Below are 66,997 nucleotides of genomic sequence, written 5' to 3' on the forward strand. Positions count from 1 at the left end.
TATGGCAGCTAAGAAGTGCCATATATTCAGAACAGGTCTGTTCTCCCTGTAGATATATCAAAGTCTGCTGCTCTATATTTCACTAGGAATTGTTTACCCAGCCATGCATGGCACCAGCAGTGAAAATATATAGCGAAGAAACAGAAACCCAGGGAAACATAAACAACATCTGTAAAGCAACTCAGAAACCAATCAGTCAGATTCTAGCCTCTCTCTCCCTATTAAGGTAATGGAGTGGTAGCATTAATCTGAACATTTGTATTATAAAGAAAATGCAGCCTAAATTTGTGCATGAATTGAATTGTGTTACATGACCTGAGAAGATAATAAATGCATTTAAGACCAGTGTGTTAAAAAGATAATAAATGCATTTCAAACCGATGTGACAGAGGGCCAATGTGAGTTACATGTTTTAGCACATACATTCAACATGTGACTGGTGCTTGGCCTCAGTTATTGGTTTGTTTGTTTGTTTTTTAGATATATCCATATAGGCTCCTTACATAGTTCTGGATCTGGTTTACTCCACTCACCTCTAAAACCTCATCCAGTCATGCTGGAGTATCTGCTCCAGGACTGGCCGTTTGCTGGGATCCTTCTGAAGGCACCACCGGATCAGATTCCTGCAATCTACAGCATGAAACAGGAGAGGACTTAAGGCTCAGAGTCTGTGCGAATTCTTTCTCAAAACAGGGTCAATGGAGTTGGCTACCGTAGTCCTAACCTCTAACATACACTGCAGGTAGGTCAGTACACTGCAGTGGCCAATGTTTCCCAGTTACTCACCTGTGGACAGTCCTGGTTTAAATTGCAGATCTGAAGCAATGATGTCCTCCTCTCGTCTGAATGGGTGAGCACCACACACCAGGACGTACAGGAGTACCCCCAGGGACCAGATGGTAGCAGGGCGCCCATGGTACTCCCCATCCCTCACCCACTCAGGAGGGCGGAACGGCCTCGTTCCTGAGAGATGGGATTTACAGTTATTCATGTTGTGCTATATGATGTGCACTATCCCATGAGAAAACTTTACCAACCAGCAATGTTTCCTTCTGTATATGCTACTACAGTCTACAGTAGCAGCTAAGGAGGTGGAAGCATATTTTTAAAGAACTATCTTCATAAAAGTGTAAATTATGTCTAGGGATAAAACAAAATAGTTGACTAGTCAAATGGTTCATGACATCATGAGATCAGAGATCAACTATAGTTTTTCAACTATTCAGTCTTAAGACAAAGAATGTTGGAATATCAAATTGATCACAATGCACAATGCATAAACATGTATATCTATGGGAGGATGCTCTTATACATACAAAGCCTGCAGATTGTTCACATCTACAGAAGATAAACTATCCAAAGCAGGTTAAGCTGAGGACTTTTAGTTAAGAGTTCTTTATCCTCCCTGGCGTCAGTTCTAACCTGCAAACTGTCTGTAGGGGTCTTCTTTAAGGAGATCTCCACATCCAAAATCGATGAGTTTCACGTGGAAATCATCGGTCTGGATGAGGAGGTTCCTTGACTTAATGTCCCTGTGCAGGACACCCCTCTCACGGCAGTGCAACGCTGCCTGCACCACCTGCCGCATGATGACCTGGGCCAGGCTCTCCTCCATGTAGCCCCCCAGCTGCTTGGTGAACGTGGACACGTCCAGGCAGGGGGATGGCAGCTCCAGCACCAGAATCACGTACTCTGGCTCCTCAAACCAGTCCAGCAGCTGGATAACATGGGAGCAGGCAGGAGGGCGGCACACCAGCTCCATCAGGGCCACCTCCAGGGGGAGGGACTGGGACTCTCCAGGCTGTACATGACAGAGAGGGGGTTAAGATGGAGATCAATTGAGAGGGAATAAACTGGAAATAGAATACACATAGAAAAAAGGATTCTCTTGCTCCATCACGCATAACATTAATTTCCAAGTTAACTATGAAACTTCTAATCGTGTAGCAAATGTATAGGATGCATACTTACAATTGTCAGATGTCTCTTCGAAAAGCTTGAAGTCACGTATTTGATGGCCACCTATACAGAAAGAAAGATATGGTAAATCACAGAATTATATAATTATTACCTTCTGAGTTAAACTGGAAATTGTTTTGTTCTGTTCTCCTATGCATGGGAATATATTGTGAATACTTTTCTCAGACAAATTCAATCAATTTTACAATCAGTGGAATAGAATGTTATTTGTAACTTTGGCATAATGGAATTGTTATTAACCACCAGAGCAGTGTTGGGTGGAAAGTTAGCTAGCAGTGAGAGAAATATGGACAGGAGATACTGAGGAAGCTCACCTGTTTCCCATCAGCTTTGCGGGTCCCTGCATATACAGAACCACACCCTCCTTCTCCCAGCAACTTTCCCACAGTATAAAGGGAGGTGAAGCTGGCTGCAATACACAAGCTTGGGTTAGAATGTCTTCATCTTCCACTGAACCGTTCCCAAGGGTGAGTGAAGGAACAACAGCAATGTATAATTAAGAGTAGAAACAAATTCAACCCTGAAAAATCCTTTGACCTTTTCAATTTTCTATCTTGTAGACTAAACCAAAGTTAAACACAAATGAATAATTATATCCTGCTTAAATTCATAAGAAAGATGAGTTGCAATGTTTTAACAAAGCATTTGCTGCTAAACCTCCTATGGAATTAAATAACTTTGGAGTATGTTTATGACTGTTAGCTAACCTCATAAGAAGATAAAATTCAAAGTAATATTGATTTACATCAATAATCTCATTGCCTCACCATTGTTATGTATATGTATATACAGAGTCCAGTTATGACAGTTATGACTGAGTGATTGTTATGATGAGTGATTTCTGACCTTTGCAGTGGGCAGAGGAGTGGGAGGGGCCTGGGCCATGGTTGGCTGAAAGAGAGGTGCCCTGCTTCTTCCTCTCTGCTGTATCCTCCTCCTCCTCACCACTCCTCCTGCGCTTGAGAGAGGGCTTTTCCCTCTCCGAGTTGATAATTCCGCCCTCTCCGTGTGACCGAAGGGATCTCTTCCTGCCTTGCTTCTGAGGGCTCTGCAGTTGTCCTTTCTCATTTTCCTCGGTCTTAACGGGCTGTTCAACTTGCTGCCCTGCCTGTCCAGTTCTGCCTAATGTTCTTTCCTCCCTGGCAGTACTCTTTGTTCCTCTCTGACCTAAGATGTGAGAAATGTATTTACAGGTTTCAAAAGCTACAGTTAAGCCCAAACTTCAAATAAATGAATAGCTCATTACAGGCAGAAAACCCTTTACCTGATGTTCAATTCACTACAAATGTTTGTAATATGGCACTAGATTTCATATGATTGATTAGTCTGCATGTGTGGCATGCAGAGTATTTTTATTTGGTGGATCTCTGACCTCTGCTGGGGATCCTGCTGCTTTGGGCAGAGGGAGTGGAAGGGCCTTCGACAGGGTTGGCCAAACGGGAGGAGACCTGCCTCTTCCTTTCTACATCATCCTCCTCATCATGACTTCTCCTACACCTTACACTTGGCCTTTCCCTCTCTTCCTTAATACCACTCCCTGCCTCTCCATAGGACTGTTCTCTCGCTCTCTTCCTTCCTCTCCTCTGAGTGCTGTGCATTTTTCCTCAACTGTCTTCTCTGTCAAGTTTTGCTCAGTGATCTTTCTTTGAAATGTTCTCTGTTTCTAATTCCTGCAATTTGTGAAAAGTACTTTTTTTTCAGGATTTGTCATTCACGTCTTACACAACATGAGACATTGATTTTTTTTTTTTTTTTTTTGGTCTTAGTTACAGCTGAGACAGACAAGACAGACTCTTGCATGCAGCCCCAACAGACCATACCCATAATATTCCCACATTACCTTAACATCACTACTTCCACTGCAAGATTGAACAATATATTCCTTACCAGGACAAATTGATAATAAAAAAAAATAAAATTCAGAATAAATAAATAAATCTGTTATCTACAAAATATAACTTACCAAGAGTTGGTAACTGATCAGCCGATGATGTCAGTATGGCTCAGCATAAAGTCTACTAGAGCTAAAGTACTGAAACCAAAGAGTGAATTCGCATGTTATGTTCGTTTTTCCACAAACGACTGCATTTATGTACATTAAATCGCAGTCTTAGATGGCTACGTCATAATAATGTGGTGATTCCTAGCAATTCTGCCCCTACGTCACAGTAGCGCAGCTTACGCCATGGCAGCTCGATCTTTCTGGTTGCACAGTGGATGCTATGCCTCCATATTCCTGGGTTCATACAACAGGGTTTACACAAGCGGCTGTGCAGCTGATCTTCTGTAATTACCACGTTGTATCATGATAGTGTAGTTTTGTGCATTGTAAATATAATGGTCATGTACCTATTTACAGCAGAATCGTAACATGCTGCATATGTTTCTATTATCGACTTATATTTATGGAGGATATATGTCATAACTGAAAATAAACGATTACGTAAATGTGAAATGCGTACATTTTTATGTTGATTCGTTAACAAAAGAATGAGTAAATCATTGCAAGTGCAAATAAACACATTGTTGCATACATCTAAAACGGCAGTAAACAGAGGAATATAAAATAAAAGCATAAATATCTTTATTTATTTACTGCACGGTCTTTCGTCGAACTATGGAGACAAAACTTCTGAATATCTGAATTCTCTCCACTGTTGATTCACTTTCACGATACAGAAGCGACATATTTCACGTTTTTCACGTTAATAAATGTAGTCTCATTTCTGTGGGGGAAAATGTATTGTTTTATACATTTTATTTTGCTATGGTCTGTAATTTTAGGACAATTGCATATTATGCATATATGCGTCTGTAAAATGGCCAGTCTCACACTACATTTCCCAGTAAACAACTGGACCTGCGGTATTTGTTGAAAGAAGTCGGAAAGTCCCGAATGAGTTTTGAGCAGTTGCACACAATTACTTTCATTTTCACTTTTTGTGCTGAGTAACTGTGTCGCCTGGTTTCCTCGAAGAAAGACTTCAGATTTCCTAACGAATTGGTGGTGTATTCTACTTAAACATTTGTCTGGTTTCAGCTGAGGCTATTTTTGTAAGCTCGATAGAGCGATTCAACGGTGAAATATAATAGCTAGCAAATTCTTCCCTCGCTGGAAACGATGACTTCCTTAGACATACGCCCCGAATCGAAGAAACAGGTACCTAACCTTTTCAGTTTTCAAAAATGTACGTTAGACGTTACTTTGAATATTGAAGTCCGTTTTTATTTGTTAGCATTGCTGTTGGCGGTGGGCTGTAGTTAATAGAATACGTTCGTGAGGCAAATGATAAACAATAAAATGGCAGACATTAATTATTCTTACTGAGCACGTTAGTAACGTGACCCCGAGGTTTAGGTGTCATAATCTTAACCTGCAGAAATACACGAAAATTTGCGCACCTGTCACAACCGATATATAGGGAAAGGCTGAGACAAACTCAGGAGGAAAGAGAGATTAAGGGTGATCGCTGTTTTTATCACTGTAATACTTCGCAGTTTTCAGTTTTCATCTTTGTTCCAGGTCGATGACTTCTGCAAGCACCTCACCAATGAGGTTAGTACGCATATTAATTTGGTTATGTGCGGTTCTCCAGGTAGTAGCTATTCACCAAGAGTTGTGTATTGGCCTTCGTGTACTAATTGTCTAATTTTGAATCTCAGGCAGAATCTCTGGTCTCAGCATTCTTCCCCCAGAAGATTGCAGAGATGGAGGCGTTGCTGCAGGTAAAGGGGCAAAACCTTCTTACATTTATTTTGACTCTCGCAGAGTAGAGATGTCCTTGACCGAAATGCTTCTTCCACGTTTGATGACCATGTGTTACAAACTCTTTTTGTGGACTCAAGGCCTCCCTCAGTGTAGAGGACCTGTCATCCTTGAAGGCGTCCTTAGACATCCCCATACCAGACCCAGCCAAAGAGGAGCTGAAAAGGAAGAAGAAGGAGGAGGTACAGCGGCATATTTCTCTCACACCTCAGTAACTCTTAAGCAGGTGTGAGCTGAACATGTGCACAGACAGCCCTTGGTGCCTGGCCACACCCAGCCACTGAATGTGATTTTGGCATAACTCCATTTGACTCACATTTGGCACACTTGTTGTTCATACTGTATAAATGAATGTGAAATGCTATTTGTGACTCAAATAAGCCCCTCAAGTAAGCCACACAGTTTATGTTCTGTAGTCATATTCTTTTCATACATGTCAGTTACATTTGAAAGTGTTCTTTCATTCATGTCAGATTCGGCACACATTTCAGACATGGTCTCAAAGGCTGCATGTGCTTTTCTTCACAGCTGTTGGTCTCTGGCCATCCTCAGTCATGCTTATTAAGGTGGCAGAACGCGGTTTTGCATTCTTCTTATATATTGCTTGATTAGGTTTCAATTTCACATACTTATTGACCAATTTTTATCACAATTTCAATGTCCAGCGCATTACACTAAAGTGGGTCAGATACAATGCACAGTGAAGGGACACAACACCTCATCTTGCATGGTAAACATGTGATTTAGTGAAAGTCTTTTTTTTACTGTTGCACTAGTGACTTCATTGACTTCAAGACTTCATCTTTTTCCCCCCAGAAAGAGGCAAAGGAAGGAAAGAAAGACAAGGAGAAGGACAAAGATGAAGAGGAGGAAGGTAAAAAAAAATAGCCTAGATTAATTAGTTACTCAATTAGTTAAAATATTTTCTGCACTTGACTCCTTGTAGCACACATGGACATGTTTATGTGTTCTGGAATTAAAGAGTTAACGCATGGGTGGCCCATGTTGGAATCATCTGGTGGATAAAATGGAGGGAAGTAAGCTAGTCCTTCTCTCAGGATCTGTCCTGTCATTTCAGTGCAGCTCCAGCCGCCTCTCACAGTATTATTGACCACTCCTGCCAGCGCCAACATAATAGAAATGTACCAATTACAAGGGTGTCTTGCCTGCAGAAATTTCATGAGCCATGGTGCAAATAACGCAGTATAGAGGCAAATCCAAATTAACCACCAACCAGGTAAAAAACAGCTATAATGTTATGTGAGTTTGTCATGGTAATTACCTGATTTTTTTAAATGTCAAATGGGAACACTAATTACTGTAACTAAAGTTGATATGACAGAACAGCTAAATAGTCATACATAGACTTAAAATGGTACCCCTTACTGTACACAGAAATTCGACTTTTACTGTGCATTGAAGACTTAGGAACGTCATCACTGTGGAATACAGACTTCTTTCTTTGGGTGGGGGCTCCCTGCTGCAGTCTGAGTCCTGTCAGTCCTAGAGGTGCCAGGGGGTTTAATGAGTTGTATTATGGGATGCTTTTATCCAGCAGGCCCAGCTTGTGGCCCGATCGCCTGCAACGAGAGGGTGGAGAGTCTGCTGAAGGAAATTAAGCCTCACATTCAGATGCTCAAGGAGAAACTCAACACTGTGAGTCGGACCCCTGTCCATTTTACTGTCACAGATTAGATCCATTTGATGAGCCTTCAGTGATTTTTCTCATTTAGAGTAATATAAATACAGCTTTTTGTGTTGTCATCATGTTGCACTGTCCGTTTAATTGAGTGAGTATGCACATAGTCATGTTCTCCTACCTCTGCTCTGCGTGCCAGGTGTCAATGTGGGTGCAGCTTCAGATTCCCAGGATTGAGGACGGGAATAACTTTGGCGTGGCTGTGCAGGTGGGTCTGTCTCCCCACTTACTGTGTAACTGAGGTCTGGGGGCAGTATCCATTCTACACATACATTATAGCTGCAGCATGATTACTGCATGCTTTTACAGCCAGATCTATAACTGTCTTGGTGCCCCCTGTATGTAACATACAAAATCAGCTCTGTAAGGATTGATACCTACCAATTACTGCAAAGTACACATTCTCTTATAATTCGATAGGTCAGTCCATTAATTGCAAATATTGAAAAAGGAGAACTGCACACATTATCGTAACATTAGAAAGGCTAGATGCTGCGTCTTCCACGGTTTGGAACACCAGGTAGAGATGTTATTTGGAAGTTTCTGTTGGTATATTTATGTGCATCTTAATGAGATTAACAGTGAATTCTGCCTGAGACAGTCCAGTCAAGAGAGCTGGACAGAGACAAATGCATGACTTCACCCACACACTGAATTTTGTACATAATAGGAGACAACAAAAACACAGACTTCCAGTCAACATCTCTACTGAACGTATCCACAGAAACATCTAGTCAGCATCTCTGCTTGTGCTGTTGATTGGAAGTTTTTGGGGGATGTATTTGTATTGTGTGTTAGTACCATATCTTCTGTGAATAAAAGCATATTCAAAAAACACAGTTGCTGAACTTGCTGTCTACAGTGTCGCAACACACAGAATGTTTGTGAAATTACAGTGTAAAAAATTGTATTGGTATTGTTTTACAGGAAAAGGTGTTTGAATTGTTGACCAACACTCGCACCAAGATTGAGGGGTTCCAGACGCAGATCTCAAAGTAAGATGAACGCAGTAATGCAGTTATACATTGGCTCAAATAGTTAAAAAGTTAGGAGTTACTCAGCAACAGTAATGTGCTAAAATTGGATTGATGTATATTATACGTGAACAGTCATCAGTATGGAAAATTTTTGCAACCGGATCGTCATGATTAATCACAGACTGTTAATATGTGTGTAGTTACAGGTGATGCCTGGTCTTTCCTGTTTTGTTGTTAATGATTTGTTTTTTGTGTCACTAGGTACTACAGTGAGAGAGGGGATGCTGTAGCTAAGGCCTCTAAGCAGCCACATGTGGTTAGTTTTATCCTGTTCTTCTTCTGTTTGTTCTTTTTTACCATAAGTTTTGCAGTGAAATCTGAAAATTTCATTTTACACATTGAGAAAAAAAATTACTTGAATGGGAATATCTATAAAATAACACGAGCTTTGGCCACTTCAGCGCTACATCGAACACTGTGTGCTTGGTGTGGGTCGCATGTTGAGAGTGGTGACTGTGCAATCGGGTCGTTTCAGGGGGATTACCGGCAGCTGGTTCACGAGCTGGACCAGCACCAGTACTGCGAGCTGCGTGTCGTGGTCCTGGAAATCCGCAACACTTACGTGAGTCCCCCCCGTCCCACTGTCTGGTCCTGTGTTCTGTGCCTGAAATGGAGGCTGCGATGCCCCTGTAGCCTTCTGATTGCAGATGGTGTCCTGATGAACCTATGGCATTCATTCACGCGCTTGGCTGAGATCAAAGGCACAGTTGGAAATGCCAGACCTTAGTTATGTCCAGGTGTACATGGAGGAGATCCTACCACATAATGAGCTCCCAAACATAGTAACAGTCCAGCGGAAGGGACATTAAAGTACCCCCATAAAATGTTTACCCCCAAAAAAAAAAAAAAAAAATCTATATATAATTTAGTCTTTGTGAAAAACACTTTAGAAATGGGGCCCTAGTCTCAGTGCTTGGTGGTAATGTAACGGGTGGTATCTTGCGTTGTGTTTTAATGTGATGTTACGTGGGTCGGCGAGCGAGCGAGTTTCGAACCGAGGTTCTTACTGCTCGCTGCCAACCCCTTAAAGCCAGCGTCGTTGCCAGTTGAGCTAAAGGCAAATTGCCGTTAGCCTGTCGGCAACAACGCTACTTAGCCAGGTCTCAGAGGGCGTGACGTAGCCGCTGCAACCACTCGGCTACCTGCTACCCGCTACCTAAGGCTTTACGCAGGACTCACACGAGCTAATCACTTCAGCTCTGCTACAGTAACACACATGATTATTTATGGTATACATGTACTGCACCCTGCATCGCACAGGCTTTGGCTTCCCCTCTCCATAAAAACACCTGTCTCTGCTCTGTACCCGTGTAATGGAGACACAAGAAGTGTGCTGGCCCTTTAAAGCCCAAACTGAGTTCACTTGTATAATTTGTGAACCTCACCACAGGGCAAAGTAGCCTGAAAAGGTGAACGCTTTTTTAACACGTTTGATAAACATATGCTATAGTGCCTCACTATTACAGCAGTGCATTCCCAGAGATTCCGGTTTGTCCTCAGAGTGTGTTTTTAATGTTGTCTCAGTAACATTCAAATGGAAATGTAAATCAAAATTTTAGCTGTACTGATGAGATCTTTCAAATGTGGTTGATGTCAACTTACGTACTTATTTATGCTAGTAAATTCATTTTTGATGGGCCTTTTTAGATGGCTGTATTTTTCTGGTCTTCATTGATGTGGTATGATGGAGCTGTGCAGGGGCAGAATGGAAGGGGGGATTCACCTCTCCTTAGCCTCCATTTTGAAACTTACAGTACACTCAGATCTTACTCATTACTCCCTTCCCCCTGTTCACTATTCCACCCCTCTTTCTTCATGGCCCACTTGCTCTGCTGGTGCTGCTTTCATCCTAAACTTAAAATGGATGGCCCTCCACCATTGCAATCTAGAAATGGTACGATTAAAGGGTAGTGATGATGTAATGATTTGGTCATTCTTGTCACCACCACCAGGCTGTGTTGTATGATATCATCAACAAGAATTACGACAAGATCAAGAAACCCAGAGGAGACTCCAAGGCCCTGATCTACTGAGCCTGCCTGTGTACAGATGTACTGACTGACACACACGCATGTACACACAGTCATAAGCACATGTGCACACACACACACACACACACACGCACACACAAAGTGCAAAGACACATGCACACACATGTATCCACTTAGAGAAACAAACCAGAGAGACACAGTTAGTAGCTGAGTACATCACCACAATGCTGCGACAGGCATTCTCACATACAAAGATCGTCAAACTCCCAAGATCTCCCTAAAGATGACCCTGCTACAGTGAAATGTTTTTTTTTGACTCAGATTTCCAAAATAAAGCAGTGATTTTGAATTAAAGCGATTTGTGTTTGTGAAATGGTGATGAACACGCCGTGTGTAAGAGAGTGAGCACTGGACACAATGAGGGGCATGTGTTTGAACTCTGGGTGAGACACTGCAGTTATACACTATATGGACAAAAGTATTTGGCCACACCTGTTTTTCAGGGTTTGGGCTAGGCCCCTTATCTCCAGTGAAGGGCAATCTTAGTGCTTCAGCATACCAAGACATTTTGGACAATGCTATGCTTCAAACTTTGTGGCAACAGTTTGGGGAAGGCCCTTTTCTATTCCAACATGACTGTGCCCCAGTGCACAAAGCAAGGACTATAAAGACATGGTTTGGTGAGTTCGGTGTGGAAGAACTTGACTGGCCCGCACAGAGCCCTGACCTCAAGCACATCGAGCAGCTTTGGGATGAACTGGAACGGAGATTGCGAGCCAGGCCTTCTCGTCCAACAAAAGTGCCTGACCTCATAAACGCTCTACAGAATGAAGAGGGTCATACACCACCAGGATTTTTAATGGTGTTTTTATTCTATTTCAAAATAATTCAAATACCTTTACAGTGTGAACAGGCATAATTCATAAAGTAGTCAAGTAAAACCACATAATTACAAATGGATTTGGCTATCAATATTGCACCACTCCTACTTTAATGCTACATTAATGTGAATACCAAATCAGCATACAAAATTAGAAAGCTTCTTCATTCACACCATTAGCACCTTCACATGCTCTGTAATGGGTCACTTCAACCATGACTGGCTGTGTTAAACTAATATCCATTTTGTTGCTTTAAGTAATTAACGAATACATTAATGATCCTAAAGTGGGATGTGGGCAGAGGTCTGTGGGGGTTGGGGATGTTTCTTAAATTTCAACTAAGCTGAAAGGTTTGGAGGGATATCAACCAATTAGACTAGGAGGCAAAAATAGTTTTCTCGGCAGCTCTCATTCACATATTTCAGCTGAGAGCACCTCCCATGCCCTAAACCTGATACAATGCAGAGATGCTACATTAACTAGCATTAATGGGTTAATATGATTTCCTAAGTAGATGTTGGTGAATATTTTGATACAGTAGATGAGTATTAGTAATGTCACTTCCCATATAAACTCTTATTTACTAGTACTTTTTTACTAGTGTCTTTTACATTTCAGATAATCACACAAATAATTGTTTATTCATTTACTGGAAATAACCAAAATTTTGAGTCTACCGTATGTGTTTCTACTAAATGAAGTGCGGATCCATGTCAGCTTCTACTTTTCTAAGTCAACTTAGCTTGACTTTGCCTAAGTCAGTTGTTTGCCCTCAAATATATTATTATTACTACTACTATTATTACTACTAGTATTATTAATCAGATATATACAATTCCCACTTTATGTCCATGGTAAACTTGTGGAATACAATCTAACACCCTGTAAATTACCATGTACATTTTATGAAAACTTCTTAGCTGTCTGAATTCTTTAACTTTTGCCAAAATTTCCCAGTGCCTGTCTGTGTTCCTCCTATGGAGCTAGAAACAAAAAGAAGGGAAAAGCAAGCTACATCATTACCCTTTTAAACAATCTCTTCATGAGCTGCTCTTTTGCTGTCTCTCAGCTGTGGTCAACAGGCCCACCCCGGGCCGCCCAGGGCAGTACCAGCTAGGTCCCAGGCGGTACCATCCCTGGTACAGACCTCTCCATCCTAAGCAGCCCAGCGCGCCCCCTAGCAGCTGCGTGGGGAACTGCGGAAAGTGGGCCAAAAGACAGAGCAGCAGGAACACCCAGAGGCCGAGCAGGAAGACACAGAACAGGAAGAGCAGGCGCAGCGGGGCCCCTGAGGGCCCGCCCAGGGCCAGGTAGGGCCCAAACACGGCCGTCTCCTCGGCCAGGAGCAGGCAGCAGAGGCAGAGCAGGAAGGCGTCCTCCGAGACCTCGTACCCGCGCCACAGCATGCCGGATTTGAGGCAGGTGGCCTTGGTCTCGCCCTCCCGCAGCAGCAGCAGGGGCTGCCCCAGCCCGCTCTGGCCCTGTGCGAGCTGCACCCCGAGGGAGGCACTCAGAGGCTGGTAGCAGCTCCCCGTGGCGTTCACCAGCAGGGACAGCAGCCGCCGAAACCCCACCCACAGCCCTCCCGCAACTGCCAGCCTGGAGAGGTGCCGCAGCGAGAGAGCGAGGGACCGGCGCACGGAGAAGTAGAGGAGGAAGACGAAGGAGCCCACGAAGATGCAGGTCCAGCCCCAGCCAGAGCGCAGAAACTTCCTGAGAGAGGGAGAGAGAGAGAGAGAGAGAGAGGGAGAGAGGGAGAGAGGGAGAGAGAGAGAGTGAGAGAGAGAGGGAGAGAGAGTGAGAGAGGAGAGGGGGAGAGAGGGAGAGAGAGAGAGAGAGAGAGAGAGAGAGGAAAGGAAGAGAGAGAGAGAGAGGGAGGGAGAGAGGGAGAGAGAGAGGAAGAGAGAGAGGAGAGGGAGAAATAGAGAGAGAGAGAGAGAGAGAGCAAGAGATAGAGAGTGAGAGAGAGCGCCAAGATAACAGATCAGCACTGTAGATCTATGCTGGGAAGGTGAATACTGTGTTACACCTGGAGTAGAATACTAATAGACTGTAGACTGCAGTGTATACTGAGTAAAGTAGCATCAACTGATAAATAAAAGGCAGTTGATACTGTACAGTACTCCAAGAGTCATAAGGATGTGACTTATATCTGCTTATCCATACTAGTTACCAGTTTAACAAGGCAATGTAACAGTGACATGGTACAAAGTTGTGCTCACCTGTACAGGTAGTGGCTCTTGTTTGCAAAGATGCTGTACTGAGAGACCCAAAGGCTCAGGGCAGGGCCAAAGAGAACCACGCCTGAGAGCACCAGGTGAAAATGGCGGCGGAATGAAGCATTTCCAATGAATCCAGCTGCAAGGTCTGTCACCACCACCAAAATGGAGTTCAGAAACATCCTGATTCTGACCTTCTCTTGCTCACAAAGAAAGTGATGGGAAACACTATGGCAGTGTACTTCTCTGATCCTCTAACTTATGCTCTGTGCATTCAGTAACAGAAATTAAAAATCCCTCTTAGAAATATGCTGTGGACCATACATGTGTGCTAAATAATAACCTGACCAAATAATGATTGTAAATATGATATAATGATTGATTGAGGGATCCAAATTTCTTGCTTGCTGATGATCTATGAATAAAACAATCCAGAGCTGGTGCAATACTCAGATACAATGGGTCTGTAGCTTGCTTGCTTGGTGTAGAATCCTGAAACTAAGATTCTCCAAAGAATCCAAATTTGCAGCAACTCATTGATCCACAAGTGTAATGGTCCTGGCCTCTAGTGATGTCACAGTTGGTACTACGCCCCAGTGGTGTACTCTTTCAATGTGACACAATGATCCAGTAATACAGCACTGTCTCTGTCGTTTTCTTCCGCTTTTCAAAGTCTGCCGCATGACATCCTCGGTTTCACTGCGCTGCCTTTGACTTTCTGCCCTGTCACTTGTTCATCTCTTCCATGCATTCACTTGTGGTTTCATGGATTCCCTCTTTCCTCCTGTCACTCCGGCTCTGTTCAGAGAAACATGCCCACTATCACGTTCCCTTTCTGTCTCTCTCCACTCTCTGCAGCCTCGTCACGCTCTCAACAATAGCACGGGGGTTATAAAACACACCAACCCCTCCCCTCAAATCCCCCCTCCACCCCTTCAGTGGGAAGTTACCCAAATGACGTTCTCTCGATCTGTGTTTGTCCTATAACATTGTTGTGAAGCGCCTTCTGAGCGTTCATGCATATGGGTGAGTATACAGGAGATCGATATCACTGATGTGTTAGCTGTAAAGAGTGGTATGAGAATGCAGCTGCTGTCAGCGTGCAGCATGTGTTCATTGTTATAAGGAATGTTTGGCATGTTGTATTCCACTCCTCCAAACCTCAGGTAAAGCACAGTGCCTAATCTGAAACAGGTTAAAAATGATGTTCCACAATGCAAGATGGTGTTAGGATGTTGTAGCCGTATCCTGAGATATTTCTCTACGCATTGCATTGCATTTGACAGACCAGCACTATTCTGTATGTGACACAGGTATGAACTAATTCACACTGTCCTTCAGTGTAATGCACTCAACCCCATGTTTCTAAATATATAACCGAGCTATTAAAAGAAGAGACTCAAACCTGTTTGGATCGTCGCTGCAGCAGGGCAAGTCCCTTAGCACAATAGCCACTGGGTGCAAACAAAAGAAAAATATACATACGTGCAAATACAGAAGCCGTTTCATTCTGTCATACGACCACCAATGAAAAGGTGAAAGTGCACTTGCATGTTTGTAGAATCTAACAGCCAAATTTGATGATTATGTTATTTGATTGTTATGCCTCTCTGGGGGGGTTCTCTTTCTGCAATTACGCATTACACAAGCTGGCACGGAAGTTACACATTCTAGTATAGGTTTTACAATTAGAGCTAGAGGGAGGCGAGATTTTGATAAGCCTGTGACACGGAGGCTCTTCCAGTAAAAGTGCTGTCAGTTTCTGTGCAAGAATGTAGAAATCCATTTTCCTGAAGAACTGGTTTCAGGCACCAGTTTTTGAGGTCCACAATTTTAAACTAATACCACACATACCACCCTCCTGCTAATAGCGTATTATTTTGTATTTTATGGGCACAAGATAATAACCACTATTAGCCCATACTCTCAGGTGTACATCACAAATGAAATAAGATATTTAAACCATAACCATCTCTCAAATGCCTTCATCTGCACAATTTCACTATAAAACAGAGTGGTATGATATTTTGCCATGTAGTAGTAGCACTGTGAACTGATTAGGGACAAATGAGCCTCTGTATAAACAAGACTCTCTTTTCTATCTTTAGCTATTGCTCTATTGTTCTCTACATTATTAGATTCAGCTGCTGGTATCGAAGCCTGTTTCTGTCAATCAGTGGGCCTCCCTCGTGTCTCTTTCTCCCTCTCACCACTTCATCTGTTTCTCTTTACCGTCAGCATTTTACTCTTTTATGCTGCACCTGGCCATTCAATGAAATTCTTTTCCTCCTCTGTCAGTTTGCATCATGCATCATTTTATACCTGGTTGAGCTCATTCGCCACTTTCACAAATGACTCTGTGAAACCGTTTTTTTGGTCTGGAACAAATGGAGGTCCGTTTTTGCCGACCAAAACCTCTCTATTTCTCAGCCTACTGTCGATTCAGCTCCTCTTTGTCCTGTTTTTGCTTACGTTTTACTTGCCCCCTGTAAAAGCTGTGGCTTACGGGTCCACTTACAGTGAAACCTGCATTCCTCCCATTCCAACACCACACAGCCCCCTCTTTCCTCTGTCCTACAGTGGGAATTTGCTCATTCAGTACTTAGTTCCTCAGCCTTCCCTCCCCAGTGTCCACTATCCGCTAATCAACACTGACCTATAGAGAGCGTCCCCCTGATCTATCAATCTGCAATTGATTCTCTAGGCCTCTACTAGAGGAAGCAGCCATTAAAACAAAACACAGAGCAAGTGCTCACCCATGTAATGGCAGTAATGAGATTTTCCCACCAGAGGGCAAAGAGACAGACCAAACCACACAGCCACTGAACAGTGCCTTCACTTGATGCAACACTGATACAGCAAGAAAATAAATACTTAAAAAGGTTTACATGCTGCCACTATAGCACTTTCGCTTCAGTGTGGCACTCTATGACTGTATACTGCGTATAGTCTATGAACGCCGACTGCAAGCAAAATGGTAAACTGTGCATTAAAGGAATCTTTATTGTTATTGTAAAACATTCTTAATGCAAGTGAAACAGACACTGAAACACACAGCAACAAACCCTTCATACTCACTATTTCTGCACACATTTCAACACATACTGACAGCCACTGACATCCTCAAATTTTTACATCTGAGGAAGTTTTTTCTCTTGTGGACAGGACATTAATATGAACACAATGTCATACATTAATAGAATTATCTTCAGATTTTTTTCCATGTCCAGATTTCTTTAAAGATTTCTTTAAATTCCCTGTTTCTGCCATTTCTAAACTTTTGGCTGATGCTTTTACAAAAAGTAACTTTTTATACGTAGTACACATTTTATACGTAGTAATTTATTTCCAGTAATTAATTCCATCACCTATTTGCACTTTATTGGTTTAATAAACCAATGTTTGTGATCCATTTGCAGTGAGCACCTTGTATGTAGATTCTGTTTTTTTTGTATTAGGTAATTCATCTTAGGCCTCATCAAAGAGCCATGGCTTTAATTCAAAGGAGGGGAAAAAAAAATCACTCCTTGCCTCCTCCATCCCAGCTTTGCTGCAGGCTTCAGCATATCTGCAGTTACAGACCAGAAATGGCTTTTGTGAATTTGGAAGCAAACCTGGAATTGGGAGCTCAGTACTTCACAATCCCACTGTAAATCCCCACAACAGGTCAATAACGTTTCGCTGTTTGTCTGGTAGCCGGCTCCCTGCCGGTCCTGTCTCTCTGCCCCTGCCTGTGGGGACAGTGAGAGTTGCACTGACTTCGTCTTTGTTTAATTGTCCATGGTGTCGGGCGCCCGCTCCCGCTCTCTGTCCTCATCTAAAGGGTGAGTCTGCCTGTGTTCCCACAGTCGCACGGCTCCATCCCACTGAAACAAGAGGGGAAATTACAGCACGCACACTGATTTACGCAGACATGCCAAGACATGTAAACGCTCGAACTGTATGACACAGAGGCGCCCTTAGACACACGCAGGCAGACAAGCACGCACTAAGACGGGTTAAAGACGAGTGGGGGAAAAACGACACAGGAACACACAGCGGGACGTACACGTAAACAGGGGCACCGGAGACTGTATGGGAAAACTGCCGCAGGGGCACTCACAGAGCTGCTGATGATGTTGTCCTGGTAGGGGTGCCAGCTGACATCTCTCACGCAGGCATTGTGATCGGACAGCCTGGATACCACACTGCCTGTCAGCACGTCATAGACTGGAAGAGGAGGCATAGAGTGCAGCTTACACACCGTGCACATTTGCAGAATACCAAACTGCCCTGGGGCCTTTTAATAACTCCGAACGCAGAGCGACGGAGAAAAGGTATACACACCGCATGACATCACAGTACTTATGTGAACACTTCTTGTGAACTTTGTGAACTTTTCTGACAGAAATGGGGTGCAGTACGTACACGTTCACAAGTTTCTCTCTGTTGCTTACATACGCATACATACAGGGACAGGTGTACACACACACAGATACACACAGACACAGACTCACTGACAACTTTCCCGGTGGAGCAGCCGGAGTATATGAACTTCTGGCCGGTACTGAACTCGGGTGAGAATCGGCATCGAATGAGCGTGTGCTGGACACCGTGACCTCGGTACGTCATCACCGATGTGTCCCCTGCCAGCTTGTTCCTCTTCAGAGCTGTATGTGTCAGGGTTGGGGGGCAACAGAGGGAGAACAGGGTCAGGTCCTAATGCTAAGTGGCTGAAGCTGTCAGGGCATTAACATTCTTTTTTTTTTTTTTTTTTTTTACAGAAATGTAAAGGCTGAAATGCAATGCTGATTAAGAAGATGAAATTTCCCACTTCTTCACTGATTCTGAGTTTGTTGATGGCAGGCAAGACTGATGGATAGATTGAAGAATAGACCGTAAACGAAGCTGGCACCAAGTTTCAAATTACATGGGTGTTTGCTGTCTGTCAATCAGATTTAACAACTTCCAGCCTGTTTCCATTCAATAAGGACAGCAAAAACAAGAGCTGGGAGATTGAGTTTCCAAAGAACTATTTAGAGGACTTCAGGAACAGAAAAACGAGTCACGACAAGCAACTGACACAAAGGAAAAGAGTCTGAAGCCAAAAAAAAAAAAATTATACTGTAACTGGGATGAGCTTGGGAGACTGATCAACTCCTTTGCCATTATTGATACTTAAACTCACAGGAACTAGGTCTAATACCCACCGACGTTTACTACTGTCTTTTCTACAGTTTAGTAGGGCATGAGTGAGGCTTAGGCCCTCTTCCTAGCCTACCTCATGGTTTTCCACCCCCCCCCCCCCCCCTTCCCATTCTCTATGTTCGTACCCCTTTGGGGGACCTGCTGCCATCGGTAGTCCCAGTTCTGCTGTGTGACGGCCAGCCTAGAAGCAGCCAGCCCCTCCTTTGGCGAGAACTTCCTCACGTCCCACAGCTTGATCGTCTGGTCTTTAGAGTTACTGATGAGATAGCGTGCATCCCCCTGCCAGAGGTGAAGAGAGGGATGGATGCATCAGAATGTTTAAAATGCATGCCAGACACATACTGGTCAGTTCAGCTGGCTTTTAGCTGTAAGCTAGTCTGTAATATTTAGTAAGAAATCATAAGTTGCTGAATATTCCATAATCATTTTACACTATGCGCACAGTGTAAAAACTTTCAAACCTTCAGGGAACGCCACTAGGAATTGCTGAGATTTATGTCTTTGGGAGCCAGTGAATCATCAGATTTGTCATGGCTGAAACCATGACCCAAGCTTTACATAAATCCATCAAAAGATGTCCCATGGGCAACTGAGCATGTCGAGCTACAGCACAAACAAAGAGGTAACAGAGACGCTGTCATTTCCAGTCTAGTGTGAATGAAGGCTTGCATATCACTTCAGATCCTAGCAGTGCTACCCCAGGGTGTGATGAGCTTTTACCTTGCTGTGTATGAAGGTGATGCCATCTCTGTGTCCGGCCAGGTGTCCCACGGGCTGCGGTCTGTCCTCTCGCAGCGTCCGTCTGTCCCACACTTTGCACAGGGCATCGTCGCTACCAGAGAACAGCAGCTGTGAAGAGCTGTCGGCAAATGCCACTGCATTCACATCGTCCTCATGAGCGTCAATCTGTGGAGGGGCAGAGAGGGGCTTATATATGCTTCTATATGTGTATACTACTATATGTTTATATGTATTTGTGCTGTATGTGTCTACAGCACATGCACACCATTTAGACAGTCAGTTTATAAAAGAGCTCAGGCAGGTAACAAATACCGTGAAGCAATGAAACACTGCACTGAGAATGACAGATGCAAATTTTTCATCAATACATATGATCCCATCTTGCTTCTGAAGAGACAAAGAGTTAGGAGAGTGTCACCTAGGGAGCTGATATTGTTGATACTCTAAATGTCTGTGGGGTACTCCACAGCAGGACAAAGAGTCAAGACGACCCAGGAGGCAGTGTGAGTTTGACGCTGTATAGGCTGACGTGGTGACAGGGTGTAAATGACAGGTCGCAGCCCCAACAGGGGCAGCAATAAAAAAACATGCCGGCTGACCTTCAGCGTTCTCCTGTTTTGCTCACGGTCGAAGACGTAGAGGCAGCCGTCCTTCGCCCTGTGGGGGAGGGGGGGGCGGCAGAGAAAGACAGGAACTAGCAGCAGATCACACAGGACCACAGACATAAGCTCTGTTTCCACAGGACTAGTTCTCCACAGGTTCCCATGGTATTTACTTACATCAGTGAGTGCAGACAATATAAATCTACAAATAAGGGAGGATATTCCCTAAAAGGACCCCTGATCCTTTTAGTGCTTTTTCAGAATCTCTCTGGAAACACGTTTTGGGTTTTTGTTAACATCCCATGATTTGTAATGACTCTGAGTTTCACATCCATGGTAAATCTCTGAAAATGCTTCAAAATTCCATATGAATAGAAGAAACCAAACTTAAAACTAACATTAACATTTTAAAAACATGCATGAAGCGCATGAATGCATGAAACAGTTGTCTTAAATAGTGTAATATATTTCTAATGTTTCAAAAAGCACACATTGTATTTTTGTCACGGTGGTTTATTTATATTTATCAATGTCTACTCATGTGACTAAATATTAACTTGCAAAAACAAGAGGCTCAACTGAATGAGTAATGAAAGTGAAATGTTGAGACATCACCGTTTGCCACTGGATCAATTTTCCCCAGGAAAACTGACCCCATCAATTTGCCACATACATGAGTAAAAAAAATTATTCCAGGTGTGAGAGGTTACTAAAGCAAAGATAGCACGTAAAACACAATGTCAAGGTCAGGATACCTCATTTTGTGTGAATAACTTTCTATACAAAGACAGACCATAGACCATTAAACACTCACCCCCCAAGGACCTCTTTGCCGTCCGATGACGCTGCAATAGAAAATACGCAAAACCTCCTCTCGTCTGGACTGAAAAAAAAAAAAACAGAAAATGTACCTAATTAGTTTACAGGAATCAGACTTCTCCAGTGGCAGAAACTGTTCGTGTTATTACATCAAACCCACAAACACAATGTTTAGATCAGGTGATGATGCTTCTTTCTTCTTGGGAATGGTGGATGCTATAATGATACGTCCATGCACAACACTCCAAAGCACACATCTAGTCATGTGAATATTGTTGTATGACAGGTTAAAGTTAAATAAAAAACTGAGGAAAAAAAACCTCATTCATCTAAGTGCATACAAGACTGCAGGTAAAATATTCCATTACCTGGTTTAAATGCTACAACAACTATGAGGGTAACACTAACTTGAGGTCCAGAGCGGTGTGCGTTTCACTGTCTCCATCTATACTGCAGACATGAACTAGAGAGGGAAAGAGGGCAGTGAGTGCACAGATCAGCACACAAGCACAATCCTCACAATCTGCCTAATAAATCCTGTTGACTCTTCAGTACCACGTGCAGCAGGAAAAAAACAACAACAGCTGAACACTCAGAGAGATTCCATTTCCCATCTGACATCAGATTTTTTCCTAGTCTAATATACGCCCTGCTCATTTTGTATCAGAGACGTGTTGGCAGTGTGAATCAAGAGTAAATAAAATTGTGAAAACAAAACAAAAAAAATCACCATGAATTGGAAATGTAAGGTTTTTGAACTGTTTTGTTGCACAAGTGTCAATTTATGTAGTTTTCGAAAACGATAGTTCTTGTTCTAACACGTGAGTGAACAGAACTGAAAAAGTTATCTTAATGTTTCTTAATGTACACTGGAATCATCAGTTGGATATGTTTCAACTAGCGCACTAATGCTGGCAATTTTCCGATACACGCACGCCAACCATGACTATTTTTCACACTGCAAGACACTACAGAGAGCTAAGGACTAATTGCTGGATGGGCACAGCTTCACGGAATATCATCCAATCAAGTGCATGATGAGTCACAGGGTGCCTGACAGCGGCAAGACAGCCAACACCTGCTGGCATACCTCTCCCTATCCCTACTGTGAGCTGCCAGCCATCATCAGCTGATGACCAGGCTGGGTTTGAACCCGCACTGTAGAGTTCAGCATGCACTCAAAGCAAACGCCTTAGACACTGAGCTACTTGGGAGCCCCCATTCAAATTCTTCACAAAATTTGGTTGGAGGACTTCCAAATTACATGTTCACAGACCTCTCAAAATTACTAACATACTCCATCATGGGGGTCAAATGGGACAGATTGCTTCCTAATTCCTGCTTCCACATTTCCCCGTAATGTGAGGCTAATATGTGACTCAGATGAAAAATTCTTATAATGTGGGAGCATTATGTGTTGTGGGTTTCAACAGGCAAGTGCCAATCACTGTCTCACCAAAAATCCTTGTTAAAAACAAGGTAAAATAATACTGCCATCTTAACCTGAATACAATCATTTACATATAAATATCAAACTCTTATATATATATATATACATTTTTGTGTCCCGGCATGTGTGAATATACCTTGTTTTGAAAACTCTTGTCACTATAGTGTGAAAAGGGTTAAATGCTTTGCACGGGACAACTGGTGCCTCAGGTAACTTACGGCTATGAAAAGCCTCATTTTCCCATCTTAACTGAATACACACCTCAATGCACGATACTCTACCATTTCTCTTTCCCTCTGAAAAGCTGAATACAGCGCAAGCCTGCAGTTAATCTCTTGTCCTTCAACTGGAAGGGCAAACCACAGAGACCGAGTTGCTATTTCTGAGGTCGCTTCCTCTCTTACTATAATCGGACCAGCTGGAATAGAGAATGGAATGGGAATCGGGGGTGAAGCAGACGTCCAGTACACTCCAGCCCACGTCCCGTGCCTTCACTGTACGCTTCAGGGTAAAGCGCCCCCTGCTGGTGTCATACAGACGGATGATCTGATCTGAGGGAGAAACAATGGGGGGGGCTTATGTTACATCATATTTTCCCAGTGAAAGAGCAGATCAGTTACCAGCCAGTACAGAGGAAGTGTCTATGACATAAACATGAGCAGATGGGAATATAATGTCTAAATCAATTTTTACTGATTTCCTGATAGTATCTGAAAGAAAGTAATCACCCTGGCAAGCTGACAGGAACGTGTTGCCGTCGTTGCTGTACACCCCACAGAATGCTTTCTGCTGATAGGTGTCCTGGTGGGCCACATGGTTGGGCAGGAAACTGGGCAGGCAAATTATTATTCACAAGAGTATTGGTGGGTAAGGACAAGCTCATTCCACTGTGCACAGACATGATTAGGACCATACAGCTACCGCTCAGAACACAATCTATCCTTACAAACATAAACAGCCACGGTAGAGGCTATAGTGTAACAGTGGTCTGTGATATTAGTCAATGCTCCAAAGGTAATTATGTAATTAATTATATAATTAAATCTATAGAGTCGCTCCTTATCCAGATTCTTGCTAACGTAAATGATGAAGCACTGACTGTCATGGTTGTATTTATTTCCATTAAGAACTTAACTGGGGACTTACATGCACAGCTGTCAGTGTTTAACTGCAAACACAACCCATGCTATTTTCATTATTGTCGTAATGTAGAGGGCCTTACTCCCTGTCTTTTGCATTACAGCTTGTGTAATCCACCAATTTAACTAACAACAAAAAATACTTGTGTACAGCATGTGGAACACTGAGCGTGACAGGGGAGCAGCCTCTCCATTCCCATCATCTTTGCAGTGTGTCTGAGCAGTAACACGCTCTCCAGGATTAGATGTGCTGCGCGTTTAAAAGTGCTGGTAGACTCACTGTGAGTTAATGCGACTGCACTCTCCATGAGAGAAACTGGAGCCTCCACACCGCCCCTGTTCCCTCTGAGACAAAAACAACAATGCCACAGTCACCAGAGTGCTCACTGGTAATGCTCTGCCCAGCAGGTTGGGAGGAGCACGCTGAGATACCTTTCATCCGCCTTTCAGACCGAGCAACACAGTACAGCAAAATGGCCACTGCCACTTTTTAAGAAAACTGCCACTAGGGCAGCCTGGACGGCAATTCTCCGGTCCCAGACAACCGCTGTCATTTGGCACAGAGTCACAGGCAGCAGAGCAGGGCCATGTCCTCTCACCTGTCTCAGCATGTGGGTGAAGCTCCGTGCAGCTTTTGAGCCAGAAGAGGCAGTAGCCAGTAGGATCTGGGTCCGGATTTCACTGCGGTCCACATCCTGTGTGTCGGGCTGCAGGTCCACTAACAGACAGCGCACCGATAACACGCTGTCAAAGCACACACTGACATGCCTACACACTCAAGTGCACACGCCAGTATGCATGTGCGGGCACACACACACACACACACATGCCCATACGCGCACACACACACATGCATGCACACACACATACCCGAACATTCTCAGTGATATACGTGCAAACTAGTCACACATTATACAAATTTCCTTATTTTCTTAGGGCTCACACAACAACCCTCATGATAACGCACACAAATTAGCCAATGAAACTGGAAGTTACCAGGGGGGATGTAGCGGTCTCCTAGGCGACCCTCCCAGGGGCCGTCACTATCATCGTCTGAGTCAGAATACGACTGGACGAGCTGTAGACCTGTTGCCCCACTTCCGTGGACCAGCCGCACCTGACCCCTTCAATCATGAAGGTGGGAAGAGACAGACAAATTACAGGCCAGTACGGCCATCAAGCAATAAAAGGTCGATCTCTTACTAAACTGCTATCACAGAGGATGCAAATGGTCCCAAGTTAAACTCTCTAATGCCGCATCAAAACATTACACAGTTTAGTGGTCAAAATTTGGATTTATAGTCTTTTAAATTTGGTCCAGCCGGAAAAGGGCAGACCTGTATCCAAGCCACTGTTTTCTTATGCACTGTGTAATCAGAAATGAGGGCAGGCATCTGCGAGGTAGCCACCATTGCCACAGGCATGCCTTGTGAACAGGCCTAATGTGGTGCCCTTCTGGAGACGTTTTGCCACCACTCAGCATGACACTCTCTTCTTCAAGCTTGCTGCCTCTCACCTTAGATCATGCCAACACAAATTTCAAATTGTTCCACGAGACACTTAATATAATTTCCTCATAAACCTTCCATAATCTGCAAATCTCATTGTCTGTACAGCACTCCAGAACTTCTCGTCGAGTAAGGCTCTACAAAGACCTACAAGAATACGTCAAGAAAAACACTCACCTACAAATAACTACTGCGCAAAACAATGAAAACTTAGCTAACTTGGTACCTGGTGAGTCAGGCAGAATGTTCAAAGAGAAGAGAGAGGAAGTAGCTCCTTATCTACAGACATCATTTAGGAGTAGGCACCATGCAGATCCAGTGGTCACTGCCTCTATCTCTAACTGGTTATACTGATGGTACACACTGGTAATTTTATCTACCCATCTACTGATAATTAAACAGCACAGTGAATAGGAGCTGGAACTCTGATTTATCTAGAATTGTGTGAGTGTCTTTGGGTAGGCAGATTCATGGGTCTCTCTTTCAGAAATGACAAAATGCAACAGCAGTAAACCCATTTACTCCAAATTGTCTGAATACAAAATAAGTTTCTGAAGAAAAGTTCTCTGATTCTTATATAATTGTAAACTGTTGTAAACCAAATCAGCCCGCTTAATATCTGGAAAGGGAACAAGTAGCATGGAAAGCACAGTGAAACCCGACAGATCAACAAACAGAACTCCAGTTTTCAGGCTCCACTTACCTCCTCAGTAAGTACGCCAGCACTTGAGCTAAATCAACGTCTTCCTCTGCTGCCGACTGTCTGTCCGTTTGTCGCTCTGCCTGTCTACCGCCTCTCTGGCTGGTGTTCTGGTTAGTTTCTTCTGGTTCCGACTGGTCTGGGTTGCCGCTGGATCCCCGACCGGACATCCCAGAACTGGACTGAGAGCCCATAGACTTAGAGCCTAACAGAGACGTTTGCTAGCCAGCTGTGTGATAAGTAACAGACAAAAACGCTTAGCGAGTGAGCCAAGAAAATGTGTGCACTGCATCAGGACACATTTCATCGTTAAACCTTGCAATGGTAAACGATTTATCATCCAGCAATTTACACTAGCTGACAAGGATGCAGCTACGATAACAGTGACCTACACCACATAATACAGACACATTTCAAAGGATGATGGTTGGCTAGCTTGACTAGGTAGCTATGCCAACATACCACTTATCTGTAGCTAACTTGTGCGCTGACTAGCAACTGGGTAGCAACATAGCTGACTTAACTGTTTTAATTTCGCGATTTATGAAAATGTAACTATTTAGCCTCAACGGCACATGATAATAAAGCAACCTAAAGCAATATATTAACTTAGAGGTCTCAAAAAGTTTAAGTCTGACCCATGTTTAACAGCTGGCCCACGTGAATGTAAAAGTATTGCAAATTCGCAAGCAAATCATAGATGAAGCGTGTCGGGTGGCAGCTAAGCCATTACATGGTCAGTACACCTAGATAGCTAGTTAGCTAAAACGAGTCTTTTAGCAAGGACTTAGCGGGCTACTTAGGTGCCATCACAAAAGAGGAAACACATTTATAAACCCATAAGGACCACAGAACCCCGTTTATGACAGCTAATCTCCAATGTTATATAGCTAACGCTAGCTACTCACTTACTGTTAGTATTAAATACTGTAACTGCCGGTGACCTCACGTTATCTTCCTCTCTGGCAAGCTAGCTAGCTACTTACCGTGTTTTCGAGGCGTGAAGGGTCTTGACACTTTTAAGTATTGTAATTTTCTGTCGTCCACACTGTGCGATTAGATGTCTAGCTACCTGTTTAGCTACGCTGTCACAGCTTAGCTTTTGAAAGCTGTCATTATCAATATTCATCTAACAGTTCTCCTGAGCACCGCTGTCATGATGTTCCTGCAAAGGCCACAGTTCCCATCTCAAGCGCCATGTTGTTTACATTTTCCGAGCAACTGCACCTTTTGCTGTCACATGACTCCACCCAGGGAAAACGGGAAGGGTCTGGCTGCAAACCTGGGGCTCTGCTGTGTCTTATAGCGAATACCAAAAATCGACCTCAAGGCATAGGCCCATGCACCGGTAGCACTCAGTCTTATACTTGCAACGAGTAAAAACATAATACTCTTCACCCTACAAGGCGCCACTATAGTTACAGTGGTAAAATATGGGGAAGGGAATACTCCTTGGATGGACTGGGAACAATAAAGCTAGGTCGAATATATAATTATTATAATATATATCACAGATTCGACCTGACAAGAACGCTAGTTTATCAACTTTTTTGTTAAATTCTTGAACAGGCTATATTTCATATGTGCTTTTAATTAAACACCTTGCAAAGAACTGAACAACTTAGCCAGTGGCATTATTGTGACTGTGGCGATGTAGCAAATCAGGTTTTCTAGGGGAAACGTTTAATAATATTTAATATTATGTTCATTTTGTTAAACATTTAATATAAAATAATAATAATAATAATATTTCACCCTAATGCAAAACAACCTTAATAACTGAAACTAAGAAACAGTGGCATTTAACATGGGGTTGAAACCACTATATTTGAATCATAAAGGCTTTACTCAACCAGGTAAATATTAATAAAATATCTTCAGACTGAAAATCATTAGGGAAGTTGAACAAGAGTGAATAAATATGCGCTGGTTTACAGAATACAGTATATACACTATCAAGTCAGACTAATGAATGCCCTTGTTAGCTAGCAACTACCTTAGAACCTTTAAACCTTGAAAGTAGTTTTGTTCACTTTTTCAATATATACTTTCAACTTATGCTGAGCAAATGAGTATATATGAGAAAATACATTATGCTTGTTCATCAGTCTATTTTGTGATAAAATGCTAATTCATGAATGTCTGAATGTTTTCAAGGATCCAGTTCAAGGACAGTCAAAGGCATCGAAGAGATCCATGGATTGTATTACTCCCTGTCAAACACTCTTTTATACTTCATCACGTCACATGGCAGAGTGGCTTCATGATTATGGAATCAGACTTGTAAACAGCTGTTGTTCCCCTTAGTAAGGTTTGTAGTATGAAATGAGTCGGTAAAATATCCTGGTGTATCACTGCCCTGCATAAAAGTGTGCGCTAAGTGAACTAATACTGTGTTAAATGAAATGTAAAGAGAGTAACAAACTAAACAATGACCTAACTGACACTTTTATTCTTGCAAATAATAGCAGCTTTTTAGCAGTATATGTATGTACATTGCACAGCTGTACAGTTCTACTAATACAACAAATTAATGTACAGACTCGTAGCTTGGTAGCAGCTACTAACAGCTACTTTTGATCACTCATCTAAGAGTGAAAATATCTGAAAGCATGTAATCTTACAATGTATCATTACAGAAAGATAGCATCAGACTTTGTATTTTTGTTGTGACTGTAATTACCTGTCTTTTTACGGTAGTATTTCTGGCACTACAATTTCCAGACTACCATCAAGTGGTATGTTTTATGAACAAAACATCCTATTTTATTACATAAAATTTGTTTATTATTAGTTACTAGCTAATGTATTCAAGTTTCTTACAATACATGAGCATTCAGTAACTTCCTATAGTGTTCTGGGCAGTATCGCTGCAAATAGACATCCATTTTTCCTTGGATCCTCTGATCACCAGACAGACCTAGAAAAAGAAAGAAAAAGACAGACAAATAATGACAGTGTCCAAGAGATTACGGCATTTAAAACAAGTAAAAAATTAGATATGTAATTAAGCATATACAGTCGTCTAATACAGATCAAACATAATTGCATATTCTATTATCTGTAAAGATAGCAAAGCATTATCAAGACAGGGATAGAGTGAAAGTCCACACTCTGAATGTAGACAAAAATACATTGCACATTACCACACACGCACATACATGTGCACACGCACACAGAGAGAGAGAGAGAGTAAATAAAGTTCGTAATAAGTAATAGCCCGACAAAGGCAGACACACATAGAATTTTCTAACCCAGCCTTTCAGCTGTCCTCTGGATCTTCTTTAGTGCAGACTGAACTTCTTTTCCATCAGGGACCAGAACCTCAATCTCTCCAACACAAAACCCAAAGTCTGCCTTGTCAAGATCCACATGAATCACACCCTCTTCACCCTCTTCGCTAAGAGAGAATGAGCATCTCTCAGTAGTGAACTCAGCAAAAGGAACAAGATTTAGTTCCCTTAACCAGGACAGGTCACTATCTTTTTCTAAAGAGCACTGGTTTGCATCCTCAAATCCTGTCACATCTTTGTTTACAGTATCACTTCTTTTGGTGTTGGGTTTGTCGCTATGATTGATCATCGGATCCTTTTGGTCGATGTGGCTTCCAGTCTTTGTTTCTCCTGTTGCCCCTTTGTGTCCTTGTCTGTCGCCTTCTTTTCCTTCTTCTTCAACCTCTGAAACTCTCTGTCCTCCTTGCTCTTCACATCCGTGTTTCATAACATCTCTCACTTTAGCTATAATCTGAGGTAGACTGGTTATCTCTCTATACCGAGAACACAGTCTCTCTTCTTCCTCCATCCCTGGTGTGCTCTTGCTGCTAGGACACTTGAGTTCCCAGCATCCTTGGCGACGGCGTAGCCAGACATCTCTCAGAGTTAGACAGAAGTCTGGAGAGTCAAAATACTGATCGTGAAACTTGGACTGACCAACACACACTGCTGCTGACATACAAGGGAGAAGGGGGGGGGGGGAGAGAGAGAGAGAGAGAGAGAGAAAGAGAGAGAGAGAGAGAGAAGCGTTAACATTTGGTATTATCACAGATATGAACTACAATGAGAGTTTTATTTTCACAAAGCTCAATACTAGAATACTCTACCAGAGGTTAACTCCTAGACACACCTCCAATGTCTCTTAATTTGTTCTGGATATCTGGGTCGCACACAAATTTCCTCTCCACTTCCACATTCATACTTCCACAGTATCACACCTAAATAATAAGGTCAACAACACATATTGTTAATATGCCACCTTATACTTTAATAGTATTGAGACAAACATAACATCAGACGAGTTTTTAATATTTCTATTTATATAGGTAAACAAACATTACTTATTGTTTCGTCATTGTTTCATGATGCCATGATCTTAATATCTTAATGCCAATATCCAGACTGCGCATCCATCCAGATGGTTAGCGACTCTGACCTGTCCGCTTCTCAATGAGTTCATGTGTTTAAACGAGTATCGTTAGCTGTATGTGTGCAGAGTCGTTGTTCAATTATGACGATATACTCCTACGCGATGAGATCATGGCCTTTAGCACTACTACTAATGTATCTTTGTGTCGACACATATAGACTGTAACAGTAATATTTCGTTAATTGTAACATAGCAGGTAATTTATGGCGAATAACACAGACAGGCAAAAAGTCAATTACCTTGTAATAAATACTCGACTTCTTTTCTGCGTTCCTGGCTCTGAAAGTAAAATGTATCCACTTGAAGCGATCCTGGAAATACATCCAGGCAAAACCACAGTAAATTTGAACAGGCGCATTACGGACACCCCCGTATTGGACTTAGAGCCAGTGGCCCGCAGTATTCGTTTACATGGTGCATTCTGGGATTCCTATGTCCTCCTCGTGCACGGTTGACGTTCAGTTTCGAGAGGTTGCATCTTTTAAGGCAGTAGGAAGATAGTCTAATGCTGCGTATAATTATACGTAGATCCACAACTAAACTGAATAGAACAGTACCTCTAGATCAGTGTGATTCACCACTTTGCCTATGCATCAGCTCAAGCAACCTCGGAGCACATGTAGAGCGAATCACAACAGATAAGCCATAAAAGAAAGCCAACCCTCCTCTAGTGTTCATATACGTGTTATATATATATATATATATATATATATATATATATATATATATATATATATATATATATATATACTTGTTGCATAACTGAAAATGCGAAAATTTGAAGCAACATTGCATGCGCTTACTGCTGTCATCTCTACTTGAAATATTTAGCGAAATACTGCCATCTATCGAATGTCTTAAAATCCCCTCTTGTTCAATACCAGTTGACCCATGGAAGCCTGGCTTCCCGCGGAAAAGAGAAAAATGAGATTCCAGTAGAAGCAACGAGATGCTTTCTCTGGCCCTGATTGGACAAACAACGTTATGAGGAGATGTAGCTCCGCCCGGAAGCCCGTCTACACGTTCACGTGTACAAAGCGCTGCATCCAGGAGCGATAACACGATACTTTGTGATGACCAATGAAGTTGAGGAGCAACTAATTGTTTTGATGAATATAACCTCTACAGTTAATCCATGTGATTTGTCTGGAGAATGGGTTAAAATCTTTGTTCTATTTTTGTAAAACTGCAAGGTAGACAAATTGGTGTAGGTTGGGTAGGTTTTTTTTTTTTTTTTTTACAATTATAACTTAACTATAGGCTTCACTTACTGTTAGCCACCTAACAAGACAGTTTAGCTAGCGATCTAACGAACACATATTTACCTAATTAGCTTAAATGGAAAACGTCGTGGATCGGATTTTACGTGACTCGTTCGAATCTCTTACTTATGAAGAAAGAAAACGCATTAAAGCAGAGGGCAGACCTAAACCTGCAATTAATTTGTTTCAAAACTCGCGAGGTAGAAATCGGTCTTTTCAAGTTTCCTGGTATGAGAAGGTAAAGTGGCTTACAGGTAGCATGGTCACTAAGCGAATGTACTGCTGGCCTTGTCTACTGTTCAGGCCTGCAGATGGATGTTTGACATGGTCTAGAACTGGATTTGATGATCTGCGTAATTTTGGCAGATCCTGCAGAAGGCACCAAAATTCTAAACAGCACGTCAATGCAAGTGCTCGGTTAAATCTACTGGGCAGAGGTGATGGCGATGCAATAAACGAAAGCGTACGTGTCCAAGTGGCACGGCATAACGAAACGGTGAGGGAGAACAGGGCAGTTCTAAAACGTTTCATAGATGCAGCCTCCTTCCTGGGGCGGCATGAATGGGCTTTCAGAAGACACGATGAGGGCAGAGATTCTGACAGTAAGGACAACTACAAGGAGTTGGTTGAAGTAATTGCCCGATATGATGAAGTTCTGACTAGGCATTTTGAATCGTCAGCGGTCCTCTTTGGTGTGTCAGACACAATCCAGAATGATCTAATTTTCTCACTTTCAGCGACTGTTCTAGAAGAGATTAAGGCCGAGGTTGATACAGCTCCTTTTTTTGCATGGCAGATAGATGAAACTTCTGACACTGGCTGTCAGGGCCAGCTCTCCATTGTTCTCCGTTATGTAGATGTTATGGGAATTATTCAAGAACGTTTCATTGGTTTTTTTGATGTTTCGGATGGTGGCGATGCTCAGTCAGTGGTAACGTTTTTGCGTGTTGAAATGGAAAAATTCAATTTCCAGCACAAGCTTGTTGCACAGATGTATGATGGGGCAGTTGTCATGGCATCTGCAATGAACGAGCTTCAGGCTAAAGTTAAGGAGATGGCGCCTAGTGCTGTGTTTGTACACTGCTATGTACATCATCTCAGTGTGGTGCTGAGCCAGGGAGTAAAGTGCATACCTGAGGCTAGAATCTTCCTCGCAACACTTTCAGGGTTCTCCTCTTTTTTTGCAAAGTCATCTAAAATGGTTGCCCTCATGGAAGCATCTGGCTTCTCTCAGCTGCCGAGAAATGGTCCAAATCAGTGGAACTTCACATCAAGAATAGTTACCACTGTGGCAAAGAATCACCAGTGGTTGGTAGAGACATTTGCAAGGATAGTTGACTCACAGGACATTAAGGAGGATGACACAATTGATGCAGCTCAAGGGTTTATTAAAACCTTGCGAGATTTTGATTTTACGTTCATGCTCCTCACGTTTGATCAAATTTTGTCAGAGACAGATGTCATGTTTGACATTGTGCAGCTGAGGGCAATGGATGTTGTGTTTTGCAAAAGTATGATCCAAAAGCTTATTAATTTTGCAGAAGAAAAGAAATCTGAGGCGTCATTTCTTTCCACCTATGAAAGGGCAGCAAGTTTAGCAGAGGACCCAGAGGACTTGCTCAGGAGGAAACTTGGCCAATTGGGAAGGAGTTTGTCCCAGACACATGATCCCAAGCAGCGCTACAGGGCTGTGTACATAGCTGTTGTAGACAATCTGGTCGAGCAGATTAAGCAGCGGTATGCCGATCTGGATAATATTTGCTTCTTCGAGCTTCTGAACCCAAACAAATTTGAAGAAATGAAACGAGTGTTCCCTGAAGATGCTTTCGGTTGTCTGCAGGAGGGTTATGGTCACTTTTTTGATGCAGAGCGGCTAAAATATGAACTTAAAAAGCTGTATTCCAACAGGGAGCTTCAAGGCGACAGAGGAAGACTCTGTGCCTTCTTGACCTTTTTCAAAGCAGCAGAACTGGACAAGGTGATGCCCCAGTCATACAAGCTGATGTGCTTAGTGGCTACGATTGGGGCCACATCCGCTGGCATAGAGAGGAGTTCTTCCTGCCTTAAACGGGTGAAGACCTACACCCACCACGCAGTGGATCAGGAGCACCTTAAAAACCTGGCAGTCTTGGCAATTGAAAGAAAACTAGTAAAATCACTGGAAAAAAACCCTCACTGGTATGACCGAGTCATAGCACAATTTACAAAGAAAGAAAGAAGAGTAGAGCTCATGTACAAGGTAAGGGGACAGCCAACAATTCTTGTAAAGGTAGCAACTAATGATATGAGCTAAAGCTGTAAGTTATCTTAATTCTTTATATTGCTGGGGTAGTTAATCAGATTTCATTTATTTTTCTACTGTGGTAACATTGCAGGCAATTTGCAGTAAGAGGACTGCACTGCAGTCATTTCAATAGAGACGTGATGCATAGGAGCATGAGATAGACAGTTGTCCCATATTTAGAGCAGGATGTGCATATATTGAACTGTAGAAAGTTGTACTGTAGTCAAATGGTAAAAAAATAATTCGTATTTTCTCAGATTTCAGTGGTTTAATATAAGATATCTTGCATTCAAATGAAGAGTTCATTCCTGTGTTACTGTCTCCCTCGTCCGATGGAAGGAAGTTTTTCTTTGCCACTGTCACCTCGGTCTCTCTTGTGTGGAATTCCTTATTTTTTTTGTTTGAGTTATGTGTTTTATAGTGTATGCTAATATATCACCTTTTTACATAGATTTGATAAAAAAAAAATTAATTTCCAGGGGAGAGGGGCTGGGTGTGGTTTGACCCTGAATGCTCCTTAACTCTCCCAGGAGAATATATAAATGGTCACATGAGAACACCTCTCTGCTATATTGAAGGAGGTAACCATATTTACTATGGCAATAGCTGTTGGAGCCTGCAGAAATGGCAGAGAACCATGGCACATGTGCAGATACAATTTTCATGAGTGATAGAGTCGCTGATGCATGCATGTGTAATTGTCAAATGAATGTTTTCCGTTCATTATGCTTCCTTCTTCAAGTAACACTTAAATTAGTTCCAAAATAATTATTATGAGGACAAAGCAGTTCTATGGACAAAGCTTGACAGTCCCCCGTTGAGAGGAAAGTATGAGATGAGCATTTCCTCGACATAATTGTGTAATATTATAAAATGACTTTCTGAAGGGGTCATCTTTAAGTGTTAACCACTTACTTAACAGTGACCTCTGGCATGGATAAAAACCCCTCAGGCCTTTGAATTTACAAATGTAGGACACAAATCTCTTTGAGGAGGCCATAGCCATACTTTCTAGCTCACAACTGGCAGCATGTAATCTGTTTGACATTTTCTTGATATACTCTCTGATCAAAGGCAACTTGCATATCTTACATTTGACATATCATAGTGGCTTTATTTGAGTCACTAGCCTGAAAGGGCTTATATGTATGAGTAAAGGTCGGCTCTGATATAGGAGACTTTTGTTTGGCAGTGCTTTCTTAGGGTATTTGTAAATGGACATGAAGTAGCTATAGGAGAAATTCAAAAGGTAATATTTATAAGAGCCCCACCAAAACAAGAGACATCAACAGACCTTGTAAATCTAAAGTGTATGAGTTTGCATTAGAGGACAGCCAAATAGAGGTAGTAAACAGTTATTTTCCACCAGTCATCATTGAAATTTGCACCTTTTACAAGTCAGGCTGTAATAATATGATAATCTGGTTTGTTAGCATGTATTCTGTTGTTGTCACTTTATATCTGTAGCCTCTGTGGTGACAGAAATTAATGACATAGTCTTATCAAATGATGGAATACAATTCAAAACAGTACAAGGGCATATTTAGTATTTACTAAATATTTAGTATTTACTAAAGTCTCAGAACACATACCTGTATATATAAGGTTATTTTTATCCCTGGTAACTAAATTTTAATCAGTTTAATCCACTTTATTAAGTATACGTATATTGGTACACATATTTGCTAAAAACAAAAAGCATTTAGGTGTGGATTATCCTTACTTGCCACAAATGATGTATGTCATTAGGGCTGCAGTACTATTTTCTGCTGCTTGGAAAATTGAAGAGGCAATTTCCTGCCGTACTATTATCATGTGTCCCATTTGTGTGTTTGTACCTCTGTCTAGATTTCCTTGGCTTCTCTACAAGTCTCAAGTTAGCTCTGCCAGTCAAAGTATTGATATCTCTAAAAAAAAAATGAATTCTACAGACATGCCACATTATTCATACGAAACGAATCATACGTCCTCAGCATGTCAGTACATACACATTTGCGATGCATAGCTCTGCCACTCAAAGTATTGATATCAATGTGATGTCACCTTACAGTACAACAAAGCTGGATACTTTACCTCAGACACACTTAAGAAACACTGTGCCAAAGTACTGTGCAGTATCTTCACTATTCTTTCTGTTAATTTGACCCTGTGTTTGTCTGGGGATCTGAATAAAGTGTGTGTAAATAGAATAAGAAGGTGACATTTTGTGTGATGGTAAGAAACACCACTTTCACCTGATGAATTCAAATATTCTGCATAGGGCAACAGACTGCAAAGGGTCCTGAACATATAGAACAGTGTGTTGGAATTCCATGTATTTGTAAATTGTGATGCATATTAATATTGTCTTTTATCGTTTCTCAGTGAGTAAAGGGTCAATAGAAAGTTTGATTTGTCACTGAGTCTGTTGCTGAATAGCCCTCATGCAGTTTGACATGTATATAAATAGCTTGCAACATTGTAGCTATGAAGAGTCACACATACTTTCTGCTGCCACTTTATTGCATTTTGGGTGGCACCAATCGTTGAAGTTTTTTATTATTTTATTATTTCTTTTTATAACTTCCATATTTGCACAGACATGTTTTGGTGTAAATGCGTTCCCCAGAATGCCTAGTGCCACACACCTGACACCTCTTGCCCATTTCATAAATAGCCTTGAAAGGCCACATGATAAACCACAGGATTGAGAAACAGTAGAGAAATAGAAAATAGTGTTGGGTAGTATTCACTTAGTATAGTGCCTCCTTAGTGTGTGTGGAAGGTTGTATATTATATCACATCATGTTGATATCAAAACTCATTGCTGCAAATGAGTATGCAGGCTATTGAAAAATTGAGAATATACGATTTGAATGTGAGAGACGCCATGTGTTGTGTTAAAATAGCAGTGGAGGCAATCGCATTCATAAACTGAAAAACACATCAGAACAATTATTTAACTGTGTAATCATAAAGTGAAATCATAAAAATGAATCGTGATTCTAACAAGAAATCATGTTTATGCCAAAAATCAAATACATTGTTTGGTCAGTTGGCACCAAAGATAAACCCAAATTTGACATGATTAGTTCGACTAATTACGACTAGCTACTTTAAAACAAGCTGTAAGCAAATCTCTAACACCGAATATGTGGGAAACTGATTACATTTTTTGTTGTAGGCTTACTTGTATTTTCTGATGACCGCTTTACGGGTTTAGTGTTTACACATATTGCTAATTGGTGTTGATGGCTTGCGGTTTAGCAGACCTTTTGGTACCTTGGGTTTACCACCCAGCTACCGTTATGAGATTTCTTAGCGGTCTGTGTTCTTGATGGATGTCGGTGCAGGAGTCGGCCAGGGAGGCGCTGTCGTGTGTTTACTAGGTGGAAGAGCAGGAAAGCGAGAGAGCGAGTGGGGGAGCGAGCGAGAGAGAAAACTTTTCAGTTTTAAAGAGCGAGAGGAAGCGTGCGCTGGAGCGGCGACCATGCAGGTAAACGCGTTAATTGCATTGATCTTAATGAAACCACGTTGCCTGCGGCTTAATTATGTAGTTGTGGGAGTACTGTTGTCGCTCATTTTCCAGTTCCGTAAAGAGGGTGGATTACATAGAGCCGATTAAACCGTAATATGTCCATTTTCTTGGAATTGGTACCTTAAAATCTCAAAGTTTTCTGTCTCCGGCTACTCTCTTTCTCTCCTCCTACCAACCAATTCGCCACTCGGTCTGCTCATGCAGACCGTCTTAAGTACCCCAGCGTTTAATTTTGTGTGTAATAATTGCATAGTATTTTTAAAAGAAATATAGTTGAATGTGTCATAAAATATGAAGCAGTTTAGGAGTGTGGAGTGGATCGCAAGGGGATTTTATGGGGGCTAACTTATGTGTCGGAAGAGGAGGGGGCCGAGTGCGTTTCTTACACATCTGTAAAAGGAATCCAAATTTATTAATTACACAGCCGAAGCTATTGTAGGCCCGAATTTCCTCTCAGGCAGGCAGCGGTCGGTGTAAAATGGGTTGCCCGATTGGCAGCATCCAAGTTTAGGGAAGGGCACTACTCAAGGCCGAGGTTTTGGGAGACACTGTAAATGCATTTTGATTTAGAGAAAGGTGTTTGTGTGACTATCGATTGTGCGTTTCTCTTTACTGTATCTTGCTAACTAGCTAACTGGCTAGTTATGATCAACGTGGCGCGTCGATTTTTTACGAAAGTGTGAATGGCAGATTAGCTAATGTTAGCTAGCTAGGTAGCCCGCTAATTGCGCTTCTCATTTGTTCCTGCGGTGTCTATTCATTATTTAAATTCGCAATTAATGTTGGAAAGTGATTTTTAAACTTGGGTAATTTGCCAGGCAGTTGAGTTTGTATTGGATATGTAGTTAACGTGGAAGTTAATGATAGTTATTGTATTTTAAATGTTTTGCTTATGTTACATAAGTCAGGGCGAGATAGCTAGCTAGCTAGCTAGCTAATTGATCCACTGGTTGGTGTTGCTAATTAGTCTGTGGGCTAATTAAATTAGTAGGGGAAATGGGGACATCAGTATTTACACAACGGCAACACATAAGATGATATCATGTAAGTTACTGTTGTTATTTTTAGCTACTCGTATAATGAAATCAACCCGAAAGCCGATGCTACTTATTTTCTGGTAAACAATGCACATAATCATTCGGGGCCGCAGCTAATTGATATACTGTGACGTATCCGAGTGGAGACTACTGTGTTGGCATTTCTGTAGTTGAACGTTTCATTACTGTTGGCAGTGTTTATCTGGTTAATGTTGCCTTCTGATTTTTTCTCATTAATATGTGTGTAACAGTGTAACGGCGGCGTAACGTTTATATGTTTGCCTCAAAGTGACTTTTCAGCATTGCTACGAAATGCATATAGGTCAGTCCATGTAAAATCAACCCCCTTTCAGTCTGGCTGTCTGATTTCCTCAAAGTTGGCACACTCTTTGTTTCTGTCAAGGCCCTTTCAGGTTAGATTGTATTTTGTGGTCTTAAATACTTTGAGATACGATTACTTAAAGTTTTCCTTGAGGTTCTGGGCCTTTTTTGCCTTTCTAAGCTTTCTTGTAGATAATGCCCAGTGCAGAACTGTTGATTTTTGAATTTTCCTGACACATTTTTATATGCACCATTTGTATGCAATTCCGTCACTGCTTAATTTTATTTTTATCTTTTTTTTTCTTTTCTGTCCCTTTTTGGTGGTGGTTTGTGTTAACCGTTGGCAGTCTCATTTCATTTAGACAAGGCTAAAGAGCTAGAGAACTTGAAAGCTAGGTGTTGGGGGTGGGCAAAGGCGATTTGGTTGCGGGGCTGGCAATTTATAATCCAAAAGGCAAGGTTCTCAATCTGCATGAATATTCAGTGGCAGCAAGAGCATAACTGATTTCCACATGCATTTCATCTATTGCAAAGATATGAAGCTGGAAATTCTGCAGATAGCTGCAGCAGTACAATACAAATTTTATTGTACAGCAATATAATTTAAAAATGTAAAATTGTTTGTTTTTATTACTGTGTGACAGATGATTACCAGTCTGCATATCATCCCCGAAAAGCAAAGATGATATGTCTACAATTTTAAATGGCAAAATATGTTGCTTATTCATTTCAAGGTTGTACCATCTCTTCTATTTAATACACAAATACCAGTGATAGCTCTGTCTAATCTCCTAACAGTACTATACAAAAGGCACAATTTAAGTTCTATTACAGTTAAGTAGGGAAGCCCAGATGCTGTCTGAAGAGATGGGTCTACAGTGTCTGGAGAAATATAGCCAGTGCCTCTGCTGTTCTGATGGCTGTGGGAAGCTCATTCCTTCACATAGAGGCCAGAGTAGACAGGGGGTATGACACATGCGCAGCAAGGTGGAGGAGGGATGGTCAGGTATACTGAGTTACAGGGTGGAATGGTCTGGCTGGTATATGAGGTCTGATTGTTGCTTGCATTTGTGGACGAGCTGTTCCCCTCAGCAGGCTAACGCCAGCGTTTTTAAATTGAAGTGAGCAGTTACTGGTAGACAGAGGATGGAGATTGAGTGGAATGAGATACCAGAGTACTGTGGGAGGTTGCAGTCCAGCTGAGCAGCAGATTTCTGAATGAGCTGCAGTGGTGCGCTCTCTCAGGCAGGGAGACCAGTGAGGATGTAGTTGCAGTTGTCAAGGTGAGAAAGGACCAAAGGCTGGACCAAGAGCTGAATGGAGACGGTGCTGAGGATTCAGGTTCTTTGGTTCAACAGATAAGCTGTTACCTGCTACACTATGTTTTCAATTTGGCATGCCTGGCATTCCTTATTGGTGTTGCACAGTGTTGGTAGAGCAAGCCCATAAAAACTGACTTCCGGCCGGCCTTATTGTTCAGTAGCTTATAGGTTAAGTAAGGATTGCATTAAGAAATCGGATGATAGTCCAGGGCATAGTCATCGGTTTATTCAGTACCCCTCTGGTCAGACATGCATATCAGTAAAACTAAGTACAGCAATAATTTATGAAGGCAATTTAAAATAATAATGAGGGCCTAGGAGTTGCTTAGTCAGTGCCGGCTGAACCCTACAGCTTAGAGCACAAATCTGAATTGTGTCGTTTACTGTCAGTGACCGGAAGCCAATACTGGCAGAGCACAATTGGCTTCGTTCTGCTGAAGTAGGGTGGGTTTTGTCATCAAGTCTGCTCACTTTACTGCTCTGACACCCTGCAGTGACTGAAGGCTCCCACAAGTCACTCCTGCAAGTCACTCAGTTGATGTTGGTGGAGATGGCCTGTCCTCCAGTTCTGCATTGTTGTACTGTGGTGCACTGTGGTACTTGTAGGATGAAAGATAGCTGTTGGATGCATGTGGGTGTATTGGAGGATTGAATTTGATTCACTTTAGTGCTCATGCACCAGTACAAGTGGTGGTTCCAAACTGGGTAAAAAGGAGAAAAGCTCAAAGAAAATGTTAGAATTATATGACATAGATAAGGGTTTGTAACAAAGTTCTGACTAGATGGTATGAAAAAAAGGCTAGAAGGACTGTCTAGTGTTTGAATTGAATGGAAAACCTTGGTTTCAGCTCAGTTCTTTTAGAAAAGTGTGTGCTGGTTCTTGTTCCAACCTTGGCTAAATTGGTCCAATTATTGAACAAGTTGTACACGTTGTGAATAACTCAAAGCACACAGCATTTCTTCACTATGCTGCAGAGGTACAACCTTCAGCAGTGATTTATCATTTGCAGAAAGGTGGAGAAGGTCAAAATGATTAAACGGTGGGGCTAATTAAATACTAAAGAGAGGAGACTGGAGCAAAAACTAGTACACGCAAAGCCCTCCAGGAAGAGTTGGCTCTTGACCTAGACAGTCTGCAGATATTGCAGCCCCTTTTATTCTCAAATATTTGAAACTTTTCACCCACATAATAAAATGTTCTTACTTATATATATATATATATGAAATTTCTGTATTTTATTGTATTTTACAATTTTATATATTATATAATTATATATAATTTTGTAACTTTCATACTTTTGCAACAGGTCAGTGAGTAAGCAATTTCTTACTTTAATTCGGTCAAAAAGTTTAAAAGTTAAGGTTTTTACGTCTTTAGATATAGTAATGGACAAATCTGCTTGTTTAAATGAATGTGCCATAAATTAGCTGATCATTCCCTAGCCTTGTTGATGCTGCAAGGCTCCTGTACGACGGCAAGGATTGTAGTGGTGGGGCAAGCCAAATGTGTGGCTCCAAACGGGGTAGCATAAGGGGAAAGTGAATTAAAAAAACAGGCCACATTTGACCAAATAAAACAGATTAACAGGTCTGTGAGCTAGCTAGCTCTAAAAGCTAAAAAAAAAAAAAAAAAATCATTGACTTCAGCGTTGTGTATCATTTCTTAAATATGCTATAACTGTTTGGTAGCTTCACTTTTGATTAAGTTGCTGAGGTCATTTTGGTCCATGTCCACATGTGGCAATGATGATCTTTGATTGTTTGCTCTTGTTTGTGTATGCTTTGTCTTTGGGACATTTAACTAGTTTAGGCCTTTGATTGTACACAGGCGGCTCTGATAGATTCAGCACTTTCAAGTCTACCGTGGGAGCCTGCATGAAAAGACTATTCAGAGTGGTTTGTTAGCTGTACAAGAAAGTAATAGTGTGGCAAGAGGAAATCAAAACAAACCTCTGAAGGTTTTCAAAAGGTACTGAGATTCTTTGTGGTAATTGGGGCCATTGTTGGGACACACATTCCAGTGAAGGCCCCAGAAGAATGCCCTGAAACTTATATCAACATAAAATTGTTCCGCTTTTCAACTGGCAGGCACAAAATGTAAATGTGATCATTAATAGGGGAAATTTGAGTGGGATTGTTTTATACTTTTAATATTATTTTAATTTTTGTAATGTCACCTTTTTTAAATCTGTGTGTCACAGGGTGTGTATTTGGATTACAGTCTGGGCTACTCTGTACTCTTAAAGAAATCACTTCTGTTAATTGCAAATCTACTCTTTTACATGGGAGGTTTATTTCTATCCAGAATGACTTTATTGGCATTTCCAAAGCTAGCTAGTTTTTAGCTTGCCCCTATTTACCTGCCAACATTCAGTGATCACAGATTCCATATGAAGCTGGGAAGAGGAGGGTGAGGGGGGGACGGGCAACAGCCTCAGACTCAGGGCCTTTTATATATGACCCTTGAATTATAGCCTGACACATTTTGAGATATCACTTAGGTGTAAGATGTGAGATTCATTGGGTTTCAATTAGGGCTGCACAATATAGCTGTTGCTATATATCGTATAGCTATTTTTAGCGCAATAACAGCTATCCCCGGTATGTGGCGTTAGGTTTCTTCCTGTATTTTTAAACCCTTTAGTCATATTTGATGCGGGAGCACACCTCCAAAGTTCAGTGAAATGCTTCCAGGGCAGAAAAATATCACTTGTATCTATATGTTGGTTAACTTACCTATTAGCTTTGAAAAACACATAGCATATGTTTTCACTCTTTATCTTTGTAGCCATGTGTTTCTATCTACCACATAGAAGCAGCATAGGGCTGTTGCTGTGATATCAACATTGAATGGCATTGAGTGGCATTTTTTCCCCTGGAAGCATTTCGCATGGCCTCGGAAAACTTGAGGTGGGCTCCCGCATCAAGTATGACTAAAGGGAAAACAATACGGGAATAAACCTAATGCCACATACCGGGGATAGCTGTTATTGCACTAAAAATAGCTATTCGATATATCATGACGGCTATATCGTGCAGCCCTGGTTTCAGTAGTTTCAAATGCTATCTATTTGCCCTTTAGTTACACAGTGGAGTTTTGAACTATAGCTCCCAGTGTGCATAACTCCAGAGTGGTCACTTGACTGAAGGCAAACCACATTTGTTTAAAAATGGTACCACCAAAAGCAAAATAAAGACGATTTACAACCAAAGCATATTTTGTGCATTCTTTCTTTAATATGTTGGCCAGAGCAGTGTAACTAGTGTCATGTTACAACCCCACAATATAAATTGTCTGAATAGACTGCAGACCCCCACTATTTGGATTTCAAGTGCAAATGGAAGCAGATTTCAGATGGTGTATATGAAAGGCGTCTGAGACTCAAGCTCAGAATCTGGCAGAGGCTAAGAAAAGAACTTCCATATTGATCTTTTCTGATGCAATAACTATCACTCCACCCCTTCATAGTGAATCCTTTCTTGTAAGAATGTGTGACATCAGCTTATTTAAATATCCAAGTGATTAAGAACAGCTTTTGTAGTCACAAATTGGCTTTGACCACACACAAATAAAGCAATGAAACATTTTGTTCATTGCAGACCTGTCTTAAGTTAAAAAAGGAAATAATATGTAAACATAAGCATAATTCATTGTAGTAATCAGCAAGATTCACCCTCTGACTTCTATATTGAACATGTGACAGGCTGCGTGTTACACACTGTAACCATCACAAATTTGCTTGATTTGACATTCAAGAGCTTGTTGATATTTAAGACATCCAGTAAAGTTCAGTATGGCCAGTCAAGAACTGTAACAATTACAAAAAGCTTGTTAGTACAACGGTTATAACTTTTTATTTTTTCACCAATCGTTGGCTGTGACACTTGCCAAATTCAAGCTACAGTGGTTATCAATGAATGTTTATGTCATGGTCTTTTCAGATGAAAAATACAGAGTTGTGATAACTATTGTGAAATGTTTGAAAGAAGTTAATTGAAAGAGACCATGTACTGGGAAGCATTTGATTGCAATACTGCATTTTTAATTTGTGTGACTTAAGATCAGACAATATGTTGTAAGCCATATACATTGAGGTGCTCCAAAGAATTTTTTAATTCTTTTTTTGTTAGAAGCATTTACCATATTTAAAACAATACAAAAGATGAATAATTTATGATACATATTGTTGTAATCTGAAAGTTATCATCTGAATAGGACAAAATACAGGCTGTCCAATCAGAACATACCTGTGATGACATGCAACAGAAAGGAGTACAAAGTCTTCAGTATTATAATCCAGTATTACAGTTGCTCAATCCGGTAGCATTCAGCAGTACAGATTTCCCATCGGCCAGGATGAAACCCTTCAAAAGGATACTGTGCTTGTCTGTAATTGGTATTACACACAATGTGCTGCAATGTGTAAGATACAGTGAGCAGCTACCACAGTGAGTAGCTGCAGGCTGAATAGTTTATCTGTTAGACAGGCCAGACCAGGCCAATGTTAAGAAGTGTTATTAGTGGTAAGGGAAGATTTATGATTTGCAGCAGCAAAATTAAGATGGAGGAGAAGCTGTCTGGTGGTAGGTTTGTTGTGATAGTAGCTGTGATGTCTCAAGCCACAAAATCAAAACTGAACATTAGCTGAAGCTTGAACTTTATTCTAATTGTGTAATACTTGCTGACTGGTTTGAGTTGAGTGCAGGTTTTAATTAGCCATTGTCGCTCACTATTGTGATTTTAACATAGTGGTGTTCAAACAATTTCAGGCACCCCACCGGCATTATTGTAAGGGGTAAAATAAGACAGTAAATTAAATTCAGATCAACAGCTTTCTGTTCCCTACTCACCCTTCCAAAATCCAAATAGCACTTGTCCTGTTTTCTTGACTTTGCTGGTTTGAGTTTGGGTTAGAGGAATCCCGGCTTTGTTTCAGTGTAGTACTTTTAACAGTAGGAGTAGATTCATTATCTATTATAATGAATAGAATTATTAAGCCATGATTGCTATCCAAGCACCAGCTATTGCAGAGATGACACAGAATGCCACTGCCATCTCATGCTTACATGTGCTCCAGCCAGCCGAAAATAATAAATCAGTTTTGGAGTTAAAATGCACAGGACAGGCTACATACAATAATAAACTGACTTTTTTATTCTTTGGCAATTTTTATTTATTATTCAAAACCAGACTCCTAGAGGGCATAGAAACTATAACTGGCCACTCTTCGAGGTTATAGTAGATTTCCTGCTTTTTGAGGGTCCGTTTAGCATCGAAACCAATACTGTGTGGTGAGTGGATTTAAGAAAACTGACACGAGGGTTATGGTATTAAAGCAGAGTGATATCATCCAGTTCCATCTGTATTTAGTAAAACCTAAAATTAATTTCCATTCACATGTAATGTAAAATAGTTGTTGTAGTAAACAACTAAGAACAATAGTGATTCAGGTAACAGTCTAAGGTGCATATGGTGTAGTTTTACTTAATTTACTTTTGAGTGCTAAATTATGTTCATTGAGTTCATTCAAAGGAATGATTTGAGCTGGTGTAAGGGAAACTTAGTAAGGCAGTGTGGAGAAGGACAGTTGATTTTTGCCAGATATGGAGTTCAGCTAAGCTCTTGTAGATATTATGGATTCCAGGATCATATGGCTGTGCTGTTGATGATGAATGATGAAAAGTTGCTGCTAAATTTATAAACTTATAGCCAAAAGCTGTGTCTGTAAAATATTTATTTTCTTCCCTCAGAGTTTAAATTAGAGCTGGGCGATAAAGCCATCACGATATATCGAATAGCTATTTTTAGCACAATAACAGCTATCCCCGGTATGTGGCGTTATGTTTCTTCCCATTTTTTTTTTTTTTTTCCGTTAGTCATACCTGATGCGGGAGCACACCTCCAAAGTTCAGTGAAATGCTTCCAGGGCAGAAAAATATCACTTGTATCTATATGTTGGTTAACTTACCCATTAGCTTTGAAAAACACATAGCATATGTTTTCACTAGGTTTGTCAAAATAACGCGTAATTTCGATTAATTATATAAAAGATAATGCGTCAAAAAAATTAACGCAGATTAATTGCACTCTGTAATGCCCCTTGACCCCATACGTCACTGTGTATTTAAGCATTTATCATACCCAACTACAGGCTAGCTAGGTTCTTTTATATCATACTCAGAAACGTATCCACATTTGCGCTCTCGGTAAATGCGAATTAAGTTTGCAATGGTGTAATCAACGATTGCATCAGAACATCTGTAAAGCGGAGTGATACATGTGTAGTTAAAAGTGCTAGTGCTGTTATATTGAATATCAGCACTCATGGAATGCCAAAAATAGCTATTTGATATATCACGACTGCTATATCGCCCCTGCCCTAGTTTAAATGGTTCTAAAAGTTTCGTTACTGGCATAAAAGACCTGGCTTGTATGCAGGTATTGATACTGCACAGATGAGGATGCAGGAGGGAAATTTGCAGAAATATTTTAGCATTGAACTGACATGTCGCAGTGAAAAGACAAAGAAGGAGGCTGATTACCTGAGCAAAATTCTCTCCATGGCTTAATCCATACAAACCTACTTGAAAAAGCAGGACTGACTGACAGAAGTATAATTTTTCATTTTATTTTCCCAAATACAGATATGAACAGATGGCATGTGTTTGATGTTCCGTCATCAGATTCAGTCCTTACATAAACACTACACCATATGATGAAATGTAAAGTTTACAATTTGCAAAATGTTTTTAGTTTGCAATATGTGAATCCTAGTTTTTTTGTCTTTAATTGGCCTCCTCCTTTCACTGAGTTTTCATATTGCCACAATCAGCACTGCTCTGGCTGAGAAGCACATTTGAGCACGTGGCTTTTTGACTTTTAGTATGAGAGGTAGACATACTCTTTCTCAGTCCCCTTGCTTTGATGTTTTGATAACTGATATAGTGAGGACAACCATGTCAAGCTGGTGCTGAATTGCTCCAGGATTTCAGTAATGTATCCTCTGCCTCTCTTTCAGGAGGAGTCAGGGGACATTGAATGCAGTGAGAGCAATGGGGTGTTGGTGTGGTCGTGTCCCCTGTGTCAACAAGGACAGACGGACAGAGATGCACTGGCCCTGCACCTGACTAACAGACACAGCGTGCTGCCTGCCTGTCTAGACAGACTGCTGGATACCGTGAGTTTGTGTGTGTGTGTGTGCGTGTGTGCGTGAGTGAGCCTGAACAGGCGTCTGTGTCTAGCTTGTGTCTTCACGTAGTGAAGGAATGTAGTGGTAGGAATGTAATTTCTGTTGCACGTTGTAAGAAGGCCTACATTTCAATGATTTTGAACGGCTGTTTCATTGTGCTATAATGCTTTGGGAATAAGACATGTAAACAGGAAGATGTCTAAGTGTCAAATTCCCAAACGGGGCTTAGTTTGGTAGTAGCCTCTCATTGCCTTGTCCTCCACATGTTTGGACCGTACAAGATTAATGTGATAGTATAGAATTGTCTTTCAGCGTAGAAGCAAGCCGTGTTTTGTCTAATCAGCAGATTTCATCTTTCATTTTCACCTGTTTAGGCTGTCCCTGTAGAGCGTGCCAGTCAAGACAACGTGGAAGCCGACTCCCAAAATGACATAGGTGAGCATGGCCATGTCAGCATGACTCCCACTCTCTGTCACACTTGTTCTTCTCACAGTCTTATACACCCCTCTATGTGTTATTGTCATTCCACATAGTGCCTAGTAGGTCAGTGTTTATGCACAGTGTTACCATTCTTGTTCACAAAATGCTCATTAAACTTCTAACTGAACTTGTCCCCTTTTTTTCAGACGCTTCACAGCAGATGGATTTGGAAATCTCTGGGGCAGTATCTGAAACCTTAGAAACTGATCAGAATGCCGAAGGACCTAAGAAGAATGCTGCCAGCGCCCGGTTGCTCAGAGGGTCCAGAGTCAAGGTTTCCTGCAATGATAAAGAGATGGAGGGGGAAGAAGAGCAAGAGGAAGCTGGTGGCAGCTTTGACCCCAGTCATGAAAGAACTCAACCTCATGACTTAACGAAACCCCAAAAGGGAGCTTCCAATCCCGCTGTCGATCATGACAGATCTAGCCGTAAAAGCAGCGCACCGGCTCCTGGCGACCCGACGATGGAGAAATTCCTTGACCCCAACCGTCCCTTCAAGTGTAACTCATGCTTGGAGTCTTTTACTTCCAAAAGTGCACTGAGTGTCCATTACAGCTCCAGCGCGCATCTACAACGAATGAAAACAGCATTATCAAAACAGAGTGGTGAAAATGACAGTTCTCTCTCCGCCCAGCCAAACGTGACTCGCCCATATATATCCAGCAAGCCCTACCAGTGTGCTGTGTGTCGCGTTTCCTACAACCATGCAATCACTTTGGAAAGTCACTTGAAATCTGTGTTGCATCAGACTCGCAGCAGAAATGCGGGAAATTCCGCCAGCAGTGCGACAGGGAATTCTGGAAGTAAAGGTACTGGTAGCTGCGGGAATGATACTACCGCGGCTGTGAGCTCTGCTGTAAGCTCTGGGGGTAATGCTGCACAGGCTGTAAGTGCCACCACAGGGAGTTGCGGCAGCCAGGGAACCCCGACCACACCGGCAGTGACAACCAAAGATGGAGAGCAAATAAAACCCCATCCGGTCCTCTCCCTGCTTTCCTCTCCCGTGGCTTCAGCCCAGGCGGTGTCTGCTTTTCTCACTCTCCTGACGTCCAGCTCTCAATCCCTGTCCCCCTCTCTGCTTCCGTCACTCTTTACGGTGAATGCCAGTGCCTCTCCCGCCACAGCTGCCCCTCAGCTGATACCCCAGCAGCAGCTGCTCCTGCCCCTCTTCCTGAATGGACTTCAAGCTCAGAACCAGAGTCCAAATCCTGAATCTGCCAGTCCTGTTCTGACCCAGCCGGTCTCTGTTTTGGGTCTCAACGCTGCGCAACAGGCTCTCCTGGCCCAAAGACTAAGTGGCTTACAGAGCCTTGGGCTGGCAGCTGGGGACTCTGCTTTCACACAAAACTGTGCTGAAGGAAAAGAGAAAGGGGAGGCTTTAGAGGAAGTGGACAAGGCTGAGGAGCAGCAGAGAACCGTAAAGAGTGAAAAAGATGAGGGAGAGGAATCGTTTAAGGGTGAGGACAAAGGTGGAGAGGAAGAAAAAAGTAAAGGGGATGAAACGGAGGGAGGTAAGCAGGGAGAGCAGGTACAAATAAAAGTGAGTAAACAGAAAGAGATGGAAGGAAATACCGTCTCTGAGGATTTCTGCAAAAAAATTGTTCAGCCAAACCTAAACTCCCCAGTTTCTGGCAATAAAATCCCCTTTGAGAGCCCTTTGCCGTGCAATTTGTCTCTACCCAGCACTACCAGCCTTAGTCCCATCAACCTGAACCTAACACTGAGCCCTGATACCACTCCACAGAAATCCCATACTGATACCAGTCCAAGCTGCAGTTCAAATCCTAGCCCAAACCAAGATTCCAAACTTGCCACAAATGGCATAAAAAGCAAGTTGAAATCTAGCATTGCACAATCTGGCCTCTTAAACACTAACCGCACTCTAGGTGTTCAGAACCCTTCTCATACCAATGCAAATTTGAAAGCTCCCAGCCCCAAAGCTTTACAGTTGTCAGAGTTCCAGTCCCAGGTGCTGTGGGCGTTTCTAGAGTCTCGCAGTGAAGCAGATGCAGCCAGCCCTCCCCAGGAAGACTGCGAAGCCCTAGCCTTGGAGGTGGGCCTCAGTGAGGAGGAAGTACGCAGGTGGCTTTGTGAAGCACGAGTGACTAGAGAGAAAGAGAAGGTGAGGGCAACTGAGCAGGCCACCTGTAAGCTGGTACCAAAAGACAAGGCGGGTGAGGGAACTGACAGATGTGCAGATGTGGAAGTAGAGGAAGAGGAAGGTGTACTTACAATCATTGAGTCAGAGGGTGTGCAGAGTCCAGCAAAAAGCAGCCATGCCATCGATTTGTCCAACAGTGGCGAGAGAGAGCGAGGGGTAGACAGCCAAGGGGAGTCCTACCTGGACTCGGACAAGGAAGAGTTCTACACGTCTGTCATTGTGACAGATGAGGAGAGCCAGAACAGCTCTATGAAGGATGAGCCGGTGAGCCCAATGAGACTGGAGGCGCAGGGAGTGCCAGCTGACAAGAAAGGCGTAGGTGGAGGGAAAGTACTCCGCTCCTCTACTGTGTTCCTCTCAGATGCAGAAGACGAAGAGGAGGATGATGGAGGAACCCAGAAAACGAAGATGAAAAAGAGGAAGAGGGAGATGGAAAAGGAGGAGATGGATATCAAGAGGGAAAGGCAGGACCCCGATGTGGATTTGGAGTTGGAAGCTCAGGCAGATCCTCCTGCACCTCTCTCCGTTGATCAGCAAGGTCTTCCTAGGATCAGTGCGGGGAACATCCTGCAGCCCCTTCCACTTTCCCTCTCTCTCACCCCCTTCGCCACACAGTTCATCAGCCCTTATGTTGTCTCCCTCCCTGCCTCGGCGGTGGGGTTGGGGATAAATGCAGGACATGAAAGTAGAGGAAAGGCCCCTTCATTCCCAAACCCCCCTGTGATCACTCGCTGTTCTGCGCCCTACCCTGATCCCCTCAACGCACCACCTCCTGCCTCCCACACACCTCCCTCACGATTCTTGCCTAATGGAGGCGAATTTGAGGCGGCACTGGATCTCAGCATTGGGAAGAATCACAGCTCCGCATCATCAGCATCCTCTTCTGCTTCCACAAATGATAAAGTTCTGGCGCAGAGGGACCATTTGTTGGATGGACTTGGACTAAGGCCAACAACTGTGGGTGTACCCGGGGCAGGAGGCCTTATTGTGGTCCGTGTGAAACCTGAATCTGCTTTGGCAATCCCAACCTCTAATCCAACGACTATTAGCAGCACAATGAGCACTAACAGCAATAACAATGCCAAAACTAAGGCTGTGTACATCAGACCAGCAGAGAGAGGAAGCACCACCATGATGGATAGGGGAAGAGACCAAGAGAGAGAAAGGGAAAAGGAGAGAGACAGGGAGCGAAGGACACCCAGGGTAAGACGGTACAGGGAAATGAGGCGCTCCAGAACTATCATTCAGGCAGAGCAGCTGGATGTGCTGTATGGCTGCTACTTCAAAGATCCAAACCCTGGGAAACATGAGTTTGAACAGATATCGGAGTGGGTCCACCTGCCTAAGAAGGTGGTTCAGATCTGGTTCCAGAACATGAGGGCCCGTGAACGCAAGGGGGAGGTCCGCTTCATCAGTGATGGCACTTTAGCAGCGGTGGGAAAGCCACTTATAAAGTTCACCTGGCCCCTGACCCAACCCATCTTCTCCAGCAACCCCAAACCAGTCCCAAACACCAGCACTCTCAGCAGCAGTAGGGTCTCACAGCCCTCAGCTTCAGCAAATCCTGTGCTTATTCATCCAAAGACAAGGCCAGAGCTGGAGCAAATGAAGGAGAAGGACAAAGAAGCCCCTCCAACATCCAAGCCCAAGCCGGAGATGCAGAAACCAGCTCCACCAGCCAAAGTAATCCCCAAAGCAAAGGCTGCCAGTGCTGCTCTCTCAGAAGCGATCATGGAGACCCCCTCTCCTCTGCCTTACCCTTCCCAGCAGCACAAGGAAGACAAAGGGGAGGTAGAGCGAGGAGAGGAAGAGGAAATCACAGATGAAGACGAGGAGGAGCATACAAGGGAAAGGATTGGGCCGGGAACCACTAACCGCATGATACCAAAACAGTCCACTTCCATCAGCAAGCCCTCTGCGTTGGGTTCTCAGAAACAGAACGGGCTGACCTACTGGTCCCCCAAAGGCCCATTCAAGATCAACACCTTGTCCAGAGAACAGCTGGTTCTCTCTGCAGCTCACACCCCTTCAGCTGCTGCCGCCTCCACGCCCCCCACTGCTACCATCAAGTCTAGCCCTGTGGACGGTGCGTACCTGCACCACTCTGCGCCCCGCCGGCCACGGACACACCTGACCTCCCTGCAGCTATCCATTCTTCAGTCATGCTACGAGACGTGCGCCCACCCAAATGCGCTGGAGTGTGAGACGGTGGGGACGGAGCTGGGGCTGCCACTAAAGGTGGTGCAGATCTGGTTCCAGAACACCCGCGCCAAAGAGAAGCGCTGGCGGCTGCAGCAGGAGAAGCAGGTGAGAGCTGTGTTTACCCAATTCCTCAGAAGTTGAGCACAGATAACCTTGCGCATTAAATGGTGCTGTGATGCTATGTGCTCACTGGCCACGTCCTTGTGTACCTTTGCTGTTTCGTGTTGGTTCAGAGCCGCTGAAAATGGTCCTTTGTGTTTTTGTTAAACGTCCACAGAGATACCTGCTCCCGGGTCCTTTCAAACAGTACTGAACATCAGCTTGTTTCTTACTCTGTGTATCATCTGATAAAGTGCAACAGAGCAGTGTTTCTGAATTTCCGAATGGATTTTTCTTTCGGCTAATACTGTTTAATGTTTGTCAGTGTGTAAACTGGCTTGAAATCTACCACAGCATGAAGAAGAGGAGATTATACTCCTGCACCTCTACGTCACTTACACCTGCCTAATGTTTTGTTTTTCTTACCATGTTTTTGTTACTGCTGCCATACTCAAAATGCAGATAATTCTAGTTCAGTTGGCAACAAGTATATCAAATATAATTGGTACTTAACTGTAGTTCAGCAGTAAGACATTTGTTTGAAATGACTTATAATCTGCTTATTTAAGAATAATTTATCATTTTATCGTATTACAATGCATTCCTTGTAGCACAACTCCAGAATAATAGAAACAGCAGTTTATTTATCAGAGGTTGTTATGAACAAAAAGATCTTTATTTCACATAGTCAAAAAACCATGCGTACTTCCATTGAATCCACCAAAACTATGTGCCAAAACTATGGTCATGTTACAATATTGTTCATTCCTGGCTAATGAAAACAGTATTTTGCTTTTTTTGTCTGTACTTCTGCTGAACATGCAGTGATGCGTTGTGTCATTGAGCATGTATATTTACTCTGTATGTCTGCACATGTCTTTTAGATGCCTCTGTCCCTGGGTATCGTGCTCACTCTCTTTCTCTCCTCTCTCCTCTTGTAGTTGCCCAGTACAACAGACTCCAAGAAGGTAGACATCAGCCCAAGCAGCTACCTGCAATACAGTGCACTCCGCGCCAACCGCCCCATCTTACCCAAACCAGTTCAGCTGACAGTGGTGGAACCCTCTACAACCCCTGCCCAGGGCCAGCCAGCAGGGCGTGAGACCCTGAGAGGCAGATGTGAGGCGTGTGGAGTTGGGTTTGAATCCCGGGCAGCGGGGAGAGCCCATGTGTTCTCCCCACGGCACCTGGCCACGCTAAGAGCTACTAACTTTGGCCAGCCACCCTCACTTGTCAACAGTAGTGCAGCTACCGGGTCCAGCGCTGGCGTAGCCGCACTGTCTTCATCCCCCTCTCCGTCCATCAGCACCAGCTAAGGCACAGGTCTGCTAACACTGGTACGGACACAGGGCCTACGGGGCTCTTTGCTTTTAATGGACACAGACAACTGTGGACCCTGGTCTTTAAGCAACTGTTTTTTTTTTTTTTTTAAATTTTGCTCTTTTTTTTTAAGTTTCTGGTACGGGGTAAGCCCCAAACATCCTCTATCCTTGCTCTTTTTAATTGTGGACATCAGCCAGATGTTATCTACAGGGCTCTTAGTACCAAACAGGCCTATTTGAAATCACTGATTAACTTCGTATTGATTCACAAACAATGAGACTGGTGTACTGAGCCTGTTTTAGATTCTGGCCAAGCAGTTGTGGTCCTACCCTATTCCATCGCCATCCTTGAGACACTAAATTAAGATCCCAGTTACCTGGATTTTGCTTGTTAATGATCCCTTCAAGACCTTGCTGAAGAACAGTACTGGACCAAGAAATGCTCTCGGACGGAAGCTCCCCAGCTCTTCGCACTGCTACTTAAAACTGGTTAGGAGTCCTGGTAATGGATTCTACTGCCAAGCCCCTGTTTTGTATCTTTGGGTCAGATCCCGGCAATATGATTCCAGACCCACCCCCAGTGTTAACGGTCACGTTTTGTAAAGCAGGATTGCACAAAGTTCGAATCCTGCTACCAATTATTGCACTGGGTCACTCTTGGTTTTGAACCATGTCCTGGCAGAAGCGGGAATCTGCTGTACACTTGTAACTGCTGGATTGTACCAGCAGGATTTAGAATGTGTTGTGGGTGCAGTTGTGTTTGTGGGGCCTTTGTATCTGCTCGGATAGAACTGCTGGGATTTGGGCAATGTGCAGTGCAGATACTCTTGCATGCATTCTCACTGATTAGGCACTACAGCTTTTGGGCACTGCACAAGGAAAGGAGAGATGAATTGCTTGAATGGACATGGTAAAATAATAAAATAGTGTTGCTGTGTCTTGAATAGGGCTTTTTACCAAAATGGTAGTGCCTCTCTTTTATTCTGTCTAAAAGACAATCCCAGAGGTGGCATTAAAAGCATAGGGGTCAGATTCTCATTACACAGCATTTGAATCCATTTCATGTTTTACAGAAACAGGCTATGGCCATTGTAAGACTACACTGATACCAGGAGGTGGGTACAAATATATTTGCATATTTGTGACCTTACTGTTAAAAAAAAATGATCCAATGGTCAATGGTTTCTTTCTTTTTTTTTGCAGTTTGCTTGCAAAGGCCTGTATCGCACATAGTAAAATCTGGGCCATGCTTAAATGCTGTGTTATGAGTCTATTTTTCTGTCCTTACAAACTTTTAACATGCATTTTATAGCCAAGTTCAAGAGCCAAGTTTTCAGCCCTAAGAAAAATTGAACTTGTTGAAAAAATGTTTTCCACTTAAAAAAAACGTAGACCTTAGAGAAAATAATTCTGTACAGTGAATCTGTGGGCATACTGCTACAGCCGTCGTGCCCGTCACTGTATGTCCTTTTCTTTGTGTTCAATCAAAAATGTACAGCTCAGCGGAATGAACTTGGTGCACTCAGCTTTTGTCTCTCTCATTCTGATAACCAGAACAGAGCCCACCCTGTAAAGGAACAGATAAACCTTGTCTGAAGTGGGCAGCAAAGGAACAGGGTCGGACTACTTTGAAGAAGAAAACCTTTTTCATTCTCTGTGTTCAGTCATCTTTACCTGTCTTTGAATCACAAGCTAAAAGTGGTTATGTACTGAGTAGTGAACTGGGCAGTAGGTCAGGTAAATGGGGAAGGAAGAGTTCTTTTAGTGGTCTTAGTGAGCCTGTGGAAATTGGTGAATCATGGTTACCTGGATGGGCGGAAGCAGCATAAAGTTGCTGTTGAAGGACATGTGAAATATTTTTCCCTTCTTTTGATTTTAAGTTGTATATTGTTATTAATGTTGCTAATGAATTTAAAAAAAAAAACTAAAAAATAAACTTTTTTAAAGAAATATATTACAAAAAAAACTGTTATTCCAAAGTTGCTCTTCCTTTGCTTTCTGTCATTAAAAACACCAAAAAGCAATCGTGAGATTGACAGAGAGCGGGAGTTATGGATAGAGATCTTTATTGCAAACCATAAAGAAATTCCATTTCTTGAAGCTGAGTGAGTCCAGGACTTTAAGCATGAGCTACAGATGAATGCTCTTTATTAAAATGACGTTAACACAGGGCACTTGGTTTAGTTCAAAGAGCAGTAGCATTTTACCTTGTTTCATATTAGCACATAGCGCGTTTTGTTAAGTGTCAGCGACGATTATGTTCGTTCAGATGATCTCTAAATCACTATGTGTGTTGAACTGTAGCTCATGTGCAAAGCCAGGACTAGGTCACAGCGCTATGCTAAATGAATGGGATTTCATGGTGTTACACTTTCCGAGGTAGATGTAATGGAGATGGGCTTTATATTCTAATGATTTTCCAATGTCACTTGATTATCACTATTATAATAACTGTACTACTTCTGCTATTGTTATCTCTATTATCATCACTGTTTTGGTTGATTCATAACGGTTTATATGGCATCTCTAAGCTCTAAATGAGATGGTATCGATAGGAATATTAACTAATGGTGACAGTCTTGATATAAAACTTTAGGATACTGATTAAGTTCTTTTCCTCACTTGTAACTTTTTGTGTTGATCTCCATTTTGTTTTCTTTGGTTTACAGAAAAGAAAAATAAAACCTGTTTTTCATATGGGGGGAAATTTGTTATCGATCTGTTTATTTGATCAATGTATGTGTTTTATATCTGAATGTGTTTTCATTACAAAGGTGTATTTGGGATTTTTTGCATTATGATATATCAGGGAATTTTAACAACATGCAACTTCAAGCCCAGAAAATCAATGTTTATGTTCCTGTTAAATTATAGAAAATCATAGTTTAGAAGTAAATCATGTCCCCAGTTGCTTGGATAAAAACCTGCTGACACTGAAATGGGGAGCCGATTCTGGTCGTAAAGGAACAAGGCTATGTTGAACAGGAGTGACATTGTGGGAGAAATCCACCATGTAACACCATCTCGAGTCTGCAGAACTCTATGGGATATGCCATTATGACATCACACAGGCTTCTGCTGCAAGCTGCCACTGGCCCTCCGAAGGTCACTGCTGTGCAGTGAAGCCTGAGGCTTCAAAATTGTGTTGTGCTGTTCACATTGGACTTGAACGAGATTAAACTTTCCCTTTCAAACTGTCTGCCTGGTTAATGAAGGTTCTAATCGTAGTGACTCATCACAAGTTGTCTGCGAGCATCATAGAAAGAATGCTGTTTAAAGCAATAGTTGATTGGGGAGACAAGTTGCTCATTGAACATACTGTAGGGTACATACCTGTGAGGAACAGCCTAGCACAGAATCTCAGTGAAGATGTAAATAAAAATGGGACTAAGCAATCCAGAGTTCAAAGCACACTTGTTAATGGAAGGCAGGAGATACTTAATGACTATGTTGTAGTAATTCCATATGGAAAGGTAAAAACAGAAAATACTGAAACTTGCATCTCTGCTGTGAGTCTGCATCATAGAGTGGATTCCAGAGATAATAAATGTAGGCTTCAAATTAGCTGTCAATGATAACGTTAGTTCAACTATTTGAAGTGTGAGAGAGAAAATGTTGACAGTAGATCAACGTAATATACATATCCTAAATTCAGGCACAATGTACACTGCCAGTTTAAGAAAATGCTCATGTCCAAATTTGCAATCTGCTGGCGTAATACTTTTATCACCCAGTAACTTCATTTTTTGTCAATCATAATAAAACATCAAAATCGTTTTTGGAACAGCCTGAAATCCATTACCTTGCTCAAAATGGGAAAACTCACGTCATTAAATTTGCGAATCCAAACGTTTCCTTGGTAAAAGCCAATTTTATCTGTCATGTCATCATCTAAAATAGACAATGTTTTTCTGAACTTTTTGCCCTCTACCCATTACTTTGTGAACATTGTAGCAATTGCTACTTTTTTGCATCTTCAAGAAAAGGCCCAAGTGCAATCAAACCAGTGTCTTGCAAACTCTGGGTAAATAAGTTCATTTTTTTCATTTATACTTTCTCTGGGACTCTCAGGGCTATCTTCCCCGTTTGTGTTATGGGAGGATGAGGACCATTTGAGTTCCTGCATGAAATAAACATTGTGGCAAAAATTGTAACAGACAGCAATTCTACAATTCACTTTACAAAAATAAAAGGATGCAAACGTGGCCTGTTCTAAAAATCAGTGAAAACTGATTCTCAAATACACAGACATATGGTTAGGCTAACACACTATTAGCCTAACTATTAGACAGCTATCCCTTCCAATACAATTGAAAGACCTCCAGTACCAATTTTCTTTCCCTGCTGTTGCCATGTCAGTTTTTTACAGGATGTGAAATATGCAGTAGACTGTCTGTGATAATCAGGGGCCCATTGGATTGGCGTTTAGAGGATTCTACAGTGTCCTTAATCGGCTCTGCATCCCCACAGCCAACATTGTGGTAGGATGTTTTGAGTTAACTATTTAAAGGCTATTTAACTAAAATGACAAAAAAGAAAAGCTGTAGCTCAGATCACTTAAACCCAAAGTAGGAGGTTTAAAAACCTGGAAACTGATGACGAGCCTGTGATTGGTTATAGTTGATGCATGCATTTTGGAACCTCCCAGGATATGAATCTTTCGAGGATAAACCCATTACATACTTCACTTGAAAGCTCAAAGTTCCCACAGATCAACCCCTCCTTCTCTCAGGTGGAGTAGTTAAAATCTGTTTGTGGACTATCAACCATGAAGAATTGTGAAAGTGGCTTCAAACTACCTCTGTTCCCAACCAACTTGCACTGCAGAGCAGGCGGATTCCTCATAAAACCACCTGATTGCAAATTAAAATGCATCCCTCCACACAAACATGAGGAGGAAAAAAGAAGACGGCTCTTGACTGCTGGAACCACCACAGGGAAACTGCTTCTGCCTGTGTTTGAACAGCATGCACGGAGGCTTGAAGCTATTGCATCCAAAGGAAGATATACAATATATTAAATGAATCTGAATATAAGGTGACAAATGGCTCGTGTTTTCATCGTGAACTCTGACACTCATATCAATATGACACTAGCTTACAAACAGTGATTTTACCAAGGCTGCTTAACACATGCAAAGACATACTGCTCCAAATGACTGATATCAAATATTTTGTCTGTTCTTTTAAGTGACTTGGTTTAACATTTTAGAAATTGTCTTATCAATTTTTGTATATGTGTATATAGAGACATGATGGAGGGAGAATGTATGATTTGCACATGGAGTAACTTGGACCTGAAAGTGTTTTGTTAGAAATACCAGTACTCTGAGTAGTGGACCAATTCCAAATGTATTAGTGTTGACTTTGGATTCATAAAATTGAGATGTATATGATGCAACACAATTTATGCTGCACTGGATGTTTATATTCAACCAAAATATTAAGATGAACTAAATTTTTCTTAAAGGTAAAATCCTCTAATGCCATATTCTGGTCTTACAATCACATCCGCTGTAACTCTGCAAGCAAAATTGCATATAATATTGTGCAAATCAAAGGAAGCATGTGACTTACAATTGGCTACAAAAAAAAAAAAGATATTGCTGTAGGCTGAATATGATTACATTTTGGCTAACTACACCGGGAAGATACAATGAAGGTATTCTTAAGATAGCACATCACAGTCACAGATGTCTCAGAGTTATGAATGCTATAACCAGCAATATTATATACTGTAAGTTTTATGCATCATGCCATGTGGCAATTCATTGCACTGCCAGCAGATAAAATTACTTTGATTCATCAATTGATTCAATAAAAGATATTTACATAATTCAGTTATCCCCTGCAGACAATTGTGTCATTGTGCACTGAAAGTTTATTTGACTAGCTGTAATTTCAGTGGCCATGTATCTGAGGCCAGAAGGAACTAGGTATGAAACCTCAAGAAAACCCGACTCTTAAATGTCAACAGATACAAGGTTGCAAAATGAACGTGTGTCCATAGGAATAACGAACTGTTGCAATTTCAGAGACTGAAACACTGACCTGTTTTGTTTTTCCATGTATATTAACTGAAAAACAGCTAACATTGCCAAAACAAGGTCGTAGAAGTGGACATCACCGTCCCTGAACGGACACAGGGAAAGAATGAAAATGAGATCGGGGGGAGGGGTAGAATGTAAGACCTAGAATTGACATACATTTCATCGAACCACAGCTTGAATTGTAGGGCCAAATTGGCGTGAACAAAGAAATGACCTACCGAATAGCCAATGGAAACCCAGGAATTGCCAAAAGGGTGTGTCTGGAATGTTCAATTGACTAATGGTATTCCGAGTTTCTGACCGCAGTGTAGTGAAGCCCCGCCCCTGGCTTCCATTTCTGTTTCGGGCGACACGGCGCTTGAGAGGAGAATCTCCGGTTTTTTCTATGTATATATCTTCATGTAAATAAAATATATAGTCTCCCGTTCCGTACACCTAAGCCGAAACAAGACCAGTCTGCCTGAAATACTACAAAGGCTACTGAACCGAAGCTGGCCTCTTATTTAATATTTTAACTTAGCTGAGCTAGCGAACGGCGCTTTTCCGCCGTTTTTTTTCGCCCCACTCACTCTCCCCCCTGTGTGAGTCGGGGCCTGTGTTTTGGCCACGAGGTGCATCGGACCATCGGGAATCGGGCGATGGCGGAGTTCGGGAACGGACTGGCGGAGGAATCGCTGCTGGACTCAGACACCGGTCATCCGGAGCTGGAAGATCCCGGTGTAGGCGATGAGGAGCCAGGATTAGAGGAGGGAGAGGCCGCTATCGAGGACCCGGTGAGTGACCGACAACGTAGCCGACCCAGCCGAACAACTCCATCGCCCACAAAGAGCCATTCGTAATCAGTCTTGTGATAATACAACAACATTTAAAGTATGCTAACAGTGTAAAATATCCAATTTACGCGCTGTGCAAATGTCATTGCCCGGTTGGCTTATCCGCCATTGTGGCTCACGCGAGTGTGTAACACTGCGATGGACTAGTGACATGCGTGGCGTTGGCGGCCATGTTGGCGCATCGGCTGTGCTGGTTTCTCTGCGCCAGAGTTGCCTGACTAGTGGGGGGGAAAAAGCTTCGTCGCAAAAATGTGAGACGGAGATGTAAGAGACAGGGGCGAGGGTAGGACAGGCCGCCATTAGTTGCCGCTGCAGTGTGAGTGTGTCTAACCGCAGAGAAGGAAAGACCTCACGGTAAACACGCCTCCTTTCTCTCCAGAAGCGTCGTCCGTCTCATCAGCTGCTCATTTTGCATAGTAGATGCGGAATTATTTTCCGATCGTTCTTTAAATTGGCTAATGGCGAGAATAAGTGGAAGGTTGAGGCAGTTAGCAAGTTGGCTATGTTGCTTGCTAGCTGTCTAGCTAATTGCAGTAACTGTTAGCTGGCTCCCAAGCTAGCGAGGTGCGGTATATGCAGCAGCATCTAGCTAATACCTACCCAGCTTGCTAGCCTTGATAAATAGCAATCTAGGTAGCTACCCCGTGATCGCCTTTGAGAGAGGACGTTCAGTTTTATAGCCAATTTACACAGATTGTCGTAGGGGAATGACAGATTCGGGGCGTGAATGCTGTACCACTACTTAGTAGCCAGCCAGCTTGCTAATTTTCTGACTAGATATATAATGTTACGGCTAAGCGTTTCTATAGGTCTAGGTAGGTGGCTGTATTGTGAACTGAGACCTGTGGCTAGTTAATTAATTGATAGACTCTAGTAAGCCTGCATAGCAATGACGGGAGCAAGTTTTTCCTTTAATTTCATTTTTTTCTGAGGAAGATTGTTTTATTATATAACATTATTGTCTGGCAGAATTTAAGCAGTATTTTCGGATGTATGTTGAGACCATTTGATTGAACTGTCTGCAGGTAGATTTGTAGCTAGCTGTGTGGGTTGATTATTTTTTGGGGGGTAGGGGGTGGGGGCGCTGAGGTATTCATGTGGAATTATTATTAAAGGGTGGCGTGCGCAGGGAAAGGGGGGGGGTGCGGAATTCTAGGGCAGGGCCGTCACATCCTCAGGCACTGGCAGAAAGGGACAGGGAGAGTGAATAAAACACGGTAAATATGCGACAAAAATGCATGTCAGTCACGTCCTGTCCAGATTCACATAGGGAGCTTGATCGGTAGCAGGTTAGCTTGGCATGCATTTTTTTTGAAGCAGCTAAATTTGCTGTTATCCCCCCGGGGTGGTTGACATTAAGTGATCCGCTGTGAGATCCCGAAGACCTGGGCTGGATCTAACTGCTATGTGATGTGAGTGAGCATCAGTAATATCCATAGAGCAGATAGTGGAGCAGCTCCTGCCGCTCTGCAATGCAGTATTAAAGGGAGAGAGCCGGATCAGCATATGAAGTGTGTGTAGAAAAGGGGTTCCCATCATGCACCCAGGAGGCGGTAGCTTTGTTTAACTGTGCATGGCTCTTGCGCAGACAGTATAAAATGTATGCCGAGAAATATATTGCTCTATAGGCCTTAATGATCTCCAAGCTGTTCCTTCCCTTGGAGACAGCAGAAACGGGGTGATGTCAGGCTGCGTGTCGTTGGATATGTGGTCTGTTGTTCACTGCAATTCTGGAGTGTCTCAGCAGGGCTGAATTTTTGTTAGTTTGACCAGAAGAGGACAAGAGATGCGCATCACATTTCCTGTATCCTTATAGGACGTGATCCTGTTCCTGGTGGGGTCTTTTTTGCAATTGAGGCTCGAAAATTCACTTTGGCTGTTCTGGGTTTAATCTGAGTCTGTTATGAAGACGGCCGCATGTCTGTGTTTTTTTGTGATTTTTTTGTTTGTTTGTTTGTTTTTTCATCACGAATGAGCGGTCATGAAAAGTTGATGGGTGTGAGTAGGAAGTTGTAGAACTGTCCGAGTCATTGGTTCTGATTGCTTTGTTTTTAATCTTCCTGACTGTGCCTCATTGTGTTGCTGAAAAAAATGCATCATGACTACAGTCGTCTGGAATTGGCATGCACCTTGTGTGATGAATTGGTCGGGGGTTAGCGGATATGCTGTTTATGAACAGTAATTTGTCAGTGCGGTCATGCGGTCTTTTCTCCCTTCTGCAGGAGCTGGAGGCAATTAAAGCCCGGGTTCGAGAGATGGAGGAGGAAGCGGAGAAGTTGAAGGAGCTACAGAACGAGGTGGAGAAACAGATGAACTTGAGCCCTCCGCCTGGTGAGAAAAGGAGAGGGGGAGAGAGGGAGAGGGAGAGGTGCAGGGGGTGTGATGTAGCATTTTAGCACATGCACAGAGTGTGATTGCTTAAGGGATAAGAAATATAATGGGGTGTAGAGAAAATGCAGTTTGCAAAAGCCGGTAAAAGAGGTTGGGTTTTGGGTGGTGGAGGGAGGGGGGATGCATGCGGACAGATGGGAAATTCAAATTCAGATTTCATTTAGACAATACGATTTATTGCAGCGGAACAGTTGCCACACCATACCAATTCTTTTGATTCACAAAACAAACATTTTGTAATATGAAAGTTACTTGTTAAAAGATTTATTGTCTTTGGTAGGGACACGGTTATTTTGATGGTATTTTCACAAAGCAGCAGTGTAAAGGATGATTGATATCAGTAGCAACAGTACTTACCTGCTGCTGAATGGCACAGTAACAAAGTTTTTAAATATTTGCAATTTGGGTATCACTTTGGATGTCTATAATAATTTGCAATTTGGGTATCACTTTGGATGTCTGTAATAATTATGTCTAGTTTGGATACCACTGATATGAATGTGAGGTTTTGAATACTTAAGTGTTAAAAGAGGAAAAGCCAGGCAAATCGCCACCAACACCCCTTCCCCACCCCACCCACCCCTCTAGTGTAGGCTCTTAGTGGCAGGGCTGAACGCCGGCCTCCATATTTACTCTTTCTGTCCTTAGCAGGTCCTGTCATCATGTCCATCGAGGAGAAGATGGAAGCTGATGGCAGGTCGATTTACGTGGGAAATGTGAGTTTATGCTTGCCTGCTTTCACGAAGAGCATTTAATTCTAGCGTCTGTGTATTTTATAGCAACATTCGTACGTCTGCATTCTTCCTCACTGTAAGGCTTTGAAGGCAATCCAGGCTGCAGAGCTGTACCGTCGAGTGTTGCTCGGTTGCCTCTTTGCCGCGTGGCGTCATTGTGCCGCTGCCGCTGTTTCCCCTGCAGGTGGATTACGGCGCTACAGCAGAGGAGCTGGAGGCTCACTTCCACGGCTGCGGCTCCGTCAACAGAGTCACCATTCTGTGTGACAAGTTCACGGGGCACCCCAAAGGGTACGCACACGTTCGTCCGCCCTGTCACCGCGTTGCACATCATTACAGGTCCGCTGCCCCAGCACCGCACTGCAGGTCATTATAGACCCGCACCAACCAGAACTCGGTATCAGTGATGTTCATCGCACAATGTTCATGGTTATGTCACCATTTTCAGGGATTACATGTTGTCAGTCGAACATAGATCTCGTGCAGTAAATGTTCAGCATTATCTACTAACATTTAAGGCAAAAGAACTACTGTATGCAGTGTGCTACTAGTTATATTGTGAGTTGACTCTAAAGGGAACCACTTAATGTGTTAGGGACTGTAATATAGTTGTTTGAGAAAATGTTACTTTTACATTGTCAGATTTTTTTTGAAGAGATTCAGATTCCTTGTTTTCGACTGACGTACCTCAGCTTACTGTGACAAAGTAATGACAGTGTATTTAAATATAAATGAACAAAAGCTATCCTGTACCTGTCCTGTGCTGGGCAGACAGAAAGGTATCAAAGCAAGAAAGTCTTCATACAGATTTTGTAGGTTAGCTGTTTTTCTTGGTTTGACATGCAGCCTTCCTCTCTGATCATGAACACATGAATAATTCTCCGTTCTTTCCATTGCGTTGGTTTACCTGAACCGTGTACTACTTCATTTATTAAGCTTAAAATTAGGTCGATTTCTCAAATTAGTTCTGTGCATCATGTCCCCAGATTAGTGATGGCTCTTATTTATGTTTTGGTATCATCGTAGCATTTGCTTCAATGTTCTGTGGATGCATTTGGCAAGTAGGGCCGATCTTTTACTGCCACACTTATACAGAAAGCTGAATGTTACTTGACTTGAATTGCTGTCCTGAATGCAATCTGAAGTGTCCAAATTCTTGCAGGTGGGACTTGGTATGTTGCATAAATATTAGCTTTTTGGTTGTTTATTGTCCGCGATTTGAACCCTTCCCAGTGTATTCAGTCCACAGGTGCCATGACAAGCAGGAATGTGTTTGCTGTAAAGATGTAGCTCTGAAATCAGTGGCCTTAGTTTTATGAGCCGCATTTGATCTTCCTTTGCCTCTTGAGTGTTTTGTATAAATGTGTTCAGTGTTTCTTTTTTCTTTTTTGCATTACTCCGCTTGTCTTGCATGACTAACTGAAAGTACACACATCCATTTTGTCTAACAGTCCTCTTTTCTTTCCTCGTTGTAAAATGTCTCCCTTGCCTGTAGAGGGTGTATTTTTGGCAACAAAAGTTTAACAAAAGGTTTATCCTGTTTTTATTGTACTGGACAGCTTAGGGACACATTAAATGGAGAGATAATTCAGATGAAATGTGATACGCTGTTACAATTCTTCATAGCATTTAGCTCTGTTGTGTACTACATTTTGTTTTAATTCCCCCCCACTCACACAGTTAGGCCATAAACTCACATTGTTGTGCTCGAAAATTTGGCCCTGGTCTGGTTAAATGAAGTGAAACTAACTTGTGATTTTTTTTGTTCCAGTTTTGCATATATAGAGTTTGCAGATAAGGAATCGGTGCGGACGGCCATGGCTCTGGACGAGTCTCTATTCAGAGGAAGGCAGATAAAGGTGATTGGGGCACAGAGGGTTAATGTCGAGGGGGGGGGGGGTGTCCGATTACCCTTGGGGAGGTGCAGGACAAAGGCGGTCACGGTAAAGGTAAGAGGCGTGGCCTGTTACCAGGACAACGAGGCTGATTTTTTATTTTTCCCAGTGTTCGTCTTGGGTTGAGCCGCAGGTGGCAGCGGGCCACGTGTAAACGGGGTTCCCTCTCCCCTCAGGTGGGAGCCAAGAGGACAAACAGGCCCGGCATCAGCACCACAGACCGCGGGTTCCCCCGGGCCCGCTTCCGCTCACGGGGAGGGAACTTCTCCTCGTCCCGGGCGCGCTACTACAGCGGGTACACACCGCCCAGAGGCAGAGGACGGGCCTTCAGGTGAGACGCCCGCCGCGGCCGAGAGGAGGTGCGGGGAGCCAGAGAGGGACAGCGAGAGAGACGGCAGGGGCGGGAGGAGGAGCGAGATGGAGGCGGGGAATGTGGCAGAGAGGAGGCAAACGATTGGCAGTTTAATTCCTGTCATTATTCTCCGTAACCTGATAGGCAGGGGAGAGTCGAGTTCCCAGTTCTGTTAAGGTAGAGGGTAGAGGAGGGAACTGCAGTGTGATTGAGCTCTGATACAGAAGATGCGTGTCATTGTTGACATTCTACACAAATTGCAGCCTTAGATGGGTTTAATTACACTCTTTGACCTCTGTTTCGGAATAAGGCGTGTTACTGAGTGCTTAGGGAAAGGTAGTGGCTGTGACATTGAGAAACAGCTGACTGATGAAAGAGGGCGGTGAGGCAGCCAGACTCTCAATGCACAGCAGAGTGATCCCCTCAGGTTTTACATGCATGAGTTTCAGGCTGTTTGTATGAGCTGAAGTCCTGCAATGTCGTGGGGACCCTCGACTTTTCTAAAAACCCGTCTCCCAGCTTTGGCTTTTGTGTAGAAATGGGGAGTTGCGCTTTAAAGGTCAAACTTGTCGGCTGTCTCTTGAGTTTTTCTGGTTCCAACGTGATGTAGTTTATATGGCGTGGAACTAGTGGTGACTGAGCTTTTTTCTTTTCTGTAGTTTAAATGTGTTGCATTGTGCTTCTGTGTTGTAGAGTAGAGGTCTACATGCTCTCCCAAAGTTTTTAGGTATTCCCAGTGTTGAGTCCAAGTGCTGTCCATTTGTCCACAGTGTTTCTTTTTTTTTAAAGACCACTATGATCAAACAGTTTTAATTGATTGGCAACAGTTTTTGCAAGTCTTCATTTTTTTGTGGGGTACAGATCTTCATTTGCTGGAATAGCTTGGAGAATTGTTTTTGCCCTATGGCCTTTGAAGGATATTTCTGGTGTGTGTTTTCAATTTGTACAAAAGCCTGCCTCCTATGTATGCAAAACCTGAAGTGGATCAAAGTACTGTGCAGTGGGAATCTGGCGTGTCTCCCTGGAGAGTCTGTCCAGCAGTGTCTGTCGGTATGAGGTGAGGGGTGGGGGGGGTAGCACCCGTCCCATTCTCAAAAGGAGAGCGGTGGGTGCTATAACTGTTGGAGTTGTACAATAGGCATTCTTTTACACTATCAAAGAAAAGCTGGCTGAGACATAATGAGGCTGCTGGAACATCACACCCGAGCACACAGAGTCCTGTCAGAAGCTCTTCCCATGTACCCGGAGCACCGCTGCGGCAGCCAGATGTGTGTGTGTAATTGCCTAATTTTAGCAGTTTTGCGACATAACGCAGATCGAATTGCGTTAGAGCCGAGTGCTTTGAAACGAGTCTGCAGCTCGAGTGAACGTACGTGAGGTCAGTAGACTTGGAACTTTCAGGACC

At 42.6% G+C, this 66,997-nt stretch overlaps 7 protein-coding genes across 12 annotated transcripts in view; 3 read left to right on the plus strand and 4 right to left on the minus strand.

Moving 5' to 3' along the window:
* Nucleotides 1-535: 535 nt before the first annotated feature.
* LOC118796067 (serine/threonine-protein kinase pim-3-like) lies at nucleotides 536-3,578 on the minus strand. The gene is made up of 7 exons (XM_036554901.1): nucleotides 3,353-3,578; nucleotides 2,827-3,147; nucleotides 2,295-2,389; nucleotides 1,972-2,022; nucleotides 1,423-1,801; nucleotides 787-963; nucleotides 536-630 (listed from the first exon to the last, which is right to left on the minus strand). The coding sequence occupies exons 1-7, from the start codon at nucleotides 3,576-3,578 to the stop codon at nucleotides 536-538; spliced, it is 1,344 nt and encodes a 447-aa protein (XP_036410794.1).
* Nucleotides 3,579-4,893: 1,315 nt separating this feature from the next.
* On the plus strand, nucleotides 4,894-10,806 carry psme1 (proteasome activator subunit 1). Its single transcript, XM_036521148.1, has 11 exons — nucleotides 4,894-5,140; nucleotides 5,504-5,536; nucleotides 5,644-5,706; nucleotides 5,827-5,928; nucleotides 6,563-6,620; nucleotides 7,302-7,402; nucleotides 7,585-7,653; nucleotides 8,373-8,440; nucleotides 8,684-8,738; nucleotides 8,958-9,044; nucleotides 10,435-10,806. Exons 1-11 carry the CDS (start codon nucleotides 5,102-5,104, stop codon nucleotides 10,513-10,515), a joined length of 756 nt encoding a protein of 251 aa, XP_036377041.1. The 5' UTR covers nucleotides 4,894-5,101; the 3' UTR covers nucleotides 10,516-10,806.
* LOC118772633 (fat storage-inducing transmembrane protein 1) lies at nucleotides 5,482-13,755 on the minus strand. Its single transcript, XM_036521146.1, has 3 exons — nucleotides 13,577-13,755; nucleotides 12,425-13,067; nucleotides 5,482-5,514 (listed from the first exon to the last, which is right to left on the minus strand). The coding sequence occupies exons 1-3, from the start codon at nucleotides 13,753-13,755 to the stop codon at nucleotides 5,482-5,484; spliced, it is 855 nt and encodes a 284-aa protein (XP_036377039.1).
* Nucleotides 13,756-16,856: 3,101 nt separating this feature from the next.
* On the minus strand, nucleotides 16,857-26,929 carry dcaf11 (ddb1 and cul4 associated factor 11). The gene is made up of 15 exons (XM_036522917.1): nucleotides 26,706-26,929; nucleotides 25,723-25,948; nucleotides 24,508-24,635; nucleotides 24,111-24,229; nucleotides 23,792-23,856; nucleotides 23,101-23,201; nucleotides 22,777-22,923; nucleotides 21,331-21,385; nucleotides 20,918-20,986; nucleotides 20,101-20,158; nucleotides 19,481-19,666; nucleotides 18,886-19,039; nucleotides 18,070-18,222; nucleotides 17,676-17,782; nucleotides 16,857-17,439 (listed from the first exon to the last, which is right to left on the minus strand). The coding sequence occupies exons 2-15, from the start codon at nucleotides 25,911-25,913 to the stop codon at nucleotides 17,344-17,346; spliced, it is 1,629 nt and encodes a 542-aa protein (XP_036378810.1). The 5' UTR covers nucleotides 25,914-25,948; nucleotides 26,706-26,929; the 3' UTR covers nucleotides 16,857-17,343.
* A 1,464-nt stretch (nucleotides 26,930-28,393) lies between these two features.
* thtpa (thiamine triphosphatase) lies at nucleotides 28,394-30,449 on the minus strand. Of its 3 annotated transcripts, none has more exons than XM_036522531.1 (4): nucleotides 30,381-30,449; nucleotides 29,842-29,929; nucleotides 28,974-29,660; nucleotides 28,394-28,639 (listed from the first exon to the last, which is right to left on the minus strand). In XM_036522531.1, exons 2-4 carry the CDS (start codon nucleotides 29,909-29,911, stop codon nucleotides 28,539-28,541), a joined length of 858 nt encoding a protein of 285 aa, XP_036378424.1. In that variant the 5' UTR covers nucleotides 29,912-29,929; nucleotides 30,381-30,449; the 3' UTR covers nucleotides 28,394-28,538. The 3 variants fall into 3 exon arrangements, with proteins under 3 accessions (XP_036378424.1, XP_036378423.1, XP_036378425.1); XM_036522530.1 differs by having other exon boundaries at nucleotides 28,974-29,663; XM_036522532.1 differs by having other exon boundaries at nucleotides 28,581-28,639; nucleotides 28,959-29,663.
* A 2,152-nt stretch (nucleotides 30,450-32,601) lies between these two features.
* Nucleotides 32,602-53,332, plus strand: zfhx2 (zinc finger homeobox 2). The gene is made up of 6 exons (XM_036554923.1): nucleotides 32,602-33,642; nucleotides 36,989-37,162; nucleotides 46,904-47,062; nucleotides 47,449-47,509; nucleotides 47,701-52,022; nucleotides 52,958-53,332. The coding sequence occupies exons 1-6, from the start codon at nucleotides 32,602-32,604 to the stop codon at nucleotides 53,330-53,332; spliced, it is 6,132 nt and encodes a 2,043-aa protein (XP_036410816.1).
* A 6,385-nt stretch (nucleotides 53,333-59,717) lies between these two features.
* Nucleotides 59,718-66,997, plus strand: part of pabpn1 (poly(A) binding protein, nuclear 1) — a 10,652-nt gene continuing 3,372 nt past the window's right edge. For 2 of the 4 annotated variants that reach the window (XM_036521445.1, XM_036521447.1), the window contains exons 1-6: nucleotides 59,718-60,160; nucleotides 62,443-62,551; nucleotides 63,260-63,327; nucleotides 63,530-63,636; nucleotides 65,117-65,204; nucleotides 65,417-65,571. In XM_036521445.1, coding sequence (XP_036377338.1) covers nucleotides 60,026-60,160; nucleotides 62,443-62,551; nucleotides 63,260-63,327; nucleotides 63,530-63,636; nucleotides 65,117-65,204; nucleotides 65,417-65,571 — 662 coding nt within the window. In that variant the 5' untranslated portion in view covers nucleotides 59,718-60,025. Of the gene's footprint in view, nucleotides 60,161-60,470; nucleotides 60,575-62,442; nucleotides 62,552-63,259; nucleotides 63,328-63,529; nucleotides 63,637-65,116; nucleotides 65,205-65,416; nucleotides 65,572-66,997 lie in introns of those variants that run through there. The other 2 variants (XM_036521446.1, XM_036521448.1) reach the window with 2 other exon arrangements.

This window comes from Megalops cyprinoides, chromosome 2 (assembly GCF_013368585.1).
Source record: "Megalops cyprinoides isolate fMegCyp1 chromosome 2, fMegCyp1.pri, whole genome shotgun sequence".
In the NCBI taxonomy this organism is placed as follows: domain Eukaryota; kingdom Metazoa; phylum Chordata; class Actinopteri; order Elopiformes; family Megalopidae; genus Megalops; species Megalops cyprinoides.

Bases quoted from the DNA above. Each gene is read 5' to 3' on its own strand.
- LOC118796067 (XM_036554901.1), bottom strand. From the start codon at position 3,578: ATGCACAGCACTCAGAGGAGAGGAAGGAAGAGAGCGAGAGAACAGTCC. The intron at 2,023-2,294 runs GTGAGCTTCCTC...CTTTCTGTATAG, and splicing joins GCAAAGCTGATGGGAAACAG to GTGGCCATCAAATACGTGAC. The intron at 964-1,422 runs GTTAGAACTGAC...CCCATCTCTCAG, and splicing joins CCCCTACAGACAGTTTGCAG to GAACGAGGCCGTTCCGCCCT.
- psme1 (XM_036521148.1), top strand. From the start codon at position 5,102: ATGACTTCCTTAGACATACGCCCCGAATCGAAGAAACAG. The intron at 5,537-5,643 runs GTTAGTACGCAT...TTTGAATCTCAG, and splicing joins GCAAGCACCTCACCAATGAG to GCAGAATCTCTGGTCTCAGC. The intron at 8,441-8,683 runs GTAAGATGAACG...TTGTGTCACTAG, and splicing joins TTCCAGACGCAGATCTCAAA to GTACTACAGTGAGAGAGGGG.
- LOC118772633 (XM_036521146.1), bottom strand. From the start codon at position 13,755: ATGTTTCTGAACTCCATTTTGGTGGTGGTGACAGACCTTGCAGCTGGA. The intron at 13,068-13,576 runs GTGAGCACAACT...TCCCTCTCTCAG, and splicing joins AAGAGCCACTACCTGTACAG to GAAGTTTCTGCGCTCTGGCT. The intron at 5,515-12,424 runs GCTGAGAGACAG...AGGTGCTTGCAG, and splicing joins GGGTGGGCCTGTTGACCACA to AAGTCATCGACCTGGAACAA.
- dcaf11 (XM_036522917.1), bottom strand. From the start codon at position 25,913: ATGGGCTCTCAGTCCAGTTCTGGGATGTCCGGTCGGGGATCCAGCGGC. The intron at 24,636-25,722 runs GTAAGTGGAGCC...TCATGATTGAAG, and splicing joins CTGGCGTACTTACTGAGGAG to GGGTCAGGTGCGGCTGGTCC. The intron at 19,040-19,480 runs GTAAAAGCTCAT...CACCTCTGGCAG, and splicing joins TCACCTTCATACACAGCAAG to GGGGATGCACGCTATCTCAT.
- thtpa (XM_036522530.1), bottom strand. From the start codon at position 29,911: ATGAATGTGGAAGTGGAGAGGAAATTTGTGTGCGACCCAGATATCCAG. The intron at 29,664-29,841 runs GTGTGTCTAGGA...CTTGTATGTCAG, and splicing joins CAAATTAAGAGACATTGGAG to CAGCAGTGTGTGTTGGTCAG. The intron at 28,640-28,973 runs GTTAGAAAATTC...TTCTTTTTCTAG, and splicing joins GAGGACAGCTGAAAGGCTGG to GTCTGTCTGGTGATCAGAGG.
- zfhx2 (XM_036554923.1), top strand. From the start codon at position 32,602: ATGGTTGCCCTCATGGAAGCATCTGGCTTCTCTCAGCTGCCGAGAAAT. The intron at 33,643-36,988 runs GTAAGGGGACAG...GAGATTTCTTAG, and splicing joins GAGTAGAGCTCATGTACAAG to CGGTCTGTGTTCTTGATGGA. The intron at 47,063-47,448 runs GTGAGTTTGTGT...TCACCTGTTTAG, and splicing joins TAGACAGACTGCTGGATACC to GCTGTCCCTGTAGAGCGTGC.